This window comes from Phycodurus eques, chromosome 12 (genome assembly GCF_024500275.1).
Source record: "Phycodurus eques isolate BA_2022a chromosome 12, UOR_Pequ_1.1, whole genome shotgun sequence".
NCBI classification, from domain to species: domain Eukaryota; kingdom Metazoa; phylum Chordata; class Actinopteri; order Syngnathiformes; family Syngnathidae; genus Phycodurus; species Phycodurus eques.
This window is the reverse complement of record NC_084536.1, coordinates 10,272,053-10,333,528: the sequence shown is the minus strand read 5'-3', so window position 1 is coordinate 10,333,528 and position 61,476 is coordinate 10,272,053. Positions and strand designations below refer to the sequence as shown.

General features: G+C 40.4%; 1 protein-coding gene across 3 annotated transcripts; it reads right to left on the bottom strand.

Annotated features, from left to right (window-relative positions):
- Positions 1 to 10,309: 10,309 nt before the first annotated feature.
- Positions 10,310 to 60,089, bottom strand: LOC133410303 (receptor activity-modifying protein 1-like). 3 transcript variants are annotated; one of them, XR_009769540.1, is made up of 4 exons: positions 59,591 to 60,089; positions 30,522 to 30,657; positions 10,541 to 12,400; positions 10,310 to 10,389 (listed from the first exon to the last, which is right to left on the bottom strand). XR_009769540.1 is itself a non-coding variant. In XM_061691271.1 (3 exons), exons 1-3 carry the CDS (start codon positions 59,646 to 59,648, stop codon positions 12,145 to 12,147), a joined length of 450 nt encoding a protein of 149 aa, XP_061547255.1. In that variant the 5' UTR covers positions 59,649 to 60,089; the 3' UTR covers positions 10,440 to 12,144. The 3 variants fall into 3 exon arrangements, 2 of the variants coding, with proteins under 2 accessions (XP_061547255.1, XP_061547256.1); XM_061691271.1 differs by lacking the exon at positions 10,310 to 10,389 and having other exon boundaries at positions 10,440 to 12,400; XM_061691272.1 differs by lacking the exons at positions 10,310 to 10,389; positions 59,591 to 60,089 and adding an exon at positions 31,310 to 32,204 and having other exon boundaries at positions 10,440 to 12,400.
- Positions 60,090 to 61,476: the final 1,387 nt, after the last annotated feature.

The window sequence follows — 61,476 nt, the reverse complement described above, 5'->3', positions numbered from 1 at the left end:
CTGATGCAATGTTGTTTCCAGCATGCACCCAATTTCTGCACTTCGCCAAACAAGCCTGGGGTCCAAAAAGCAGATGTTTTATGGGGTCCTGGTTGACAATTAACCTTGGTATGTGTTTCATCTTCCATTGGTGGATTAGTCTAAAAAGTATATACTCTTTTATTAGAAGTGGAAGCTTCCTGAACAGCAACAATGCTAATATAGTGAACCCTCGCTTGAGCAAAAACTCTTGAATAATTGACGCCCCCACCAAATGCATAATTGCCGAGATAAAATACTTCCTACCCCAAATATTCCCCAAACTATGATCTCGAAACACTATTTCATTTCAAACTCATGTCACAACATTACCGTTAAAGGGGCTCTGAGCAGGTATCTGTGTTTTGTTTCTAAATACATTAAATATGTTTGAAGTGCTGAAAAGATAAGCAAAGACTTAGAACAACTGAATTGTTGAGATATAAGCATCTTTAAGCATCTTATTCACTGTTTGAATTTTCCTGATTTTGTGGGCGGGGCTGAGGCGTATACTTTCTAGTATGAGTTCCCTCTCCCACTTTATAATGACAAAGTGACATCATTTCGTTTGGCTGCTCAGTTGAGTGTTAGCCGTGCTTAGCTTCCATAACAAGGCCCCTTTACCACTCCAGCTTGCCGACTGCCTGACTACCCGAACGTCCTCTTACCGTCTCGCTGTCGTCAGGTGCCGCGTTCGGCTGCGACATTATGGCACCAACTACGAGGGTAAATTGACGTGTGTTTATTTTTATGATCATAGTCGACAATAACCATTCAACTTTGGAGTTGAGCCTTTTAACGTGATTTTACATCAAATAAGCTATCACCCCCTCAGTATGTTTGATTCCTTTGGGCTCATCCATTCGGCACGCCCACAATGTCTGAGAGCCGAGAGGTGGCCCTTACTATTCAAGTTTTGAAACCTGATTTTATATACAAATTTTTTTTTTATTCATGCAAATTTGGCAGGCTTGCTAACATTACTCTTCTCTGTGGTGTGTCGAATTTAGATGTCATTGTTTGGCCTGCTTAGTTCCAGTTTAAAAATAAATGGCTGATTTGATTATTTTATTTTTTAAAAATCCATCACAAATGAGAGGGCGCTATATGTTGCTGCTTCACAACCTGTAAAAAAAAAAAACTTTTAAAACAATTTACTACTTTCCTAATTAGCCGTTTTATTACTCCGTGATACATACATGCACAATTTTTTTCATACATAAACAGTGTTAAACCCTGCTGTTTTGCAGTTCACCTACCCTGGTCCCGCTATAGCATGCATTTCTTTGAGTAACTGATCTACTTATCTATCACTGAAATCCTCACTATCTTGAAGATATCTGCAGTGAACAGTGATCATTGTTTATGGGATTTTCCAGCATTTTATTTGGAGTGTGCTCATTTAGCGCTTAATCTACATCAGCACGGTGCCCACAGCGCTTAACGGAGGCTCACATTCACCCATCAATACACCAATGACCCAAAGACACTTCGACAGCGGGTAGTCGTACCGGCTGACCCTTCGGACACTGGACGACCCGCTCTACTAACTGAGCCACAGGCGACCACGCAATATTCACATTACGTCAATAGAAATATTGACTCAAATGGAGTCAATGTATCATGAGTCCCTATCACCGGAGCCCAAGTCCAATCACTTGATATGTATATATACCCATCCATTTTCTGAGCCGCTTCTCCTCACTAGGGTCGCCGGCTGCTGGAGCCAATCCCAGCTATCACATTCACACCTACGGGCAATTTAGAGTCTTCAATCAACCTACCACGCATGTTTTGGGGATGTGGTAGGAAACTGGAGGGGCCGGAGAAAACCAGGCGCAGGGAGAACATGCGAACTCTACACAGTCGGGGCTGACATTTGAACCCCGGTCCCCAGAACTGTGAGGCAGTTATGCTAACCAATTGTCCACCGTGTGTGTGTGCGTGTATGTGTGTGTACGTGTCTGAACTGGTCACCAGCCAACCGCAGAGCACATACAGACAGACAATCATTCACATTCACACCTACGGACAATTTGGAGTCTTCAAGTAACCTACCATGCATGTTTTTGATGGGGGGTGGGGATGTGGGAGGAACGAGGAGTACCCGGAGAAAACCCACGCAGGCACGGGGAGGACATGCAAACTCCACCCAGGAGAGGCCGGATTTGAACCATGTGAGGCAGATGTACTAACCAGTCATCCAGCGTGCCTTATGTTGTCATTTTATGTTTATTTGTTTATCTGCTTGTGGTAAAACGGAAGGTTATACTGTCTATTACTTTTCATTCTGACTGATATCTAATAATGTGTAGTTATAATGTCTATTTCCCATTGCTCGTACTTTTTACTTGTCAATTGAATTATAAATTGTGGCTGTCGTTTATCCCTGCGCTTAGCTTCAATTCGATTTACAACGGCATATAAGATAAAAAATGTAATTGAAAACAATTCTGTGTTCATTACTGTTTGCGCCACATCCAAGTACGGTATATCCATATTTATAAGTTGAACAGTAAGTGGCTCTCCATTTGCTTTGTTGTGCTTGAAAGGCTGCCCACACTTGCTCTCCAGCGGTGGGCGGTTTCTCATTGTGCGGCCACATTAGCTTTGCGGCCTGCAAACATGCACACACACACACAAAAAACATTGTCAGGCCAACATTAACAGAAACACGATGACATCACTCTGATTTCGTCTTTTGTGAGGCTGTTTCGCTAAATTACGTCAATTTACGTGACAATTGAATGTGATCACTGAAATGCGTTTTACTGACGTCCCATCAAGGCACAAAAGAGTATTTGCAGACTAATGCATTGCTTTACATGATGATAGAAAATGGACGCCTCATTTTCCTTTTCAAACAAGCAAGGGGAAAGGAACAGTACCCACATGATGTAAAACTGAAGTACATTGTAATGTAGTCCATCTAGGATGGTATAATTTACATGTACAAAATGCTAAACGTGAGCACTGACAATAACAAAGATCTATGCATGCATCCAGTGGCTGACTGAAGGAAAAAAAGCCATGATTTTATAAAAAAGCAAGGTGCAGTATATTTGTGCTTAGTGATACAGATCTGAACACAAAATGATGTGGCACCTTGGAGATGGAAAATACAATTCATGCTGTGTTTGTGGGGGCTCACGTGCTTCTCACCTGCTTTTTTAGAGACGTGGCTCAAATTGCAGTCACCCTTAGCCCCACCCCTAGTTGTCAGGGTAACAAAATCTGTACTTGACATTGGTCCAACAGTATATGGGTCAGGGTCAGCGCAGGCTGGTGGAGTAGGCGATTGAAGACTGACGAGCTTGACTTGACCAGAAGATGACGTGGAAACATGGAATGTGGAAGTGTCGCATGCATAGTGATCGAGTCGTGACAGTCAGATGTGATGTCGGGCGGCTCGGAGCGCTGGAATGTAAGCGCCCCACCTTGGTCTACTCTATTGCGTTGAAGAGGAGCTACTGCGAATGTCAAACTTTTAATGAGAGTCAATGTGTAAAGATTTGTGCACCCCGGAACGGAAATAACAATGTCACTTGACAAGTGACATTGTGAGAGACTGTGAATTTTTTTTTATAATGTCTCCTTTATTAGAAATTGTTATTTGATTAGTGGTATTAAAACATTTCTTAACATATGTTGCAGTGACCATGAGGCTCGGCAGGCTTCCAGTCCTCCAAACAAAGGCATGTTAATACTTAGGACTGAATTATTCAGTCCTAAGTATATACACTTTTTGTCGCACCTGAAGGGGGTATGGACACCCACACTTTTGCTGCAAAAGTTTTTTTTTGTTTTTTTTACACCCACACGTTTTGTTCCATCCACAGGGTATGTACGGTAAATGTTTTGACACCTACACCTTCTCTCGGTGAAATGTATCAACACCCACATTTTCATCACATTCGTGGGGGGTGCAGATTCTTTGACACCCACTTTTTTCCCAGTAATATATTTCTACACTCCCCCTTTTTGTTGCACCTGCGGGGTTTATGGGTGTTTCAACAGCCACACTTTTCCCTGTGAAAACGTCTCAACAGACACACTTTTCTCTGCGAATGGTTTCAACAACAGCGGCAACAACAACAATTTTTGTCTCATACAGAGATGTGGATGTTTTCACACCCGCACCTTTCCTGATGAAGACTTACAAAATCCATACTTTTTGTCACACGCTCAAGAGATGTGCCTGTTTCGACACCGACACTTATTCTCTGTGAAAGGTTTAAACACCCACTCTTTTTCTCACACTTACTGGTAAATTTGAGTGATTCCACACCCACACTTTCCCTGTTGATAAGTTTCAACTCCCACACTTTTTGTCGCATCCCAGGGGATAAAGATGTTTTTGACACCCAAACTTTTCCCAGGGAACACTTTTATCAGACACCCTTTTCATTGTACCAGAGGGGGGCATGGGTGTTTTGACACCCACACGTTTCCTAGTGAACGTTTCAACACGCACACTTTTTATCACACTGGCATAGGATGTGAGTGCTTTGATAAATCAACACCCACACATTTCCCTGATGAAAAATTTCAACACCCACACTTTTTGTCTCACTCCTGAGGGATGTAGGTGTGTCACCCACCCACACTTTTCCTGGTGAAAGATTTCAAAACCCACACTTTATATCACACCTTTTACTGTAGGATGTGACTGTTTAGACACCTGCACTTTTCCCAGAGCGAGGTTTCAACACCCACACATTTTTGTTGCACCCACATAATATGTGGTTGCGGTTAGCATCTCGAATATATTAACAGCAAAACCCAGAAAACGGTTTATTCCCCCGACATGCCCCACAATTTATACCACTTGCTTTACCTTTGAATAGCAGGATAATAATTTTCCCATCCATCCATTTTCTGAGCCGCTTCTCCTCAGTAGGGTCGCGGGCGTGCTGGAGCCTATCCCAGCTGTCATCGGGCAGAAGACGGGGTACACCCTGAAATGGTTGCCAGCCAATCGCAGATAATAATTTTCCCATTGATAGAAATATGTGGAAGGTCCAAATATCACCTGAATATAAACAATTACTTGTACATTGAAATTGTTGGTAAGAACTGTATTATGACAGTGTAATTACATATGATGCAAGACATACACTTATACAAATTAATGCACTTAATAACGGTTGGCTATGAAGATCCAGCCAGCTGTCATGACTTCTTTCACTTTCCCTTTCCAATGATGACATTTTACAAATGTCTTTGGAGGCTCCACGCTAGGAGAGCATAATTGTTGACCCCACTTCCCCAGTTGTGGTGCATCGAGTTGTCCAACTTTTAAGATGGTTCGACTGCTGTGAGCAGATAAGGCTTGCAAAATGAGTGTCACCATTTAACTCACCCCTTGAAAGCCATTTTCTTTTAACGTGCCGTTGTCCTTTTCCTGCTTTTATTTCTTTGTTCGATCTTTTCTCCATCATGTTGATTGAAGCAGACACATTTCACTTCCAGTCTACTCTCAACTCCACCTACCCTTGCCTGGAGTTCCTCAGACATTTGACTCATTGTTTTTTTAAGTCCAAGTTGCACGGAAAAAGACGTTATTGAATTACTTGGGACCTTCAGGGTAAACAATGCCCCCAACATAAATGACACAAGCCCTTGCATAGGTTGTGTAATCCGACCTTGAGTCACATTTGTTCTTGTTGTTCCAAGGGAGGGCTAGTAACCTGTCTCTTTGAAGTGGTGAATCAAAATTAATAATGTGGCAACTTTGTAGAAGTCATGATGCTGGCTCAGTCAATTTGCCAATGTAGATTTTAAAAAAATATCTTCAATTTATGATACATTTTTGCCCTAATCCAAATATTACAAAGCAAGCCTCTTCGTCCATCTACTTCAGATAAAACTGCCCCGCTGGCAACATCCATGTTAATCTCTTCACTTCAGTATGAGGTGGTTCTGTTCTGTACCACTGTAACAACCACAAGAATGAACACAATTTGAAATCAAGTTGCAAGCAGCGATCAATAGGCCCTCACATTATCATGGTAAATCAATAAAAGGATCATAAAACCACACAGCAGAAGGCCTTCTCCTACCACTGCTGATGAAAACAACAAACTCTCAGAGCAGACATCCGCGCAATGCTAGGTAACGTCTATTTGGAGGGCTGCACTGGAACGTAGCGTCAACAAAAGCACACTTCTTCCTCTTGAAAGGTCTCCGCAGGAAGAGATGCTGCAAAACTTCAGAGAGGCCTGCATTGCAATTGAAGGTTGACCAAAACGGAACTCTGCATCAACAAAAGCTCGATTCGGCGGATGCTTCGGAGAGTGATAAAGCTTTACGGTACTGACTTCCCGTTGTAGAGCATCATAATCTTCCACTTGAAAGCCTTTGAAGAACCTGAAGTCGGTACGGACGAACTTTATCACTTGTCTGGAGCATCCGCTAACTTAAGGTTTTGTTGATGCTGAGTTCCAGTGCCGCGCTTTCCTCGGTTTTGTGTCTGCTCTGGAAGTTTGGTGTTTTCATCAGTGGTGTTCGTAGCAGGCCTTCCACTGCATGATTTTTCAAGAACAGATCCTGTTTTGAGAAATTTGCCATGGATATTGTAAATTGTACTATGCGTTGGAGCTGTGTGACAGCGATGAAGCTTCTCAAACCGAGCAGATGCCTGTCCGAATGTCACCCGATATGAAATCGAAAAAAGGAAGTATGTAGTGTCACCATGTATTTATGAATAACAATGTTAGGAACAATTAGGTGTCATTGGGTAATTTTCCTGCGACAATGAGGCTCATTTAGGTGACAATTCTACTAGGAGTCCATCATAGTACTTGCCCTAGAATGAAGCCAAATTGACCGACCTGTTCGATTTCAGGCATTAGTCCTTGAGACTTTGTCATGCATCCTATTGCGATAGAGATGTTCAACCAATTCCGTTTCAATCATGGAAACTGGTGTCTGGAGCTATTTATTTTTCAACTTTCCAAGGGGTGCCGACTACAGAGTGAGATAGCTTGAGTGAGTGTTATTTCGCATGGCTGTCCTGTCCACAATCTGAGGAGACAAGTCACCATGAGCCCATCCGGACAGAACCTCACTCAAAGTGACAGCAAGTCAAAAGAAAACCAGTTAATCTGTTTTTTTCTTTGTATTTATTTATTTTCATTATATTCTGGCAAGGTTCTCGTGAAGATCTCATCCAGCAGAAGTTCCACTGGGGAAATTGCAAACAAGATAGAAATCCACAAGGGATGCCTGGGAATGAGAGGAGAACACACACACACACACACACACACACACGTGGAAAATAGCATGTATCCACATTAACTGCTAACATCTGTAAATGACATTATGACGTCCAATTGGGACAAGGAGTGGGGAAACCATGCCCAGTGTCACGTCTTGCTTCTTCCACCACGTATTACATATTGGAGGGTATAAGGTTTTAGCCACACAAAAAACAATAGGAGAATAGTGAAATGGTGCAAAACGCTATAGCTCCACAAATGGGTGCTCCATACAGTAGTTATAAATCTTTGCACGTTTTCCGAGATGATCTTCAAACGTGTATTTACATGTTACAAGCACTGAATTTATTTTATAAGGTCTTTAACAAATACAACCAAGGTCAACTTGGAGCAAAATGATGGGAAGATTACAGAGGATCAGCTCATGATCCAAAGCATACCACATCATGTGTCTAACATGGTGGAGGCAGCATTATGACATAGTGCATATGGATAATGACCTGTAAAGAAGCCAAATCAAGATTTGTATTCTTTGGCAATTGAATGGAATATTCTTCAATGGGCAAATCTGTGTCCTGATCTAAACCCAATACAGCCACTCAGCCAAAATAATGCCACTAACTGAGGACAAAACAGATTTGTTCTCTTTTCTTCATTATCACAAGGCGGCGGTTGGCATTGCAGATGAGAATCTCGTCAGTTGCCTTACGTGAAATAAAATAAATATTATGCCAGGCGGCACGGTGCCCGACTGGTTAGAGCGTCAGCCTCACAGTTCTGAGGACCCGGGTTCAATCCCCGGCCCCGCCTGTGTGGAGTTTGCATGTTCTCCCCGTGCCTGCGTGGGTTTTCTCCGGGCACTCCGGTTTCCTCCCACATCCCAAAAACATGCATTAATTGGGGACTCTAAATTGCCCGTAGATGTGAATGTGAGTGCGAATGGTTGTTTGTCTATATGTGCCCTGTGATTGGCTGGCGACCTCCTGCCCGATGACAGCTGGGATAGGCTCCAGCACGCCCGCGACCCTAGTGAGGAGAAGCGGTGAAGAAAATGGATGGATGATTATGATTATGCCAAGCAGCATTGGGCTATTTTTGGCCACAACTGTAGAAACCTGGAGAAACACTCCCTTTAGCAATGATGTTATTGGTCAGCAGGCAAGCAGGCGGGCTTTTGGCAGATACTGGGTTGTTAAACTGCTTCGGCGCATTTGAACCTTACTGAGGTTGCCATAGTGATTCTCTATCTGTGGTTAAAAAGAAAGACTATGTAATACCGGAAGACCTCAGTAAAGATCGCTGGCTTGATCTCTGCCTTGACGCCAACGCCAAGAATGACTGTTGGGTGTCAGGAAAGTGACGTAGGTATGAAAACACAGAATATGTCAGGTCACAGATCCGTTGCAAAACAAACAAACACGGCATTGTTCAAGCCTGGGATTTGTGACATTTGGCTTCTCTTCCCTGCCAAACAAATGAGTGAAAGAGAACGCGGGTGCCCACGCTTGCATCAAGTGCCATCCGGAGCATTTTTACAGCAAACACTTCTCTTACAAGGTCAACGATCGCACGGTGACGCAACAGCAGACGCTTTGAAAAACATTTGCAGCTCTACTAATTATTTTCTGTGCCTTTTGTTTTATTAATTCAAACAGGGACAAAGACAAGAGGTGCCACGTAACTGCAGATATTATTTTACCTTGAAGCACATCACTCGTCGAGTGATTCTAATACATAGAAACAAACAATCATTCGCACTCACATTCACACCTACGGGTAATTTAGAGTCCTCAATCAACCTACCAAGCATGTTTTTGGGATGGGGGAGGAAACCGGAGTGCCGGAGAAAACCCACGCGGGCACAGGGAGAACATGCAAACTCCACACAGGCGGGGCCGGGATTTGAACCCCGATCCCCAGAACTGTGAGGCAGATGTGCTAACCAGTCGCCGACCGTGCCGGCTAGCAGACACCCCACACAACAATAGTTTGTGTAGCCCAAAGGAAACTGAATGTCCAGTTCCAAAACAACAATAATATACTTTATTAAAGGTTTTCTTCTTGATCATATGGTACATTTAAATACTTTGAGGGAAAAAAATACAGACGTTCTTTCTGTTGCAAAAGGCACCTTCTATTCTCCAAGAGCTTTTGGCACAAAGTACAAAGGGAGAGCGTGTTAGGGAGGAATGGGTGTGTTCTGTGTGTGTTTGTTGCTGACAGGCAGGTTACAGCTCAATGAACCTAAAGAGGAAAGAGAGCATTCAAAAATATCAATAAGGAGACCATTCACACAACACACTCCAACACGCTGGGACATCATAAATCAATACAGGATAGAAAAGCTTCGCTTTAGGCATTGGCAGCGCTTAGCAGAGAAGTGCGTTGGCTAACTTAATCTGTTGCTTCAATTCTTTTTGTGGTTTGAACTGTGATTTCTTCTTTGAATTCTTTTAACAGTTCAAAAACTATAATTCAGTTGGACACCATGGACATGTGTAATACAAACTCTGTGTAATACAAAGATTGAAACAAGAGAACAGTTTTTAATTGAGTCAAATCACACATTGGTCGATCCCGTTTGCTCTTAAAAGACACTGGTGTTTCTTTCTACACGATAGTTTTCTTAATGTAGGATAATACCGATGGGGAAAACTTAAGCGGGGTACACACCAGTGGCCGCTCGTCAATAGGGGGCGTCACGGTGCCACCCCACCATGCACGGGGGTCATCGCATTACTTTCCTTGAAGACAAAAAAATAAATAAATGAAAATATTGATAGTAAAATAAAAATATTTGGAAACATATGTATATCTATTTTTAGATGAGCAGGAAAAATAGTATACAGTGATCCCTCGTTTTTTGCAGTTAATGGGGACCACAACCCCCTGCGAAAGGTGAAAAACCGCGAAGTAGGATTGCCCCCCCCCCCTGTAGGAATTTTCATGTATGTGTATGTGGGTACCAGAAAGTTTAAAATATGTAAACAGTATTTATACTTTTCATATTTGAGACAAGTCACTGATGGTGTAGTGGTACACTCGCCTGACTTTGGTGCGGGCAGCGTGGGTTCAGTTCCCACTCAGTGACGGTGCTGACTTCGGCCTTTCGCCCGAAGTCAGCTGGGATAGGCTCCAGTGTCCTGTGACCCTAACCAGGATATTTGAGACAAAGATTACAACAGTATACGTATTTGCTTAAATCTTTAATTATAAAACCTTTCCAGTAATTAACATTCATCAACATTGTCTTCTGAGAGAGGCGAAGAGGTTTGCGTTGGTGGCGGAGGAGAGGCTCTCACTTGACTCGTAGAGGCTTTAGGTTCACTCTGAGACTCTTCTGCTGGAGGCGCTGATGGTGTAGCTGGGGTTTTACCTTGGAGAAAAACATGGTGATGGGTAGTTGTTGTCTTTGTTTTTTCTTCAGCTCAATCAGCTCACGGGCTAAATCCACTTGTGCTCTCATTGGTCGATGTCGCGCCGGGAGCCAATCACGCACCTTGTATGAGTGGCCGCGGCATGAACAAAGCCTCTGAGTCAACTCATCTCTTTGTTTGGCATGCAGGGAAACCTTCTCTCTCGTACATCAACATGAAACAATGCGTCTTTCCGCAATATGGCTGCTGATATGGCTGTATTTTTTCATTTTTATTTTTGAATGAATTTTTTTTTTTTTTGTTGATGAATAATTTGGAAAAATCCGCGAAGCACTGACTCTTCTTAAATGTTTGACATGCACAGTAGCTCCCCACTTAATGCAATAGATAGGACCAAAGTGGGGTGCAAGATTGTAGCACCCCAAGGTGGCCGTCAATTAGCGACAGATAAATGTGACAGTGACTCCATGGTGGGAGGGTCGTCATATGTAAACAGCAGCTCTCGAGTGACAAGTCAAACATTTGTTTTTATTTTCTGAGCAGACTGGGGAGGAAAAAAAATCCCTCTTAACACACCCATCAACACGAAAGAATCACCATCATCATATATATATATATATATATGATAATCATCCTCATTATCAGGATAATCTTGTAGTGACATCCGACAACTGGGCCTTCGCTGACTTTGATCGGAAGGGAGTGAAAAATGGTCCAATTCGGCCAGATTATCAGTATGTGCATACCCCGCTTAATCCATAGGGGTGTCAGGGCTCATATCCCAACAGAAAACACATTGTATCTGTTCATTGCATGGTGCTGAAAATGTATCTGAAGTGAGACAATTATTAACTGTAATTGCCCTGAACAATGTTGTAAATGTCCTTTACAGCTTTCATCTGGAACAGTGATTCCCAACCACTGTGCTGTGCGAGATCATCAAGTGTGTTGCGGGAAAAGATCCAATTTTACTTTTTATTTACTAAAAATAATGTATCTTTGTTCATCTATCTATGCCAGTGACATAGTGACAGTGGCAGGCAGAACAGTTAAATTCTCCTCAATTAGATGGCAGAAGGTACAACTAACCTGTGTGCCCACCTGTTGGCATTCAGATAAGAATAATAGCGTTGTGTTCAATGAAACATGCCCAGAGTTCACACTGAGTGAGTCAGTTTGTGAGTAAATTGTGACGAGATACTTTTTGTATATCTTTTGTTTTTGGTTAAAAGAGTTTTTTTTTTTTTTTTTTTTAAAGTAAAATATGTGCCCTGACTCAATAAAGGTTGGGAAAAATTGAATCCTAGAAAGTTCCGTGCCGCTTCAGTCCGGTGTTACTGTCTGCTGTACAAGTGTTTTCAAGGTCATAGAAATAGCTGCTAGATTGTTGTAGTCACGAGGTTCCATCCATCATTCACAGAAGAGTTTTTAATGCCCAAGGTTATGTCAGGTCTACGTCCGTTCACTTTAAAGAAAAGATGAGACCTTGTATTAGCAGTTCCACAGAATCTCAACTTCCTTTTCCTCCACTACATGATGCCCTCGCTGCGCTTGCTCCTCCACACCACCAGAGCCGTCATGAGCAGGGTGACCAGGATAGGCATCACGATGAAGGGGCCCAGGATCCGGTTGGGGGGGTCCCTGAGCAGACGCCCTGACAGCGAGCAGTTGTGGAAGTACGTCTTGTGCACGCGGATGAAGAAGTCGTCCACCAGCAGGTTGGGCCAGAAGCAGTCCATCTTGAGCGCCACCAGGTATGTGCAGTTTGTCAGCTCGCCGTACAGTCTGTAATGTAGACCACATGGTGATACACACCAGTCACAACACAATGACCACTTGGACAATATATTGATATCCAATACAAGAACTGTATAAAATATTTTGCCTTTGCAGAGCTAATCTTGTTCAGTTTTTTAATTGACGTTGTCAGGGCATTTTCAGGCTCCTCCTGCTCTTCCTATTAATTTGAGTTCTACGGCACATCAATCCGCAACCACAACAACAAATGCGTTAAATTAATACCGCTCTGTGTCAATAAAAGAAATAGAAATATTACATTTGTAAAGACAGACTATTTCATATACGGTGGTACCTTAACATACTGTATGTGCAAGTTACCCATGCCATGGGCACGAACACACCCAGAGGTGGGGAGAGTAGCCCAATATTGTACTCAAGTAAGAGTACTGTTAATTTAGAATAATATGATCAAGTAAAAGTAAAAAGCAGTCCTCAAGAGTAACTGGTGAATAACTACTACTGACTATGCAAATCTGATAATATTTACTGTTGATAGGCTGGAATCAGAGGATTTGGACCATTTTAAGGGAATTAATTAATTATCAAAATAGTTGTCGTTCAATTTTATGATCGACCAATTGTCGATTAATCGACTAATTGTGACACATCTACTTTTTTTCCACTTTGACGCTGTTTTTTTTTTTTTCCTAAAAATGAGTTTTTCAAAAATAAAGTGTTTCATATTTCCAGTATGTATGCCATTCACCTGCTGACTCAAACTCATATTATATTTAGTAGGAGTTTATATTTAGCGGTGCAAAACAATTGTTCTGCGCTGTTCGGCCCGCAACAAATAATTGCTGTCAAAGTAAATTTGACTAACATTCGAGATTCAGTCAATTTAACCACCAAGAACAAAAATAATGTATCACAAATTAAATCAATGTTGTTTTTGCTGTCAGAATGGGTGTTATGTCCTTCGATTGTTACTTGACATCCTTGACAATAGCAAATCAGTGGCAAAACGACACTCGACCACACAAGAGTCCACATGCGGGCCGAGAAATGCTGGAGCCGTTTTATTGCTATCGCAAGTCACAGACTTGTAAAAGCAGCTTGTTACCTGAAGAAACAACCAATAAAAAGGGGAAAAGGCCCTCACACTAAATCTGATGCACTTAAATCCATTAGATAATGGTCCTCCTTGAGACAAAGGCCAATTGATTCATTATTTTAAGTGATTTTACAGCTTTTTTATGCATCTTAGGACATGAGATACATGAGATTCTGAGTGTCAACTGTTGCGTTTGTACACACTGAAAAAAGTATAAAAAAGATGTCATTTGTTCATTAAAAACATTTTTTTTTTTTTAGACAATTCAAATTGTTGAAAAATATTAGCTTGTTCGTTTCAAGTGATGTAAATGTATTTTCTTTACTGTAATTGAAATTTACAGCGGGGCGCAGAACTGACATGTTTCATTTTGACCAAAGGGTTTTCTTGAATTGAATATGATTTGCGCATGCATTGTGGACTTGGACGGAAGGAGCAACGTTGACATTGGTCATGAAAATAAATAAACTTGGCATTTTGCTAACATGACTGTTAGCATAAAAGTCCTTTATGTTTTTAAACATGTATCTGTCCTTGACTGGCCGTAATATTCAGCCCTCGCATCGGACGCAGGCCAAGTATCCTACTGGGGACGAGAGGAGCTGCTACTTAAAATGTTCATATTTCGCTCAGATAAACCAGAGAGCCATAAAATGTTGTTAAATAACAACGGTAAAAGCCTATGCCTTGTTTGAAGCTTGTATAAATGTGTGCGTGTGTTGTAAATTAAGCTAAGTTAGCAAGATCTAACATTTTGGCTACTTGTAACGTGTGTACCAACATTCAAACGTGGTTTACATTAAATACAAATTTTGAAGTTAAACTTTCAGGGTACACTAAATGAATTATTTTCATTGACTCAAAATGTAAATATTAAGTGTCGGATTACTTAGATTTTTCTAAATTATGCAGTGTTTTTTTTTTGTTTTGCCCGTTTCCTTCTTGTTCTCTGGATTGCTTTTGATTTGAATGGTTTCAGATCTGTCGATGCTCCAAAATTATCCTGTGACATTTCCTGTTTTATATATTTAATATATATTTTACAGCATCCCAAGGGGGGGCACTTTTGCATGTTCAGAGCATACAATGCTATATACTGTATAAACAGATTGGAAAGAAATCCCATATAAAACTATTAAGCAGGGAACACACATGATGATTTTGAACTGATTTTTAAAATGAGAAATGCAATGTTGAAGAACACATTATTAAGCTGTGTTTTTTTGGGCCTACATGTCCCCTATGAATGGCCCTATGATGCCCCCAAGGCAAATGTTCAGTTTGACAGAAAAATACAGTGGTGTCTTTAGATACGACTTTAGTTCGTTGTGACCACGATCGTACCTCAAAAAACTCAAAATATCTCAAATCATCTTGAAATGAATGGAAATGTCAATCTGTTCCAGCTTCGCAAAAGTAGCAAACAAAAATGCTTGTAATGTGTTTTCTAATACGAAAAATAGCACTCACCAATATTTTTTGTACTATATAAAAAAACATGCTTTACAGTAATGACATTATTAAATAGAGTGTCAAAAAAGAATGCTTTAATTCAATGGACATTGTGCTGTTCTTTCTGGTGTGTGCACATTGACCACCTGGGGGCAGTAAAATACGAACAGGACTTTCACAACTGACTATACTCAAGTAGGCTGCTGTAATAATTATCGTTCTTTGCAAAATATAAAGATCATACGCCTGTGAGTATTGTTATACTATCTGTCTACATGCATTGATTCACCACTTGTGTTCCAATATCCGCTGCTAAAAGGGTTATAACCCTGCGGCACTGATAATATTTGTTAGCCTGTCTATGGTGTTTTGCATTGTACGTTAGCATTAAGCAAAACGTACTGTTGTAAGGTAAAACAACATGGTTGTAACGTTATTCCCTGTTTTATGTTTAGCTTGACAGTAAACCACAATTCTGAAGCTTAAACAAGTCCCTCCCCCCTGTGCTCTGTGTTTTCATCGTTGGTGAAGGTTGCCAGGGACAGGCGGGTGGTTATTTTCAGATGTCCTGCAAATTGCTATTGTGGACATGCTAATTGGCAACAATACACTTGAGCAGCGGGGGAATTTGGAACAGCTCATTTATTTTCTAGACGACCTGACGTGCATAATCAAATTGTGTCAATGGAGGAGGGAAACAGGAGGAAATAAACTCCCCGACGTGTTGTTGTGGTGGGATAACATAACATTCCACCACTCAGACATACGCTAGACTGCTAGGCGGTGCTGCCCAGGATGTCAGTATTGTTCTATAGTAGAATGAAAGGTCCTTGCCTCCATTAAACTGTTTCCTGAGCACTGACGAGGAATATTGAGGAAATGGTGCATATTAGAAAACTATTAACTCAACTAAATGTCACTGGTTTGTTTGTTATTTTCGATCTTTATTTTATTTGTATTTGATTTATTTGTATTTATTTATTTTTTTACTATTGCAATATTTATTGCAATATTTATTACATTTTTATTTAATTTAGATTTGTTTTTCCACATAAAATGTATTGAATGTAATGAAAAATCTTTATTTCATTATTTTTAATGTTGATATTTTTGTTACAGCATTTTTAAAATTTAAATAAGTTGTAAAATGTGATGAACAATTTTTATTTTATTTCTCATTTTTATGTATTTATTTTTTATTTAATTGCTTGTTTTGAATTGCATTTTTAATTAATTCATTTATTTATTTTTGATTGCATTTTTCTTTAAATAAATTGTCATGATCTGTGTTTTTTTTTGTTTTTTTTTTTACTTCGTTTTGAGTAGATTCCGTTTTTCATGTTTTGCCGTCTCACGTTCATGTCTTGTCTGCTCGTTTGGTTTTTGTCTCCACCAGTTCTCGTCAAGCCTCTACCTTGTATCGACCAATCAGCTCCCTCCAGCCACTCGAGTCTTGTCCAGGTGTTTCTTGTTTTGTCTCGTCAGTTTGCTTGTATTTAGTTCCCTGGTTTCTTTCAGTTCTTGTTGGGTCGATGTCGTCTCACATCATGATTTTGAGTCCTGTCATGACAGTTTCCCTGTTGTTTTGTAGTGGTGAGCGTTTAGCTTCCCTGTGTTTATTTCTTACTTTGAAGTCTGTTTTTTGTACTTTGTTAATTGAATGTTTTCTTCCACATGCCTGTTTTTTTTTTTTTTTTTTTTTTTTTTTAAATAAATATTTTTTGAGTACATCCTGCACTCTGGCTTTGCCTCCCTGCCCTTGGGTCCACCTTTTTGCCTTGCCCACTAACACCATGAAAACAGTTGTGACAACTGTGACAATTTATTTTTTTTTTTTTCCATTTTTATGACCCATTTTGCAAATAGTGAAATTTTGTTTTATTGTGTTTTTGTATTCACTTTTATTTGCATTTAAATTTTTTGTGTTCACCATATAAATATTGTAGTTTGATAAGCAAGCTATATTTTAAGTATTTTAAATTTCCATTTAACTTTTTTCATTTAAAATTAAAATTTTACCACATAAATTTTCTAAAATTTGATCAACAATCTTTTAGTTGTATTTTTTTTATTTTATTTACTTTTTGTTGCAATTTTAGTTTTAATATTAATGTATACAATTTGTAAAATTATATTTTAAACTATGATTTATTTTTATTATGCATTTTTGTACTTTTATTGCATTTTTATTTAGTCTAAAATTTGTATTTTTACCACAAATTTTGTAAAATCTGATGAAACAAAAATTCCTTTTATTTGTATTTGTTTTTTTTAAAAAACGTTTTTAGTAAAGTTATTTTTTTTAATTTCATGCTTATTTTTTATTTTCATTTCTTTATTTCTTTTATATTAGAATTTTATTTTATGAAGAAAACAACTTGGATAAAGAATATCAAAATCGGTGTATATAGTAGATCGAAATACCTGCCAACCCATATAATTTCACTGTCCTTTTCTATTTGTCATTGTGATTATTATAATCCTAACAAAGAAGACATAATGCAACAAATGCATCTGTCAGATGTGCAGCTAATCACCATAATCAGATGCGAATACAAGCATGATGCTTTAAAGCCACGACATTTGTCATGCCCAATATATAGGAATTGCTCCCAGACAATGTTGTACTAATAATAGTTAAATAAATTGCACACATTACACAAATTTGTTTGTGTAATTTATATTGTGAATGCGGAGACACGCTTAAAGACACCATAACACAAACACTTGCATTGTTTTTCTATCTCCAACTGAACAGGAATGACATCAGGTTGGTATAAAGTGCAATTTATTTGAACAAATAATCTGAAACATTGGCACATTGTTATTGTAATTTATGCCTTCAATACTGAGAACTTGGGAGCCTTTCTTTTGTGTGGATAGACAATGAGGTTGCCAACTGCATTCTCATTTCAACTCTTCGTTGAAGGGAGAAAGGAAGAGGAGCAATGAAGCGTTGGATCGAACAATTGAAATGTAATAGTAGTACGTGAGCAAGAAGATGATGGAACTTTAAATTAAAATGGCTTTCACAGCCAAAAGGAGAACAATGGAAACCACTGACTCTCCTGACACCAAATGAAGTTAGGTGAGGAGAGGACGATTGCAATCACTGCGGCTTATGCATACTTCCGCCCCACTCTCATATTTATATATTTTGTACATCTATCTTGTGTTCAAACTCTTAATACAGTACACGCACACACTCATTCATGTCATTAGGTGGACTGGCGCATTCTGATGAGATCCAAAACAGGAGCAGTATCATTGTAAAGATATCAAAAGTGGGTTACACACAAACTGATTTTTTTACATGGCAACCAAACACGCATGACTAGGGATGGGCGAGAACCCATACTAGGTATTGGTATCAGGCCAATACATGCCTTATTTCAAGGTATTGGGTATTCGTGAAGGCTGGGCTGACGATACCAGCCGCTGATACTTAGTGATACTAATACTAACACTTAAGTCCTCGTCGCCAATAGTTGGCGCGTCACTGCGGCGGTTTAAAACATCGGTGAATCCTCATATGCGCCAGAAGGAAAGAAAGGTCTTTGTTCTCAATTATCTGTCATCGTGTCAATTCAAACTTCATGTATCAAAAGTATAGTGATATCGGTACTCAGTATCGGTATTGGTGAGTACTCAAGAGTGAATACTCGTACTGGTATCGGTCTGAAAAAAAAAGTGGTGTTAAACATCCCTACACATGCCCACAAAAGATAGAAAGAAAAAACAGCAATCCTAACCCAGCAACTATTAAAGACTCATAACCAAGTGTGACAGCATGAAAATCTAGACACGACTGGATGTCATCAAGTCATTAGAGCCAGAAAAAAACGCCAGTAATCCATTTCAAATTCACTGTCTAATGAGACGCTTAATTGGAGCGCGTCACAGAAATGAAACGACACTTAGTGTTCCACACTACTGAGTGCACAATTCGTCCCGGGCCACGCCTTTGTACACAAGCCAATATGAGTTTATACACAAAAGACTTTTAAAACTATTACAGATAGCTGACAGGCATGCACGGATGACTGGACAAAACAGCCTCAAACAATGGGGGAGGAAAAAAAAAAAAAAGCTCTTGTAAGGGCAAGAAAATGAGCTATTTTTACACCATGAGCCTGGAGTATGAAAAACAGAGACAAGGGCAAGGGGAACAAATACAGCTGTAATTAGGATTAATCAGAATGCGGAAATATCAGCCTCGAGATGATTTCATGGATTTCTTCTGTGCTCGCACGTAGCTTTTATCATCCCATCGGAGTGCATCGATTCAGTCATTCTTTGAGAATTACTTGTGCAATATCACTTCAATCATATTTTAAATGTTAAAGTTTCGATGTGTATCCGAAATTGTGATTTTATTATTATTAATGATAATAATAATAATAAAATAATAACGTGCTAATTCCGCTAAGACACGACAGGCAGATGGATGAGAAGTCAATAAAAAGTCTTGAGTAGCTGCATTTGGCAGACACATCAATTTGAGCATAGAAAGTACACCAATAAAAAGCGGATGATGTCAAGTGTTTGATTTTATACCCTTTGGGAAGCAACAAAGGGCATCTGAGGCCAGACTTAAACAGTTTAGCACATACACAGCACAAACTCTTCTGAACAGGATGACAACGAGGGAAGCTAAAATTGAAACGAGAACTAAATACACAGAAAGACAAAGACTGAGGGAAATGAAACACAAAACTCCAGATATCAGTACCAAATTCAACTAAGGTTGGATTTCCAAGTGCCAAATTCCAATTTAATGCTCACATTGTATTGTTGTCTTAATTCATAATTCGCAGAGAACAGGACGGAGAAACTCACGCGTCACTTTGTAACAGAATCCCAAACAGCCACAAGACAAGTAAACGAAGGAGCTAAGGCAGAACTCGTGGTTGGAGGCTGAAGGCGAAGGGGATTCATTCTAACGCCAACTGGGAGTGGCAATAAACAGCTCGAAGCCTCTTTTCTTTTTTTTCTTTTTTTTTTTGGAAGAATTGTTCATTATCTGCCGAACTGCTGCTTGTTGTAAAGAATGTTTAGATGCGTTCACTATCACCATATAGAGCTCGTATCTTAAATTTCTGCCTACGAAAAAAAAAAGAAAATGGTCGAACAAAGGCTTGTATCTTGAAAAGTCGGGTCATCCCGTTTTGTAAAGCCCCACTGTACATTACAAGTAACATATTACGCTGACCTACAGTAGCATTTAGTCAGCCATAATTATTTTGTATATTTAATGATGGCCACACATTTAATGCAGTATATTTAGACAATAATTATTGGTCTGTTCTTACCTCAAAGTTAGGATTTATCACCCCACTGGTCTGTGAATAACATATTCTTTATAGTCATTATCGCTAGATTTATTTTGATTAAGGTTGAACTTCTACTGTATGTGGGTTTAGTAGTCCACGTGCTGAAGCTATTCCAATTAGTTTCATAATGGAAATACCGCCGCAAGATTTCTAGCCACTCTGTGTTACATTTTTATATTGTTGCTCTGATAGGAAAACCTGGAATTGCACTTGTACTGACTTGAAGTGGTTTAACTGGGAATTACATTGTGACAAAGTAGGGGTATTTCATTCCTGCAGGATTCAAGTGAGGGATTGAGGGAACAGATAACCGTGTTAAGTGTTACAAATAAAGGCAGCTTTACAAGTAACACGCCACGTTGAAACACTTGAGAAATGAAAACTGCTGTGATCCCATCCTTGTTTGATTCATGGTACCAGGAGAATATTTTATCTGCATGTCACAAACTGGACAACTTACAGCAATTTCCTTAGTTTGCACTACTTGTGTTGGTTTTACATTGTTTCAGTTATGCTGATATTTTCCAACTGTATAATTTCTGTGGTCATTAAATACAGGCAGACTCAGGCAATGAAAGAACTTTTGTGTTGGCTGACTGCAGAGAAGATCATAGTCAAAGCTAGTTGTGCCCATCAGGATGAAACGATTAATTCTAACGTTTCGCCTCGAGTAGCTAATGGTAATTGAACATAGCCGCATAATACAGTGGTTAATTAACTTTGCTAATAATAATCCCTGAAGGAAATTTCAATTTTCACTCTGCTGTATGTAGCGAGTTGTATGCCCTACACCACAGACTACAGACTAGCATCTCTCCAGATAGTTTTTGTAATCATTTTTGTCCGCAGAGTAAGTAAAACCTTCGGCTCCGAAGCCCATGTCCTTACACAGTGAGATACTGCTCATCTCACTCCAAATTTTTACGGAAAAACCCCATGAAATCAGCATTCCTATGTACTTTTTGCCCATTAGAAATTAAACAACAGCACCCAAAATTAATTGTCATGCATGTAAGACCTCACGAAATGTACTTAAAACAACTAGAACAGTGACATATTTAAGTAACAGAAAAGTTGCACGGGTGTACCATATTGGATGGTGATCACAGGGAGATGATCCATAGTCTTACCACTTACTGAAAACTTTCCAACTTTCCAGTGACTGTCTTATCTGCATGCACGGTTATTATGTGGTCCTCTTAGAATAGCTGTTTATTATTCTTTCAATGAATTCATCTGCATTTTTGGGGCTTCGACAGTCGCAAAAACTCATCTTGGAGAAATTGTATGTACAGGTCGTCCTAAACGTCTTGCCAATTGACACTGGAGCAGCACTGCAAACTTGCCACCATGCAAGAGGTTTCTCTGTCCCCGACTGGAGTCCAGCACCAGTTTTAGAAGCGTTATGGCCGTCACACTGCTCCAACGGATAGTACATTTTACGCTATCCATGTCAAGTTTCTCAAAACGGGATCTGTTCATGACAAACTATGTAGCGAAAGTAGGGTTGGACATCGAGAACCGATTGGAACCGGGAGTAACGTTCCGGTTCTCCCGGAATTGTTCAAATTTTAAAATTTTGGTTCCCAGTTTTGAAGCCTACAGTCCGCCCACCCCGAAGAATAACTGCCGAAAACCAATGAAGAAGAATGCGCACGAAGACGTGCTTGTGCCCAACGGCGGCGGCGAACAAAAGTGATGACTAGTCGCCTCAGCGCAACACTTAGAATTAGATTATATTGTGCAAAGGAGGCGTCTGATGTGATCCGAGCCTCAGCCTACACCGCGGGGAGCTTCAGTGAAGTCTATTCTCAGTCAATTGGGTGAGTGAAACAATAAAATACATCTATGCAAACATTGAGACAGCTAACAAGGTAAACGGTTGCTTGCACTTTTGCACTGGTGGTTTTTAGCGTTTATTTTGTCTTCAAACCAACGTAGGCGCCGATGACAAATAAGTCATCAAGTCGTCATAAATCACTCAGTAGCAGCTCCTGGAAAGTTGGAAAAAAAGGTGCTCCTGACACCTGTTTGACTGATCAACACGAAATTGGTTGGACACGTCCATCATAACATGATGCATGAAACGGAAATTGCACAAGAGGTCTGGCATTTTGGTTTGAAGCAGCCATTTGGGGTGAATTCCAGAGCTCATACTTTCATGAACCCCTGCTCGGGAATTTGCAAACACCTCCAGATAAGAAGAGTTTTTTTTTTTTTTTTTTTTTTTTTTTTTAAGATGAGTGCATCACAGCATTGCTCCAGCTTAACATTCATGGTACTGTGCTCTGTGCCCCGTCTTGAAAATGACTCACTGATTCAGACGCGTGTAAACAATTTCCCAGTCGTATCATTAGGCAACCTCCCACAGTCTGAAGCCTTCACGTATCAAGTTCTCTATTGCATGTTGAGCAGCTATGAGATGACACAGCCCTGTATTGACTAGCGGATAACAGAGAGGCCATGCTATCTCCCTAAACTTCTCTTCTTGCATGCTCCCCTACCACTGCTTGAGTAGCAGGGGAGTCATGAGCAGTCATAGTGCAGGTATGAATCTCAAAATAAACTCGTTAGGCATACTTGCAGTCTGATGAGATAAAAAAAATTATATATATATGCTAATTGGTGATAATGCTCCATCAGATTGATAGGTCTTTAACATATTCTGGTTGCATCCACAAGAGAGTCAAAATATAAAGGGAAAAATATATTCGTTTATCGTACAGTGTGGTTCTACATTAGATGGTGCTGGCAAATTTACCATGTCCCATCTCTCCAGGATCCTTGCTTGTGATTGGGCCTCATTTGGCCAAATTCCCCAGTAGGTAAATGTTCACAAGCCCCGGAATTTGCCAAAATGGCCGACTTCCTGTTTCGGGCATGGGTCCTTGAGATTTTTTCGTGCTTCCTGTTATGATCGACAAGTCCAACCAATTTCGTGTTGATCAGTGAAACTGGCTGGTTTGTTCTTTTAAGCATTCAAAGAAAGTATGAGCACTGAAAATGTCTGCTTCAAACTAAAATGGGAGACTTTTTTGTGCTTCCTGTTATGATCGATGACCGGTGAAACTGGTGTCCGGGGCTGATTTGGTTTCCAGGGGACTCTAACGAGTGAATTTGAATAGGGCTCATGTTGGGAACGCCTAAAACACATTCCAAAATTGTCCAAACTGGTGAGTTTTCGTGCATGCAGAGGTGTCTCTTAACAAAAGGCAATTCGTTAGTTGGAATAATAACAATAAACACAATGATTCCAAGAGGGCCTTCAACCAAAATGGCCTCTTTCCAGGAGGTGCTACTGAGTGAGTGTTGGCTGGGTCGTAGTAGTCGAAGTAAACTTCTATATGATCTAAACTACGAGGACGTGGGAGGAGAACTCTGGTGTTTCTTGAGAGAAAGAATGGGAAGGACAAAGCATTTTTGACTTTCTCTGTCAAAGTGTCAGCTCTTATTATTCAAAGCAGTCATGCAAAATGTGTGACACTCCTAGTGAAATGTAATGCAGGCGCATTCTGGGATGTGAGGGAAATGTGCACTTATAGTGAATAATTTATACTTGCATCCACAATTCCTGAGAATAGACAAAGGAGGAATGTATATGAAAAATACAATGTGTCATTAGGTATAGGGACTTTATCTTTGAAAGAAATCTGAAATTGCAACAAGATGTTCGAGAGAAGCTAGTTTTCTTTCTGTGCAATGTTGAGGTTAACTTGAAGAATATAGAATGTTTTGGGACTTACATTTTTTTTTTTTTAACTTTTTACTGTCAGGCACCTTTGGATAATTAAACACAACACAAGTAAAACTGGAACATGATGATTAAACCTGAAAGCAAAGAAGAATGAGTCATCTTCAAGGCGAATCCTCAAAATGATCCTCAAACTTTGGCACCATGCTCTGGCCGCATTAGATAGATTCAGCTGGGGAATTTCACATCACCCATCTTTCTAAGATATCTGCTTCTGATTATGTCTCATTTTGATGAATTCCCTAGTAGGAGTTGGTCAAAGTACAAGCCCTGGAATTGGCCCAAAATGGCTACATCAAACCAAAATGGACCATTTCCTGTTCTATTTTGGACCTTGAGCTTTTTGGCGCATCTTGTTATAATAGACATGGTTGCCCAATTTGGTGTCAGTTGGTTAAACTGGTGTCGGGGGGTATTTTTTTTTCTAACTTTCCAGGGGCACTACTGAGTGAGTGTAAATGTAAAATACATATATTTCATCTGGATACACACCCTTGCCAAAAACGGGGGTGTTTTCAGGCAAGCTGAGGCCCCTAAAACAGTGATTCCTCTGTTAAAAGGATGATAATAAACATAACGATTCCAAGCAAGTCTTCACACTGCTTGGTGCTCGAGCCCTAAATATACACGCTAAGTGGAATTCAAAGTCAATACTATCATATAACTTTAGAAGTCCTTAACTCTACCATGTTGTATATATGCTGCTGTATTGTTCATCAATTTGTTGCCCACACGAACGGTATATTAAAAAAAACTGTCCATCAGTCTTCTTTATCAATATTAGTGACATTTAAAGTTTCATTCTTCACTAAAAACTTTTTATCTCTGTCTGACACTGAGGCGCTGGTGGTAATAAATTCTTACCAGCGACTTGGATCTAACTAATTTATGTGGGTGATGCATTTGAGGTGTAAGTAGTCTTTAATCTCTGGATTTCATGACGTTATCGGTGACACTTGAGGACAGGAAGACGAGAACAGAGATAAGGGAGTTACATACACTCCCGCGCATGCACACATCAGATTTCCCTTGAGTTTCAATTGACCGCCCCGATAAGCCAACTTGACCTTTTCTGACGACTTGTACCATATTTGAGATTTGATTGAGCCATCATCCATATTAGTTTTTGAAGTTATTACTTTTTCCTGTGTTTTTTGTGAATAACTTGTGCTCCGAAAATGAGAAGGTGATGACTGCCTGCGGCCCTGATATCTTCTTACAATACACACAATGGCTGCCCGACTAAACGAGCTCATGTGATGCTCCAGTTTCAAACTGACTGACAGGTTGACACAAGGACACACACACACGCACACACAGTAGTAATCTCAGAACCGAGGAAAAAAACTATGTAATTCAAAGCAGGGTAAACACATACGATAATAATCAGGCTGAATGTGAGCATTTTTTCCCCTCTTCCGAATAAAGTCCGCAAAGGCTTGATTATCAGTTGTCTCTAAAAATGATCTTGAGCAATGATGCGGGTTCATGAAAGTGTTTCAGTGTTCCACTTTGCATGAGTTCTCATCCATGTCAAAACTTCCTCTTTGCTCTCAAATGAAGTCGGTTGTTGTTAATCATTACATTTGAGCACAATGCTGAGTTTCTTCTTCACGAAGCAATGGCAAATATTAGGACAAAGAAGGTTATTTTTATCCTTTTCACAAAAAGTCCTGTTTAGCGGAGTACACTTATACAGATAATCGGTCTAAATATAAGCAGTTTTTTTCCCTCTTTCTGATTCAATGTCAGCAAAGGCTTAATTATCAGATGTCTTTAAACGATTATTCCGTTGTGTGGGGTGTGTTAAAAATGCTTCCCAGCGCCTGCTGTACACACTTTTTTGTTATCGGTGATAACATCACACAGGCTGGTTTCCAAGCCAATTCTGGGGGTTTCGAGGCTAGAACTCACCCATTTCCAATAGTTACAGGCAGTAGTTTGAATCCCAAGTCAAGTCAAGTCAGCCAAATATCTGGGCTTTGGGCATTCTAGTGTTAAGAGTGATTTTTCCTCCCTGATCTGCTCGTAAAGCGGTTGGGCCAGACGATCGTAAACGTTAATAATTGGGCTAAATTTGAGCGTTTTTACCATCTTCCAATCTATTTCAGCAAAGTCTTGGTTATTGAGTGTTTCTATACGATTATTGTGATCGATCATCCTGTGGTGTGGGGTGTGAGCGATTTATTTTTCATCACTGATCTGCCTAAAAAAACAGTCAGAGCTGACAAGTTAAATCTTAAACCTGTTCAATATTTACAATGGCAAATCCTTGTGTGTGGGCAACTCTCGAGTTGGGCGGAGCCAAGGACTCCGTGATTGTCTTATGTGCCAGCAGGAGCTGAATTTGAATCATTTATATTTGAATTGCTAAACTTTAATAGCTGTATTAAAAAAACTGAATTTGAATTGTTTAATTTGAAACGTTGTATTTAAAAACAGAATCAGAATAGTATAACTGGAAATTGAATTTATTAGTTTGGAACTGAAGTCCAATAAACTTTAGAGTGAATGCAAGACTATTTTATCCGCTGATGAGAATTCCAATTATACATTTTCACATTCAGTTTGATCATTTCAGATTCCGTTTGACAAATTCGCTAGTCGGTCGTCACATCGGTGTGATATGTTTCTACAACACACTGTCCTTTCCTATGTTCGAAAGGGAGCACCTTTTTATCTCTTTCCGATCATATGATGCCTTCTACGAAGGTTAAGGAAAGGTGGTATAAAGGTTAAAATACTGTAGCTGGTTAGAAGATTAGACTTTCCTGAGAGTCCCTTTGTCACCTTCTCAAAAACGAAGGCGCTGATTGGCCAAAGAGGAGATCTGTGTATCGCCAATGGATTGCTATTCCCACAGTACGTGGATGACTGCCACAGCTAATTTGAAATTGAATTTGTCGAACGGAATCTGAAATGATCAAACTGAATGTGAAAATATATAATTAGAATTTTCGGAGCGGATAAAACTAATCTTACATTCACTTTCATGTTTATTGGACTTCAGTTCTAAAGTAATAAATTCAATTTAAATTATACTATTCAGATTTTAAGTGCAATGTTTCAAATTAAACAATACAAATTCAAATTATGTTTTTCAAATTATGTTTTTAATGGAATTATTCAAGTGTAGAAATTCAAATTCAAATATAATTGATTCAAATTCAGTGCCTGCTGGCACATACATTATTTCAGCCCATAGTATGCGTGTATCCCGTTTTATTTTGATTTTCAGCCACTGTTATTCAAGTCAAAATGCTTTCCAGCCAAAGACTGCAGTCAGGAGCAAGTATACACACTCTAGTAATAGCAGTGCTTTTTGCAACATGTGAACTGAAGTGAATGTACAGCATGCTTGACATTTCCAAGTGTGTTTGCACTGTGTTTGAACTCACGTGAGTCAAATAGCAAAAGCTATCTTTAAAAAAAAAAAGAAGACCGTAAGCCTAACATGCACAGATCACGGCACGGTCATACTGGGGCGCGGTGGGGGAGTATCAATTATTTAAAGAAACATTTCCTCTTGACGCTGACCTTTAAGCACATTTGTGCTTGGAGCACAGCTGGAGAAACATCAACCACAAAAGAAGAATTTCATTATTTTTAGCTCAAGTGTATCACCTGAAGATACAATCAAAGAGTCCAGAGAAAAAAAATTGACTAGCAGAACCTCAGTTTTCCTACGCCCATGTTTTTGTATGATTCGGTTTTGGGGATTTTTTATTCATCAACATTTTGGCCCAGTTTTTGTACATCAGCTCTGTTTTTGTATTTGAAAATGGTTCGTACCAAACTCATCCTCCTGCCCGCATGACTCATTCACTCATTTCCTGATATTAACAAATAAGCCACCATGAGACAAAAGGAAGTTCCAAAGTGAGTCACGTGGCACCGTTCTCTCTCTTTAAAAGAGGAAGAAGACAAGAAACACCAAAGAATTCAAGAAACATTTCATAGCAAAGTATGAAAATGGCGGATTTTCCTTCCAGACAACAACCTCTCCTCCTCCATCTCCGCTTTTCACCATCTTTCATATTCCATCAAGAGTCTTCAGGTAAGGTAAAAGTGATGTTTAATGTTCATTTATCCATTTAATTAGTCATATTTCACATTGTATTCTATATGTTAAGTATAATTATCCTCGATTTTGTTTTGCAGGGTTAGGGTTATTTTTGGGAGTCTGAAATGGATTAACTGGATTTACATTCTTTCTTTCCATCCATCCATTCCTCACTATACGCAGTGTTGATGGTATACTGCTTCCCCCTGCTGAGACGCCGGACGGTGGACCAGAATTTCCTCAAAGCCCTCCGGAAGTCTTTCTCCATGGCCTCACCAAACTCCTCCCATGTCTGAGTTATTGCCTCAGCGACCACCAAAGCTGCATTCCATTTGGCCAGCCGGTACCCATCAGCTGCCTCAAGAGTCCCACCGGCCAAAAAGGCCCGATAGGACAACTTCTTCAGCTTGACGGCATCCCTCACCGTGGGTGTCCACTAATGGGTTCGGGGATTGCCGCCACGACAGGCACCGACTACCTTACGGCCACAGCTCCGGTCGGCCGCCTCGGCAATAGAGGCGCAGAACATGGTCCACTCGGACTCGATGTCCCCTGCCTCCCCCGAGACGAGGGTGAAGTTCTGCCGGAGGTGGGAGTTGAGTTCCCTGCAGACCCTCACAATACGTTCGGGCCTGCCAGGTTGGACCGGCATCTTCCCCCACCATCGGAGCCTACTCACCACCAGGTGGTGATCAGTTGACAGCTCCACCCCACTCTTCACCCGAGTGTCCAAGACATGCGGCCGCAAGTCCGATGACACGACCACAAAGTCGATCATCGAACTACGACCTAGGGGCAAACATTTTGGCTCAGGGGCCACATTGACTTTTAAAATTTGATCGGCGGGCCAAGCAGGACCAGATGCTTCCATATCAAAAACAAACAAACAAAAAAGGAATTGTAGTGTTCATGCTTAGATTTCCTTTTAATGAGAACAGTGTTGTTTTGTTGATCACCTTTTTTTTGCCAGTGCATAAAAGTCTAGTCTTAGTTTTCATTCATTCATTGTTGTGGCAATTATCAGAACACATCTGAGGTGTTCATCACTCAGCTGGGATCTGTAGGATATTTTGTAGGTGTTCACCACACTAAACGTTTGTTCACACACATGTAGAGCCAAACACCACCAGCATCCTCTGTGCCATCTTCCGGAAATTTGTCTGCGCTTAATGAAGCATAAAATCCACGTTACCCTTTCGGGCTGTGCCCAGCCGGGCCCCATGGGTGCAGGCCCGGCCACCAGGCGCTCACCTTCGAGCCCCAACTCCAGGCCTGGCTGCAGTGGGGACCGGGCAAGGGAAACCTACATTCATTTGTTTTATTCATCATATGGGATTTGGGAGCCATGCTTTGTCTGGTCCCTCATATTTCCTTAGAAAATATTGCTTTAGGTTTTGTTCAATTCGGTTTGGTCATACTTTTTATTACTGAAACCAATGTTTGGGGTCTTTGATCCTATCCATCCATTTTCTGCACTGCTTGTTATATAGATAATCAAACATTCATTCACACTCATATTCATAACTTGGACAATTTAGGCTTTCATGAACCTAACATGCATGTTTTGGGAATATGGGAGGCAGGGAGAACACGCAGGAGGGCCTTTGTGATTCAACACCAGAACCTCTCAAATGGGAGGCAGACATTTTAATCACTACCTCCCTGTGCTGCCCATCTACGAGTCACATTGTGAGTGACATTCTGTACCAGAATAATATATTTCCGTGCAGTATTATAAGGAGTACTTAGCATGTGTGCCTGACGAGATGAGATGTTCTTGGTTCGAATCCTGACTCAACCCTTCCTGCATGTTCTCCAGGGTGTACTCTGCTTCTCTTGTCCAAAGTCAGCTGATATGTACTAGGGGTTGACTGATTATCAGCCATATTGGTGCCAATATTCGGCCTTTTGACGCATATTGGCATCTGCCTTTTTTTTTTTTTTTTAATCCTGTAAAGCGTATAAGAGATCAATTTAAAGCTGGGTAAATTTCAGGGGAATATTTATTTATTCAATTATTTAATTTTTAAAAGACATGCTACCGAGCCTGGAAGCTCCCTACACGTTTTGTTAGAATTTTAAAACAATGTCAATTGTCTACGATTTACAAAAAAACAAAAAACAAACAAACAACGTAACATGTTGCAAATCTGAAAAGCTGTTCAATCAAACAAATACTTAAAGGCATTTAAACAAAGTGTTGGAGTTGGTATGATTCAAAATTTTGAAGCCAATATTTTCCCTTTTACTGAATATGAATATCAGTCTAGCTCTAGTACAACATGTACAACTTGGTGGCTATGTGGTTCCAATCCAGCAGTCAGACCTCCATAACGACGCCACTGTGACTAACGTACTTCCCTACCCACTGGACCAAAATGGAAGCCACATGCAAATGCTGTACCTGGTGGTTCTGTTTGTCTATATGTAAATATTGCATTTGCAGAACTCACTCGACAGTGTCCTCCCAGCTGCACCAGTCTCCCTGGTCGAGCTCTTGCATGTCTAGTCGAAATTTGGCCAAACAGAACTCCTCGATGGCGTATTCGTAATGGAGTCCGCAGCCCAGTGCTGACACACACTGAGTCACTGTTGGGAGAAAACGAAAGAAGGAGGAATGCATTAAGCGGGAGAAAACGAATCAAATCACCAAATCAGCCAAGAAAAAAAAGTAGCTCTTCTTGTCAAATCACTTTTATGTAACATCCTTCACTCGAACAGTGTAGCAGTACATCTTGAATTTGAAGGAAGATGTTCCCATTTTCCCCAGCGAGCATTTATTGATTGAACTTGACTCGGATGAAATAGGGAGGTCTCATCTCCACTTTAAATTACACTTCAGTGTCTTGATATCGGTTCATCTCTTCCAGTATTGGTTTTGTGCCATTATTCTCACTCTGCTTCCACAGAATTCACACACGAGTTTAGAAGTTAAAGGCAAAAAAGGGAGACCGAATACTGGAATTACTTAATTTTACACTAATTAATTGTTAGCTAACTGCTAAATATATTGCATACAATACCCTGAACACCCTTTATACAGCTGGTCCTGTTCAGGGTTGCAGGTGAGCTGGTACGAAGAAGAAGTTGGGCCACATTGAATGGAAAAAAGTACACTACCAGATTGAAGCAATACATTTTACAAGAATTAAGTGTATATTTTTTAGAGAAAAAAACCCAAATGTATTTTCCAGATTTAAAAAAAAAAAAAAAAAAAAAAAAAAAAACATTTCAAGATTACCCATCCAACTGTATATCCTCCGCTTTTCTGGGGGTTGGGTCGCACGGGGAGTGGCTTAAAGCAGGGAAGCCCAGACTTCCCTCTCCCGAGCCACTTCGTCCAGATCTTCCGGGGATTCAGAGACGTTACCAGGCCAAATAAGGAGACATAGTCTCTCCAGGGTGTCCTGGGTGGTCTCCAGGGCCTCCTCCCAGTGGGATGTGCCCGTAACACTTCGCCAGGGAGGCGTTCAAGGGGGCATTCTAACCAGATGGCCGAGGCACCTCATCTGGCTTTTTCTTGATGCGGAGGAATAAAAGTCCATTTATTAATATACTGTTAGGAATACTAATAAAATAGACTTAAATTTGAAGAATTAAGAATTGCAATGCAGCATTTACCTTCACCCTTCTATGAAGTATAGCACTTAAAAAATGTTAAAAATAAGACCATATACTGTATATAGCCTTATGAATCATGGCATTTACTGGTTGTCGTGGGTCTTCTGAGGTTGATGATTCCCAGTTGGAAAGTGTCAAATAGTCAGACCTATTTTCCCCCACTCAAAGCCAAAGATTAAATAGGCTCCCAGATCTCATGTACGAAAATAAACTGCTGCTATTTTCTCGCTCGCTCGCTGACGTAAATGTATTTATTTATTTATATTGATGATTCACCGTGAAGGAAATCTCCATTTCTGGCTTTTTCATTAAAATTGGGTTTGACCGCCTCTGCCGTTATTATCCAATATAGCAGCAGACCGCCCACTACTGACTTTTAAAACACTTTTTAGTGGCAGCTCATAGATGACAATGCAAATGTGTTGATATCACCACAGTCCACGTTAGACTTTGTACAGTTGCACAGGTTTATGCATAGTTTAAAACCCACACAGTCATTTTGTTTCCTGGATAAACTTGGTCTGCGTTGTTGAAAAATACTTGGTTTCTATTCTGAATCATCCCTCCAGACAAACATTTTGCATACTGAAAGTGGTCTGATAGGCCGCACTGTCCATTGAAAACGAATCAATATATTGTTCTGACAGAAGCGTAAGGACTTAAAAGGGACGCATTATGGATCATGAGTGTCACCCATCACTTATTCAAATACAACCTCCCATGTCATAATTTGGTCAATTTCATGCAGTATTTTTTTTTTCACCAAGCAATACTATTAGTCAGTCCCGATGTGGGACTATTTTTTACAAATTATTTACCAGTATAAAGTGCTGTAGATGGCTTGCACTCTTTAATGATGAAATGTTAACGGCTCAACAAACATACCACGTTTTTTATTTTTTTTTTGCTTTTCTGAAAAAGTGACGGTTTTGGAGAAGTGAGGTTTCCGCCTGACGCCAGCCAAATACTAAATCCTTTTTTTCAGTGTACTTTTACTGTTGTATTACATTTTGATTTTATTTGTACTACAATTACTAATGTACTGAACCTACGGAGTGTGTTCAATGGGGGGGAAAAAATAAAGTTTACCGAAACATTTCAAATTAATGTGTAATGTATGTTTCGCGTCAGAGGCTCAGCTGACATCGGAACTGTTAGAGAAAGCAGAGGAAAATAAGTGAAAAGAAATGCAGTCCAAAATGGGGTCTGGAGGGACTTCAATGCTGATGAACAGCAAGCCTGATGATAGTCTTGAAACAAGTAAATTGGGTGTTTGCAGCTAATAAAAACTAACATTTAAATGTATCTCGAGTGAATTTTCAGTCAATGGGAAAAAAAACAAAATAGTTGCCTCTTACATTCCGCAGGCCATTCAAACGCAGTCTGCTACGTTTGATTGTATTCAGGGGGAATATTGTGGGAATGTTTATTATGAAGAGATAAACTTCATAGGCAGGTGACAAACCTCTCGGCGTAATGATCGTTCACGTCCCCAACCAGCTGCTCACTCTACTGCTCAACTTCTTGACTCATTCTGCTTTTGATGAAAATGCAAACATCCCACAAGTATCAGTCGAATTCGTCCATTAAGCACTCGGACAAATATTAAACACAACAATTCAATGCCAATGGCAACCAAAATGCAACAATTCTCTGTCCTAAGATGAGGGAAGAAGTTCTAGTCCTGTTAAGTTTTCTTTTCTGGTGCCGCATAGACGTTGAACAGTCGTGCCTTGAGATATGAGTTTAATTTGTTCCGTTACCCTGCTTGTAACTCAAAACACGTGTACTTCAAATCATCTTTCCGTATTGCAATGAAGGCGAAACACCATTAATCCGTTCAAGCCTCCCCGTTAAAAAAAAAAAAAAAAACATTTGTAGTTTTTTTTTAATTAGGAAAAATTAAATAGAATATAAAGAAATAAACCGTTTATGCATCATCATTAAATCATTGTGGTGTGTGACATGGCCACTGGGGCAGTACAATACAGTCATGTAGACACAAACAAAGAAATATTTCACAACTATTGTAAATAAGTCCGTAAGCTGCAGTAATATTAGTCGTTTTTCGCAGAGTATAAAGAATATATCCCTGTGAGTATTGTTATATTATCAGTCTACATTTGTTGCTGCACCATTTGTGCTTAAATATCCATTGCTTGAAGCATTATAACACCGCCAAATAAATGCCATTTTGTAGCCCGTCTATGGGATTTTTCATTGTTCGTTAGCATTAAGCTCAGCAGAATTCCCTTGTTTTAATACAGAATGTGCAATTCTCTTTGTTTTATGTTTAGCATGACAGTAAATTCAACTGGGAGTGCCAATAAAAAGCTTGAAGCCTCTTTTTTTTTTTTAAGAAACGTTCACTTTCTGCCAAACTGCTACTTGATGAGTTCACAGCTACTGACAAAAGATTTACTTGGATGTTTAATTTCACACTTGATGGGTTAACTCCATTATTTGGATACAAGCAATTAAACAAAGCACTGTTCATCCAGGTGAACAAGCAGTTGCTGCACACACACAAACTACTGGGTATGGTAAATGCATCGTTTTCTCAATGTTTTTTCATGGTCTCCTTGTGCAGTTGCTGTCTGGTGGGGGGGGAACTACGCTAAGAATAAGTTATGTGTTGGGCCAAAGTCAACTAAACTCAGACCAGAAGGTTGGCTGCGGTCAATTGAGCCGAACGAGGCAGACGTCGTTTCTCTTTTCCATCAGACGAGCTCAGCATACATCTGACGGATTAAACGAGAGATGTGAGGAAGAGATGTGATCTCCTATTTCAGTTGGAACTCTGCAGCTGTCAATCACATGCTAACACACACACACACACACACACACACACACACACATACCTCTGCTGACATCTAATAAGACAGTGGCGACCCAGTGGGTGGACTTCATCATAACATCTCTGAACTGTTGACATTGTATGTAGCAGGATCAAGGACAGATTTTCTTCAAAGAAATGTAGAAATGAGCAATTTATCCTGTTAGTCTCTTAGGCCTTGAAAATGTACTGCACCCCCCACTCACTGACCAACCCCCCCACCACCCCACACACACATATTCGTGGTTCACTATTCACCTTTTTTTTAACCTACTTACTCTAAAGCCATTAACCAATGATATAATGACATAAATGAAAATAAAACTGTTAAAAAATTAATAAATACATTTTAAGTCAACAACTTTAGGTAAAAACAATTGTTGCCGTACTCTTGAAAATTGATGATTGCATTCCTGTATTTGAAAAGATAATTATAGTAGAACAAAAGTAGAAAGACACAAAGCAGCAATAAATATCCTGTTTACATGTTCAAAAGCAGTAGGAAAAAGTAAAAATAAATAAAATGTATCTAGTGCCATCCCTTGTTCTCTATATTATTCTGACTTACAATATATCATATTAATCCAATAATAGGTTATTGATATACAATAATTTGTTTTATAAATGTATCCAAATAACTTAACACAGTGTATATAGTCAGTGGGCCGGATTAAAGAATAGAGGCCCGCTGACCATACTTTGCCCACCCCCAATGTAGCTCCTCGTCGGTGACTCCATAACTGGAAATTGGCGTGGCACTTCACAAGCTGCTCTCTCCCTGCGAGGTCCCCTCGCCATGACTATTAAACACCTCAAGCGTGCTTCGCTTCAGCGTGGCAAAGTTTTGTGGAACAAAATAAGCCACTGAATTAGAATATAGCCTGGAGTGCTCCGTTTGAGCTCCAGAGCTGAGGAGCTCTTCTGTACAGTAAGCCCTGATATCTAACTTTGCTGGCTTCATCTTTTTATTCAAGTGATGTTGTTGTGTGATTAACTCATTACACATAATGAAGAAAAAAAAAAACTGATTTCTCATCATGTGGGAAAGTGACCGATCCCTGCCATGAATAGTGACGTCCCCTCTAAAAATGTTTATACCTGCCTTTAATAAAAGTTTAAACTTTATCATTTCAAACTTATCCTACATTTTCCTTAAAAATAAACTGCTTATGATTTAATTTTTAAAATGCATGATTGTACTGTATATGCGGCGAAGACTCTCCGTAACGACCTGAGCTATAAACCTAGCTCCTGCCTAAAATACAAAGATCTTAACAGTTGCGATGTACCACTTTAACATTCTTTCTTGACACAAAATAAATGCTAATTTCCAATTAGCCTGGGCTTTGGCAACATTTTATGGAATCATATGTCACAGTCACCGCGACCCTAGTGAGGAGAAGCGGCTCAGAAAATGGATGGATGGATGAATGTCACAGTCAGACATGGTCAGCCCCACCCCCCTATTTAAGGCTTTTGTTGATGACTCACTCATTTGAGCTCATGCTACAAAGACAACAAAGTGTGAGTTTCCACATCCTGCTCTCTGTGAATTGTGGATTAAGACAACAATGAAGTGTGAGCGTGCCCGGTCTGCTACCTGTTGATTACGGAGCATTACATACCTTTGCCCCAAGACAAATTTCCAATCTTCAAAGTCTCACCATCTCGACTGTGAAGTTAACGGCTCTTTATCCGGGATTTGAAGTGACCCATCAGACTCTATATTAAAGCCATTTAAAGTCATTCCCAACATTTCCGGTGGTTTGGTGACCTGCAATTGGGTTCTACACCATACTCGCCCTGTGTCATCTTAAGAGAGTTACAGAAAGAGCACAAAACATCAGATTTGAAACTATTGTCAGCATCTTCATGTCATTCACAGAATACACCGCAGTGGTCCTCGGTTTATGACGGAGTTGTGTTTTTATGGTGACAATGTAGCCTGAATTTGTACATAAATTGGAATACCCCATAGTCATTAACTTATGCTAACACAGTAGTAAAGTCATAGTGACAGGAAATACACTATATCTATCTATCTATCTATATAAAAACATACTTATGTCACTAAGCAAACTAGTCCTTTATGTGCCATTTGTAGCCTTGAAACATCTGATGTGGCTTCAAAGTGTATATGAATAATGACACAAATGAAGCAAATCAAAACCTGGTTTGAAGGCTGGTTAATTGAATATTCTTCAATGGGCACATCGGTGACTTGACCTCAACCCAATTTAGCATGTTTTTAAAAACTATTTGTATATTTCTATTATTTTGCAACATGACACGTTCCGTTCTTATGCTGCTGTGCAAAAGAGTTCATTACACGGCATTCATAACCTTGAACCGCAAAATACTGAAGACCACCCATAGGTGACACCATTTGATGACTCGCAATGCTCCATTCAGACAGAGGAGGCAGTATTGCACCAATTGTTTTTAGTTCTTTTGATTGGAAGTCATTCTGGGTCATTTGCTTCGTGTGTGTTCGACTTACTCTTTAATACAAATGTGTCACTTCATAATGGATGACATTCCTTTGTACATTTCAAACGGAAGTCAGAAACAAAAGTCACACATTAGATGAGAGAGTATTGTCATTTTCTTAGTAGTATGACTGCCGAGATGGATCGTGCCCTACCATTTTTTTTGTCATACGAAAAAAGCTACAACTATGGATTTATCCCAAATAGTTTTAGCGTACAACTATTTGATGAGATAAATCAATTTAAGTGTTGAAAGAATAAACCAGAACAAACAAACCACAATCAGAATGTGTGAATCGTGTTAGCCAGTATCGACTGAGTCCAAAATGCCATTCGTAGTTATACTAACGGGCTGTTTAATGGGCAGCAGTTAAGTGGCTAATTAGCTGCAGCATCTGGCCTTGCAAACAGCTGTTAGCAGATTATTTGTTATGCAAGAGGTGTGTGTTGCTGTCACTAAGTTAGATAAGGTCACTTGTATGAGTACAAAAAGACATTGTGGCTTTCTGTTTGGATTCTGCGCCTCGGTGTGTCCGTCCATTTTGTCAACAATAGAAGGAGGCGTTATCGCTAAATACAAGATTTGCTTTGCTGTGTGATTTCATTATAACGAATGCCCCGCTGGAACCACCAGATCACAAACGCAAACACAGAAACTGTCATGAACGGAACAAAGGACAGGACCCAAAATGCACGACTCCAATTAGAATGGACAGTTTCAAAAAGAGAGGTTTCATAAACGGGCAGAGGTCGGTACACAGGCAGGCAATCCGCAAAGGCAACAGTATCCAAAAAACATGAGGCAAAATGGCAAGGTCAATAATCAGAACAGGGTCTAGTCTTACTATGAGTCGGTGACGTGGAAACAAGGAATGCTGGAACATGACAACAAGGTACAACGAACTGGCGAACAGAAAGAATGAGACACGAGGTTAAATGCATGGAGTAATTAGGGTAAACGAGGCACAGGTGGGGAAGATGCTCTCAGGAGCAGGTGTGTACGAGACAGAGGGAAGACAACAACCAGAACACACACCCATGACAGAAACGTTTCCCTGCTGGTGTTGTGTTTTCATCTCAAAGGACGTGAGACGATCTATGGTCTGTTTAACAAACAACGGCGGACACTTTTTTTCTTTTCTGACCTGTAAGGATATAACATGAAAATGTTTTTTTTGTTTGTTTTAATAACAGAGTGACATTAAAGGCATGGCTACAAATAGTTGGGTCTTTGGAGAGCTTATCCACCCATAAAGTGTCAAATTAAACAACCTAGTAAATCTTTTTTTTGTCTGAGCACTTCTAAATTCTGCTGAATTGTGACATTAGAATTTGGCTAATTTACATAATAAACGCACCCACACCGAGCGGCTGTTGTTGGCCACATACATTGCCGTTAGCTTCTGAGAAGCAGCGAATACAGGGAGTGATGCCTTGAAATTCGAGTTACATTTTTTACGTGATCATGCTCATTACTTAAAACACTGGTATCTCAAATCATCTTTCCCCATTGAAATAACCTAAAATGCCAATCTGTTCCAGCCTCCTAAAAAAAAAAAAAAAATTAAAATAAAACATTTGCAATGTTTTTAATAAGAAATATAGCACTGTATAATATTGTATTTAATGGGAACATACAGTTGTGAAGTAATTTAATAGAATGTAAAAAAAAAAAAACAGTTTGTGCATGAAGATAAATTCATTGCAGCTCCTTCTGGTGTGTGCGACATGGCCACCGCGGGCAGTATAATACAGTCATGCAGACACAAACAAACAAAAAAGAGTTTCACAACGGCTTCAAGTGACTCAGTAAGCTGCAGTCATGTTTGTTGTTTTTCACAGAGGATAAATAATATATGCCTGTGAATATTGCTATATTGTCTGTCTACATGTGTTGACGCGTCATTTGTTCAAATAACTGTTGCTTATAGCGCTATGACACTGCCTCATTGATGCTATTCATTATCCCGTCTATGGGATTTCACATTATTTGTTAGCATTAAGCTAAGTGGACTTTAAGCTATGTGGTTGTTTTAAATACACAAGGTGTAATTATCTTATTATCTTGTATGTTCAGTTTGACAGTAAACTTCAACTAGGAGTGGCATTAAACAGATTGTAGCCTATTTTTTGAAGAATTGTTCATAATCTGCCATACTGCTGCTTGTTGTGAAATGAGTTGAGTTCACTGCCACCCTACAGCGCTCATATCTCAAAGCTTTGGTCACAAGTCAAGGCAATAAAAAAGTCTGAATGACAGCTTGTATTTTGAAAAACGCAAAAGTCAGGTCTGCCGAATCGCAAGGTACACCTGTCCTTGATTGCTTGGGGAACTTGTCAATGGGATGATGTTTGTATTTTTGTACACGCTACACTAATTAATGAGTATATGAAGTAATGCTTCCACGTGGTAAAAGTATTTTTTGTCCTCACCAATACTTGCTTTTTTCCACACTCTAGGCTGCACTTCCACGAGTCGAAGCCGCTCGTCTATGTCGCAACACCATCGCTCCACTCCTAATTGATTCATCGATTCAAAAACAGGACTTGCAATTGGTCCATCAGTGTATGCAGCGTGGGATACAGTCATTTGCATAAGACAGGATGTGTAAAGTGTCCTATAATTTTTGATTTTTGGGGTATTTTGAGGAAAGCATGTCGCAGACATGTTACTTAAAACACCTGCGAACTGTTTTAAGTTGAGAAAAAATGTAGGTCCCTTTAAGAAAATTACTTGCTTGTGTGTTCGCAAGAGTAGAGACTCGCTAATATGATGTAAAAGGTTTCGTGGACAAGAGACAGGACAAGCACTTTCACAATAGTAAGATAGAATTTCATAAAAACTTGCACGAAAGGAGATACAACCAGGATGGCTGTTGCTATTGCTAGTAGCAACGTGCTACGAAGAAGTGTCTGAGTATTTTTCCTTAGGCGAGGTCATACAGACACACATGGCCAGGCAGTTATCATCTGCCTCATGCAACTGCCCCACCCCAACTACAGAGGCCTTTTTTTTTTTTTTTTTTTTTTTTACAGCAACCTAACAATACAATATCAGATTGAGAAAATGGAACAAGGTCTACTTTCTTATCCTCGTACTAAAATCAAAAAAATATATATTAACACAGAATAAAAAATTATTTCTATTTTCTAACATATGATCAAGAAGGGGCGGCACGGTGGACGACTGGTTAGAGCGTCAGCCTCACAGTTCTGAGGACCCGGGTTCAATCCCCGGCCCCGCCTGTGTGGAGTTTGCATGTTCTCCCCTTACCTGCATGGGTTTTCTCCGGGCACTCCGGTTTCCTCCCACATCCCAAAAACATGCATTAATTGGAGATGCTAAATTGCCCGTAGGCATGACTGTGAGTGCAAATGGTTGTTTGTTTCTATGTGCCCTACGATTGGCTGGCAACCAGTTCAGGGTGTAGCCCGCCTCCTGCCCGATGACAGCTGGGATAGGCTCCAGCACACCCGCGACCCTAGTGAGGAGAAGCGGCTCAGAAAATGGATGGATGGATGATCAAGAAGGGCTTAGACATTTCTATTGCACTCATCATCTCTCACCAAAGTTTAATACGAGCAACAAATCCACAGCCATTCACTGTATTTAAAAGCTTGTTTTTTACAAACGTAGCAACTTTGAGTTGTGTTGTAGTATACTTTAAATTTGTGAATGAACACTGGCCTATTCCCTTGTCTGTTTTTACATTGACAATTATACGCCGTGACCGGCTGAAGCCGTAAAAGCCATTTATGACCTACTTGGGACTATTTTATGCCGAGAGCAGGAACAAACAACAAAAAACGTGTGGCTCTGGCATCTAGGATACCAAAACACACTGCAAATGTGATGATACACGCATGAGTAATTCAATGTTATCTGGGTTAAGATGATTTGACAAAAACAAACAGCCTGTGACATCGAACAGAAACTGCTTGCCTAAAAGAAGCACAGAAATGTGTAGATTAATGGTATGTTGTTGTTTTTTTTTTTTTTTTTTTTTTGTGGGATTATATAATTCAAGTATTTTAGCAATGGCTATAAATAACACACTGACGTTCACTGTAGTGGTGCTACACTACTAAAGAAGGCAACATACTCGAAAGAGGTTTTAGGCTGCTGGGACAGACTCCGCATATGTAACCATAATGGCTCAAATTAAGATCATGTCATAAAATATCACATAAACGCTCTCCTGTCAACATGATCCGTGAAGGCAGATGAGATTTTTATCAGATGGATTATGTCCCAGTGATCATTTGCTGTGATTTAAAATCACTTTAATTGAAGAGAGTGACTAAAGAGGGACAAGAAAGGATGACAGACTGCTGCTGTATCATTGACGAAAGTGAATGACCCTCACAATTAAAGTTAGTTCCCCAACAACCTTAAACAATTTCCCAATACGTCCCACCTGCCCATGATAAAGTGTGCATATGCCTTTAATTGTACCATCATTTTAATGAACTGTATTGGGATTCTTTGTGAATGGTTGGTTGTCTACATGTGCACTCCAGTTTACTAGCGACCACTCCAGGGTGGATCCTACAGTATAGAAGATGGAGAGATGACTATACTACTATACTAATATACTTAATGTATGTGCAGATAAAGCCTGAGGGATTTTCACACACAGGTACTGATATTTAACAGAAACATAGTAATTGATTGGAGTTGGCGGTTCAAATCTTGTTCTTATTTTAATCACACACATATTGATTTCAAGCAACACGCCACTCTTGTGTTTATGTATTATAGTTGAACGAACTAAATACAATTGACCTTCATGAGATCAAATGATCTCCAGCTAATTTGCTTATTGAAAATATGAAGAGAAACAAAGCACACAGCCACAAAAATGCTCAATAAGATGGGATTCAAATTCCATCCATCCATTTTTCTAGTGCTTATTATCATTATTAGAGTTGTGCGTGAGCTGGAACCTGTCCCAGCTGACTTTGGGTGGGAGACGGAAAACACCCTGGACTGGTCGCCGGTCAATCGCAGGGCACATATAGACAAATAACCATTTATACTCAAATTCACTAGCAATGGCCAATGTACAGTTTTCAAGGAAGCTAACATGCATGTTTTCGGAATGTGGGAGGAAGTCAGAGTAGTTTTCAAATTCAATTCAGGGATCCTGTACTAATCTTTTATGTATGTGTCTTTACTGCCACCAATATTTCACATTTCACAGCCCAAATGAATGCACACTTCAGTGACGCACCTTGGCAAGCCCAAGCCTACTCACATTAACACACACCTATAGTACACCGTGACAATTAGCACGCGGGCGCGTGTGTGTGTGTGTGTCAAGTTGATACCATCCATCACCAGGTGGTCATTAAAGTGAGCAGGGCTATCGGCACTCGAAGGTAATAGCATGCAATTAGTGGGGATGAAAAGGCACACGACGTCACTGTAGAGAAGCATCCAAAAACGCTGGAGACTACACAGAGCAGAGTACACACATGATGACTTTAAACATCTTCACCGTTTTTTAAAAGCGATGGACCCCATACATGACGAGGGGGGAAAAAATCAGCATGTGTGTTCTTACTGCTCTTATATTGTCTGTTATACTCGAGATGACTAATACAGCACAAAGCAGCACACAACACACCATACAGTATTTCCACCCACAATAATCTCCTCATCCAAACCAGATTTGTGACCAGACAGTTTGTGGTTGTACCTAAACTAACCTGTGAGAGGCAGCATGGTGCCCCAGGGCATACAGAGAGTCGGAAAAAGGAAAGAAGAAGGAGTAGGAGACGCTCGGCTAACTTCAGTTTGGTGGCAAATTTGGATCCTTGTCTTTTTCATTGTGGTGAATGAATTGTGAGAGATGTTATACAAACACTTGACCATTTGCTCCTCTATTTGTGTTTGGCAACGGCGTAAGCTTCAGGTCGCTTCCTAATTGGCTACTCAACTCAGTGTTGTCTAATTGAATTACTTGAATAATTAGATTTTTTTTTTAAAAAGTCAACGCAAAATCTCTGACTCGAAGAGCAATTTAGAGTCTCCAATTAATGCATGTTTTTGGGATGTGGGAGTAAACTGGAGTGCCCGGAGAAAACCCACACAGGCACGGGGAGAACATACGAACTCCACACAGGCGGGGCCAGGGATTGAACCCGGGTCCTCAGAACTGTGAGGATGACGCTCTAACCAGTCGTCCACCGTGCCGCCGATCATTTTACAACACAGACTAATATTACTGCAGACTCCCACAACAATCTAGAAATAATTTGGCAAAATGCCGGCAAGCCAGGAGGACTGCATAAAAGATAGAATGTTGAACGTTTGGGATCATTTCACTCAAGAAGATAAAGTGCTATATCTGTCTATTGCAAAGCAGAACTTGCGTACAACAACAGCACATCTTCAATCGCCAACACAAGGTATCGATGTTAGCTAATTGAATATGGTGTACCACCACTAGTTAGAACTTATTGTATTGCCCTCACAAGTGGTCAGGGACAGACATAGCTGCCGGTTTACTTCCATCGCTCTACCGAACAAAATGTAACCAAATAATAATAATATGCTTAATAGGACCTTTTCGATAGGATAAAATCAAACATCTTAGTCCTATTATTTACCATTGCTTTGATAAAAATTAGCTTTGTGCTCGAATGTAATGATTAACAACAACAGTCTCCATTTGAGAGCAAAGAGGAAGTTTTAACTTAATGAGAAATTGTCCAAAGGGGAACATCAAAACACTTTCATGATGAGCCGACATCCATCAAATGGGGAAACGTGCTCTTTTGCATCCTGGCTGTCAGAATATTTTCATGAATAATTTAAAATGTTCGACACACAGGGACAGTTCCTTGTGCGAATCCATATTCTTCCTACTCAAATTACTGAGCAAGGTTAGCTCCGCCTCCATTCTTTAGGCTTTGTCTCAACTGCAACATATATTTTATCTTGTAGACATTGTCAAGATAAATACAAGCACCCATGACGTCTGCACCAGTGCGAACAAAAAGAATAGCATTTAAAGTGTCTAAGTTAAAGGGAACGCTATAGCTTAAGCAGCGTCTAAAAGGTCGAAGCTATAGACCAGTGTGCTTTTAAAAGGGATCATTACAAAGGCAGGGAGTGCGAGTGCCAATCGATGGTTTCAGCCTCAAGAGGAATCTGAGAGTGTCAGCTTTTGAACGAGTATTTCCAATGTGAATCTCCAGAGTTGACGGAAGCAACGCCAAAACAGGCCTTCGCTGTGTTTTTTTTTTTTTTCATCAGTTTTTTCTTCAGGCAGGCTTCACACTGCATGGGGTCAAGCGACAGAATTCGGATATGTGACTCTGGGCCCGACCCTCACCATTCAAACAGACTGATGATTAAAGACCTCGACTCCCAGGACAATTTCTGTATTGGTTTTGCTCATCTCAGGTATCTGGTCAAGATTTCAGCGAACAGGCATTGCATGCCACAACCTCTTTACATTCTCTTCACACAGGGCCACATTCCTTAAGACACACACGTGCGTTCCGAAACAAAGACTCATTTTGTGATGAATGAACACTACAATCAATCGCAAACGTCTGCTTGGACTTTATTCGAGAATGTGTGCGAACTGACATTTGCTTAAACAAAAGAATGTCAACACGGAAATGTTGGTCACCATGTATCGAGTCTCTCTAGCTCCAATTCATCGATCCCAGACGTAAACGCTGCTCGTCTTCCGATTGACATCATATTGCATTATCAGCATAAGGGGTTGATGCACCAGAAATTGGGCTGGTATAAATCGAACATTAGCAGAATATTTACCCTTTTTATCTGAACTGCCTTTTGTTTAGTTTTCCTGTTACGTCTCATTATTATTGCCTTGTGTTTACTATCAACACGTATTGTTCCTTTGTCACAATCCCTCATTTATTCTTTATGCATCCATAGTAGTTTAGCAATAAATCCTTTTTATATAAATAACTGGATTAAGTGCTTTGTGCGGAGGAAATGATTCACGTCGCCGTCACGAATCTCCTGTTTATAGCCGCTCGCAGAAATTTAGTTTTGTTTAAATCAAAACATGGCGCTTTATTATATGCCCTATTACTGTATAGCTTTAAATGGAAAAGAGCATTAAACAGCTGCAGCTCATTCAGAATGCCGCAGCTCGGGTTCTGACCAGAACAAATAGATCAGAGCATATTACTCCAATTCTAAAGTCTTTACACTGGCTTGCAGTCAGCTTTAGACTAGATTTTAAAGTTCTGCTACTGTTCTATAAATCACTAAACGGTTTAGGTCCTGAATACATGAAAGAAACGCTAATGGACTATAAACGCAGTAGGGCTCTGAGGTCGACAGACTCAGGTCAAATAGTGGAGCACAGAGTCCAAAGAAAACATGGTGAAGCAGCATTTAGCTATTATGCTGCACACAAATGGAATAAGTTGCCAACAGAAGTGATGGCAGCACCAGGTTAAAAACTCTTCTTTTTTCCAATGCTTTTTAGAGCATTTCCACTTTCGAATGATATTTCTTGCACTGTACGCTGTTTTAATTGTTTTTAAAAACATTTTACTCTTTGTTTTAAATGTTTATAAAATGTTTACTTTCTTTGTTTTTAAATGTTTATAAAATGTTTATTTTCTTTGTTTTTAAATGTTTTTAATTATGTAAAGCACATTGAGTTACCTTGTGTACACAAGGGGAGACTTGTTAACCATCAAGGAGGCTACTCCGGACTTTCTTTCACCAACTTTCGCAAATCCGCTCAGTTGTTTCCCTGAGTTACTCACCGGAGCAGCGACTGCAGTCTTTGGCGCATTGAGGCAGAGGCGACGCCACAGAGGGAAGCGAGCAGGCATCCAAGTGAAGCTACGTAAGAGAGGATACAGATTGGCGTTCCCGTCCATCCACCTCGCGAATCTACGCTCCCTACCCAACAAAATGGACGAGCTTCATCTTCTGATAAAGACTGTAAAGACTTCGGACGTTCCGCCGCCATGTGCTTTACGGAGACTTGGCTTTGTGAGGCTGTACCCGATGGCGCCGTCATGCTTCCCGGTTTTCATCTTCACCGGGCAGACCGCGACATGGAATCATCGGGGAAAACAAAAGGCAGCAGGATATGCTTCTATATCAGTGAAAAATGGTCAAGACTGGTCAAGACTGTAGAGATGATCGTGGACTTCGGGAGGCATCCTTCGCCACAGCTGCCCCTCACGCTGTCCAGCTGCTTTGTGTCAACCGTCGAGACCTTCAAGTTCCTGGGAATTACAGTCTCTCAGGGCCTGAAGTGGGCGATCAACATCAACTCCGTCCTCAAAAAGGCCCAGCAGAGGATGTACTTCCTGCGGCTTCTGAGAAAGCACGGCCTGCCACAGGAGCTGCTGAAGCAGTTCTACACAGCGGTCATCGAATCAGTCCTGTGTTCTTTCATCACAGTCTGGTTTGGTGCTGCTACAAAAAGGACAAACTCCGACTGCAACGGACAATCAAAACTGCTGAAAAGATTGTCGGTACCCTCCTACCCACCCTTGAGGGCTTGCACACTGCCAGGACTAAGACAAGAGCGTGCAAAATCCAAAAGCAATTGTAAAGACTTTTGTGTCTCAATTTCAGTTTTATAGTAATTTAAGGTTATGGCTGTGCAAGTTAAAAATACAGATTTAGATAAAGACTACAAGATAAGACAGTCTGGCAACACTTTTGTCCACAGCCAGGCAATAAATGGCTGACTACAGTACCTGCAGACTAATCTGTGTCTCATTACTTTGGGCACATTAAAAGAGCGGCAAGGCGGAACTTCAGCAGATTAGCAACACACAACACTCCCGGCAATATTATGCATGCTAGGAAAAAAGGGTGCAACACAACAAGCTTTCCAATTTAGATTCAAATTGTTCCAAAGCATCTCCTGAAACTACGCGTACTCGTTTGTTTTTCTAATTTCTATAACTTTTTCTCTAACAAAAAGTCTTCTGCTGCACGGCATGTTGACATTGTTGATATGGTTGGCATTGATTGACAAGAGTGTTCATCCAATCAAGCCTGCTTAACCACTAATCCTTTCTTTTATTCCTTATGCTCAAAGAGTAATTCAGTGCTTTTTGTTATTTTATTTTGTTTGACCATGTGGACTAGTGACATTTTAGACTCTGGAACTTGAACAACTGATACAAGTCATTAAAATCTTTCGTGGTGGAAGTAGTAATGGAATGAAAGAAATGACATTTTCTGGATGGAAGTGAGTTAACTGCGCCCAAAATGTCACTGCACTGCCTCACAGCTCCCAAAATCATATAGCTTGTTATCTCAACTCCTGCAGTGAAGGATTTACTAAGTGGCCAATCATGTGGGTTAAAAAGCTAATGCCCTCGCTATGGTTGTTTTTGTTCCTGACTAAATTACAAACTGAATTTTCACGTAATTATTTTCACACATTTAAAGGGGACATATTATCGAAATGTGTCTTTTTAATAGTTGGTGTCTGCAGTGCCTGCCCACCTATAAGATGTGAAATAAACAACCAAGTAAACACTTTTGTGAGCTGGCTATTTTCAAAAATGTGTCTTTAAGCAAGCTATTTGGAATTTTGATGAATTGTGACGTCACGGCAATGTGTCCGCAAGATCTTCTCCACGAATGAGAAGGTCCGCTTTTAGGTGCTTACACACGGCACTCAATTTTTGCGTTGCCCACAATGGCGGCATCCATATTTGGTGGTGATTGCTAAGTGACCAGACAGGAAGTAGCCTAAAGGACCCAGCTCACCCAATATGTATTTGTCATTGTCAAAACAGAAAGCCCTGCCTTTGCTTAGAATAATAATAATAAAATTATATTGTTCAGAATGCAAAAATCACGCATTTCCACCACTTTCAAGCAACCCGGTCCATCTCAAATAGTGAAAATCTCCCTCCATCGCTGTGCCGTACATCAATTGTCTTTTGTTCTCGCACTCGGGACGATGGGACACCAGCATTAATTATTGATTCCTCCAGTACAGGTGGATGTTAAGTGTGCTGTAATCATTTGTGTATTTTTACAGAAGAAAGTTAGACACGTTTTGTGTTTTTCGAGAAACGACTTTCAACTGTGGGAAAGAAAATCACTTAAAACCATCTTTACTATGGGAATAAGGTGACCCTATTGTATTGAGCTCTCTAATACCTGTGTACTTTATACATGCGGGACCCTCCCAAAGTCCCCACAGGATAGACGGGCGAGGAACAATTAGAAACTTATTCTAGTATCGGTTGCCGCAGCGGATAGTGCGTTATCACACTTCCCTTCAAACAACTTAAATCACAGTTGTATTTCCCATTTGGTTGACCTCAGTGAAGACTTTTGAAGTTTAATCCACAAATGTTTTCATTCAGTGAAACCACAATGCGTGTTTGCACCGCCAAGGTGTTGGTTTTGTAATCCCATTATAGAATGCTACTAAGCCAGTTAGGCTGTTGCGGCAGTAGCACACAGTTGCCGGCGAAAGGGCAAGTCAGATCTCGGGCTGATGCGCTGGGCGCTACGCGGGACTAAGGGGATGTTTACAGTAGAATGTTTTCAACTAAAATTGAGGTTATATGACAATGGCATTTTGGAGACTGAAATGATTTGAAAACGGGTCACAAAGAGGAGATTTTAGGGGAAATGCTCATCTGCAAACGGCAATTGGAAGAATACGAGTGAAACACGGCGCCGTTGTCGTGCGTGTGCCTTTCAAGATAATGAGCTTGATAAAGCTTCTCCAGGAAAATGTATATTTCATTTGCCTTCCATCCATCCATTTTCTCTAATATTTATTGGGTTGCAGGTGCGTTGGAGCCTGTCCCATCTGATTTTCCAGGGCATGGGAACAAAAGCGTATCTTAAAAAGGAAAGGAGGAGAGTGAGCGAGTGGGTGTTGTTGTTTCAGAATGGCATTATGATTTTGCGATTAGGCCCACTAATAACATTGGCATACTTTCAATACTGGGAAGTGTAATTGAATTGAAAATCCTGGTAAGGAAACAGCAGGCGTAAAGGAAGGGAACACGCGGAGAGCCAAATTAATCCTCCCTCTGTCTTCAGCCGAAAATTAGCATGATGTTACGGCTGCTGAATACAAGACGGTGCTAGAATTCCTCCGCATAATTTATAGTGAAAGTACAACTCGGTCTCGAAGACTTTAACTCAATCCTTCTTCCTGTCACCACGTTGCCTGTATATTTATTCTGCCACTAAGCTTTTCTCTCATGGCAAGCAACAGAGTTGGGTTCTGGCTCCTCGCGCCACTGCAGCTTCCACCTGCAGCGATCGAGTGTCAAATCTCCCTCACAAATTCAGATTATAATTCTAATCTGTTCACACAGCACTTCCCATTACATGCTTTTGAAATGGTTTTCTAAAACGTCCCAGTTGACTGGCAAGCCTTATTGCCACCAAGGCAAAGATTATCTAGTTTGACATCTTCTAGGAGCAAAACAGAGATTAGTTTTCTCATGCAGAAGATCTTAAACATGTTTTTAGATGCCAGGAAACACATTCAACAGGCAGATTTAAGTATTTAGTGTTCCTGCAATGAGGAGGCAGGAGTAAGTCACTTACAATATATGCAAGTTATAAGTCTCAAGTTTTAAAATTCAAGTTTAGTACCAAGTTAATGTGACAAAAATCAAACAAGTCAAATCGAGTCACCACTAAATATCAACCAAATCGAGTGAAGTCATTACTTGGGTTAAGCAAGCCATGAGTAAAGCCACACAATGTACTATATATTCGCACGTTTGCCACTTTTCACTCTGTATCTGTACTTGTGGTACTAAACTGGACTAACATGTTCACAATCACATAGTCTTTTTCACTGTAAAGTCTATTTATCGTCTTCTCAATTAAACGCAGAACCGTCATGAAGCTTCGGTAAGGTTTGACCAGCTATCGCTTAGCCAAACCGTGACGTTAACATACTGTAGCTTAGCTGTCTTTGTGGCTTTTGTAGTGACTGGTGGAATGATGTCGTAGTTGTTGTGTCTCTTCTGTTCGAGTTGCAAACCTTACATGTCGCCATTCTCTTTTTCTCAATTTTATCCAGAACATCATCCTCGAAGCCAAGTTTAAGAATCTTTAGCGATTCCTTCATGATACTTGTTTCATGCAGTGGCCTCTGCACTTGGCATCATCACATACTGGTTTGTTGTCAGGTTTGTACGCACTCCACACAAATAAATTAATGAAAATGCATATTTTCAAAAGTATACACAGGCAAGTCATATAGTTCAAGTCAGTTGAGACTTTCATGAGCTTCAGCCCAGCCCGGTCCCAAGTCCTAAAATTGCCGACTGAAGTCTCAAGTCAAGTCATGCACCTAGATTCAATGTAGAAAAATAGCAAGACATTGTGTCAGTTTTACAAGTTTAGTATATTAAAAAAAAAAAGCCACTAAAAGCAAAGCAATCACATTTTCTGTTGTAATATTAAAATTGTGTGTGCCCTCACTTTTAGTGTGCTACTGGTTGTCACAAAAGCTCATTTTCTTACAGATATACACAATCTCATACTTGCATCGGATAATTCGTCGTGTGTGCGTGCTTATGTTTGCTAGCGTGCATCCATGCATAACATATTTTGCTGTTGCAGTATTTGGCTGTGTGCTTGCTTAAAGGCTCAGCCTCATACTGATCTCACAGTATCACAGTTTTCCATAATGGTTAACTTTAGCGCTGTGAGTAGGTCTTACAAATCTTTACAGAAAATTTTTTACTCAAGATATTTGGATGTTTCGGGGATAAGGACGAGCTCACAGGAGGAATTGGAAAAGAAAAAAGGGGGGGGAAATATTTAGTTACATTCTTACACATTTGTTCTACATTTATGTCTTCACATTTCCCAAATTCCAAACTGATCTTCCTTCTTAATTCCTTAATTAATATGTGGGACAGCAGAAATCTAGTAGTAATGTTGACCTTTTACACTGCAGTGTTGGTAAAGCCTTGACCATCTGATGTGACCAGATGGAAATAAATCGTTTGGGATGTGAAAGTGCTTCAGTTCTCTCAAAAAACAGATGGTAAAAAAGGCTAAGTTAGAGTTGGTCAAGAAATAAATAGATAAAATGAATATATATATATAGATATATTTTTTTTTTCCTTCTTCTTTTTTTCAAATACTTTTATGTTTGCATGTGGTACAAACATACTGAAATTACCCCCACCCATGTAGAAAGGTTTGCCGAACATTCACGCATCCGAGTGATCAGAAGCGAATTCTTAAAAATGCTGTTAGCTAATGCTACTCTATGCTATCCCGACAGCTTTGCATAACCTTTGGCTTAGAAAAGATGGTTATTTCGTTTTGTCTGACTACATGTAACAGTGGGATGGAAATTACGACTTTCTACTCACTGACGCATTTTTGGAAATAGGCAGCTAACAATAAATGTTATGTTAGCTGCCTAGTTCCAAAAATGCACCCGGCAGCACCTGGATACAACCATTACCATGGCGACAACAAGTTGTTGTCAAACAATGGATCGCCGCGGCAATATTGGGAATAAAAGAACAAAAAGAGGGAAAAAACATGTGGTGCCACCAGGTGCTCGGGAGATGATGTCTTGGGCTATCCATTCAAGGATTGCTTGAGGTACTGTATGTTCACATAGTTTTAATACAATACGGCTCACAGCAGGCAACAAACCGTTATGTAGCCTAGCAAGCTAGTGCTAACACTTAACGTTTGTACGTGAACATGCCAGCGTTCTGTCCAATCATGCTCTTAAATTTCGGTAAACATTGGTTTGTGCGCGTGAATAAATGTTCACAACAATGACCAAGTACAGGAAGTTACGACGTACTCGACCTACGATGTTTCGACTTTACGAAGCCCGTGCCTTATCCGCCATTTTGTCCCCAGCACCATAGTGTTTCTGCTTAGCTAGTGCATAGTGCTTGTCTGTGTTTGTGCACCGGGAGTATCTTTGCCTTTGTCGCCATCCTTTTTTCACGCTCTCACCAGTAATGGTAAGTACAGCATCTTATTTTTTTATTTTAATGTATTTTAGTTTCTTTATACAAAGTGTTAACCTTTCCTGCTACGGTCAACTGACCGTGGTCGGGACACGCAGGGGTTAACTCCCTTCTTTCGTTGCACACCTGAGCTGGGTGGCGGCAACCATAAAGGTACAAAGCACCGATTTGCTGCTTTAATGGCTTTATTAGCTCCTGTGCATATTCAACGTCAAAGGGTCCTCCGCTAATCGCTACTCTTCCCCGGTCGCTGTCACTACACTTGCTACTGCACACTTGCGCGCACTCCTTCCTCCTTCACAGTCTCGCCGGACGACGCCTGCGCAGTCCCGTCTCACTCACACACCGACGCACACGCCCATACACACTGAGCTTGCTGTTACAATCACGTGGGACAATACCCGTAACAGAAGTATTTCACCATAAATTTCGACTTTAACGGTGAAATCCGACTTACGTGGAAATTCGTGTTACGTTGCCAGCCTAGGAACGGAACTCGTTCGTAAATCGAGGACTTCCTGTATGTTGACAACGGCAAGCACGGAAAGGTGAAGCGCCAGTCACCATACCCAATGCTATCGGTCAACGTCAAAGTGTGCTGTCGGAGAATAGTCGTTGATAGGTCACACTACTCCACGAGATATCCCCCCAAAAAAATCTAACTTTTTTCTGGACTTTTCATTTTAGCGTCATAGGGTTAGAGCGTCAGCCTCACAGTTCTGAGGACCCGGGTTCAATCCCCGGCCCCGCCTGTCTGGAGTTTGCATGTTCTCCCCGTGCCTGCGTGGGTTTTCTCCGGGCACTCCTGGTTTCCTCCCACATCCCAAAAAACATGCATTAATTGTAGACTCTAAATTTCCCGTAGGCATGACTGTGAGTGCGAATGATTGTTTGTTTCTATGTGCCCTGCGATTGGCTGGCAACCAGTTCAGGGTGTACCCCGCCTCCTGCCCGCTGACAGCTGGGATAGGCTCCAGCACGCCCGCGACCCTCGTGAGGAGAAGCGGCTCAGAAAATGGATGGAAGGAGGGCTTTCGTAGGGCCAAATCGAAGGTCGTGGATTATGTCACACTACAAGAAGTTTTGTCGTTCCCGACAAAATATGACGGGCCCGATCTGGAAAATCACCCGCGATAGCAAATCGGGCCAATATCGGGGCGAAAATACTGTAGTCTGATCTAGGCGTAAGCTACGTCCCACGTGACCCGACCCCAGATAAGCAGAAGTCAATGGATGTTCAACATTTGCCAAACTGCTGCTCGTTGTGAAATTCGCTGCCACCACAGCTACCACTCATAACTCAAATTTTTGCTCCCAACTCAAGACAAAAAGAATCATTTCTTGAAAAATGTGTATGTCGAGGTACTACTGTAAAGTATATAATCTGGATGTCTCTTATGTTTAGCCTTAGCGGAAAATGTAATGTAGTTCACTGGGCTTTCAAGTTGCATGTGAAAAAAATTATCACTTAAAATAAAGATTATATACCAATCTTAAGTGCTCCAATACTTAAGTCTTAAGTCTTATTTTGGATTATTTATTTTGTATGAATGCTTAGTCACATAACTAAGAAATATGTCTGACTGTGCAATTCTCTCATGATGTGTGTGTTCATATGTAGATGAACAGCAAGTGTGAAAATGTATTTTGTCACAACATACGGTGATTTCTAATGTGCCCTGCCAAAGTGCAGCTATTACACTATGGACACCAACATACAAAGCAGAGTCTCATGTACACACAAAGAGAGCCCCGCACATGCACACTTACATGCTCCAGTAAACAGCAGCGCCTCAACACTTGCTCATTAGCCGCTCAGGCCTGACGATGAAAAACAGCGCTCCCGCTGTCCACAGAATTGTACACATATACACTACTCAACAGACATTGTCGGCATTCACACATAAGCAATCATGAAACAGATTAATGCCAAGAGAACGAGAGGCAGGGGGCGTGCATAAAAACAGCTCCGAGGCTATTCTCCTTTGTGTCGGCGATCGGGTATCATGAAAGCGGTATAGGGATTTTCATGGGTGACCATTTTTTTGCCCCACAGATGACATGAAGTGATAATTTAGCTACAGCTCATATGTTCGAAGGAGATGATGAGAACCATTACAAATCTCTACATTTTGATAGGAGGTTAAAATTGGACAGATTTGCAGCCTGAGGAGTGAAAAGCTTGCCAGGGCAGGCAGCTCCTCAATACTGGAGGGGAAAGTCGTGCATGGTTTAGGACTGCAGGTGATAACTGATATGATAGGTAAACTGATCAGATTTTCTGGTAGCTGTGGAGATTACATTTATCTCATGGACAAACCTGGTGACGATTCCCATAGATCTTTGTTTCAACGGACAAGTGTTCGCCCTCCATACAGTTATGGATAAACATTAGCTAAGGCTAAACATAAGAGACATGCATATATATATATATATATGTTACAAACACAAAAACTATTCCCTGCAAAATGACTGCACTGCTTGACGTGTTTCTTTTCACATAAAGCACGTTTTCTCATCTTTTTGGTCAGAAATTGTTGACTGGTGAAACCAACCCGTGTTTCATTGTTGATTACTAAAGAACGAAAACCTTAGAAAAAAACTTTTTTTCTGGTGAAAGAAGAGTCTACTATTTCTTTTGGTAGTTCGATGCTTTTAATGTCACAGAACACAATATTCTATTGGCTCTTGAAAATCCAGTCAAATGCTCTAAAACGACTGGCAATATGGGGAGCTCTGCTTGGAAAATGGCTGGCAGTGAATGAGTTAAATGTCTGATGAGTGTCTGTCAAACAATGTCTTACAGTTAAACAATCCACTTGGTATTGTTCACGTTTTCATTTCATAAAAATGCAACACGGAATCAGTCACGCCACAGCGAGAGTCGATTTTTTTTCGGCAGGAGTAATAAATGTGAAAAATATACTATAACGATCTACTATATATATCATCATAAATACAAGAAATAGTACATCTAGATTTTGTCTCAATGTTTCAACGGTGACAAAAACATCAGTTTTTGATCATCTTTTGTTGCCGAGAAGAACTTCATGTTCAATTGGGACTGTGTCTCTCTAAGCCCTGAAGAAAGTTTGCAACTTCTAGACAATTCCGTGTGAATGCACACACACACACAATGCCGGAAACACAGAGAAATGAGAGAAGCAGGAGATTTGTACCTGTAGTTATATTTGTGTGCTTGATTCTGACCACAAGTGCAGTTTGAAACTACGAGCCTTTTCCCCCCTGCATTCTCTGCACACAAGCTAATTATCGTGAATTAATGTTCCATCCGCAGTCTTATGAAAAGCAAAATACGCCCACGCTTCGGCCCTAGTTCTCTTTGTATGCCAGTGAAAAAAATATCATCGCCATCTGGGCTGCTTTCCACTCGATTCTTTTGCACATATACGTGCCTGCCGCCGATGTTGTCTTTCGACTTGCGACTTCCTCCGTTTGCTCGCTGTTGCGGTGAAGGAAAGCCGAAAGGCAACTAACTCTCTCAAAGATGCTTAATACGATAGTAACAGTAATTGAAATGTGAAATGGTAACACTGAATGGGAAATATTGGAGCCATTTATTTTTGGCCTCATTGAAAAACACTGAAACGCAAAATGTAGCCTATGTACTCAAGATGCAATAACGAAAACAGAGGCTCACGGAGGAAAAAGTGGTTAAGACATCTGACTCACAGTCTTAAGGTGCTGGGTTGGAATCCTGGCTTAGGGCCTTCTGTGCAAAAGCTTCCTCCCACAATCCAAAAAAAAAATGCTTCTTAAGGTACCCAAAGACTCTAAATTGTCCGTAGGTGTGAATGTGAGGTTATTTGTCTACTGTATATTAGCCTACTTATTGTCTAGCGACCAGTCCAGGGTGTACCCTACTTCTCTCGCTACCAAAATCAGCTGGGATAGGCTCAAGCTCATCTGAACGAGGACAAGCGCAGAAAATGGTAAGATGGAAAGAAAACAGAGAAAAACACAAAATGTTCTCTTTAACCAAGGACTTATTCCAATCAAAAATGAATAATTAACTGGAAGCTTGCTTAAATTTCTCTGACCAATCCGCTCTAATTACTTCAGGACTTTCTTTTCAACTTTGTCCCACACTGGATGAAAAGAAAGTAGCCAACTTTGCTATGTGCTGCCCCACCAGATAATGTCTCATGACCCAGTCTAAGCCCATTTCGGTGACCTCGGTGCAGCTATCCAAATGAGCAGATTACTCCCCTTGATTACTCAAATGACTCTCAACGAGTCCTCTTGTTCGGTACGTCAGCGGCGGATTTATTTGACGTACATCAAATGTAGATGGGGAAAAAATGGGTGACTTTGTTGTTATTCAATACATGTTCAAAAGCGAGTGATAAGGTTTGAGATGTATTGACCTGAATCAGTTATTGATATGCTGCCAAACATGCCTGCAAGACAGAGAGAGAAAAAAAAGTATTCTAAAAACAAAAATTCACGGAAAATTGCACTGCATTTAGTGGTGGATAGTAGAAGGCAAATTTATCCTTGACAAAGGGCAGAAAAGTGTCGCACCACCTTTAGTAATTGACATTATTGTTACAGAACAGCCCATGTCAACACAAAACAAACCAACGGAGCTGTATTTGCGTGTGCCGCTCATGCTAATGACCTTGGTTACATTTCACCAGCAAAATCTATTTCCTGTTAGCAGTGGAAACACATTGACATCAACTGTAACACTCAACCCAAATACACGACCTCCCCTGTTTATGACGGAGTTTCGTTTCCACAGCAGCGATGTTAACCGAATCAGTGCGCAAGTCGGAACGTATCGTAGTCTCTTCCTAATCTGTGCCAACAACGGAGTAAAGTACAATAAATAAACATTTGTAGGGATGTCCAATCATATCTTTTTACACCCGCGTCAAGTCACTTGATTTTGAGTATCTGCCCGATACAGAGTCCAATCTGATATCCACATACAGTATATACTGTGTGTGTGTGTGTGTGTGTGTGTATGTGTGGGTATAAAGGCGGATTAATCATTAAGCAAACATAGGAAAGTGTCGCCCCAGATTTAGAGGCCCTCCCCAAAACATCTTATAAAAACTGATAAATAAAGTTGTCTTCAATTTAAAGAAATGACTATTGTTTTAATCTTACACTTAAAAATGCATCAAAATGCTTAATCTACACATGGGCAGACTTCATTCGGGAAGACGGTAGCAAAGGTAAATAATATTGTTGCCGCGTTGTGCGGAAAATGAGGTAGAGTCGTCCCAGTAGAGAGGAGATGAGAGGAAAACAAACAGTATTTATCAAAACTACCAAGGGTCAACTTTTTCACTGTGACATCATATGTGCGTAACTGACAAATGCAAGCGAGCCAAACAAGAGCCAAACGCTCTTGCCAATTGCAGTAGCACTGCTGTCAGTGTCAGTGATGCTTTTCAGCACAAAGATGTGAGTATGAATGCGGTCCAAATGGAAAATTATATTAAAAGTGGATTAATGTTCTTATCAATTACAGTACAATCAATGGGAATGATTTTAAGGACTTTATCTAGCTGAGGAAATATGTACAATTTCTCAAATTCAAACTTTTTCGTTGCTAATGCTTGATATCCAGAATCTTTGAAGTATACAGATGCGGAGGGTCCCATGTCTAAATACGCCCCTGTTCATTGGTCACCTGACCAGGTTTCAGTCCTCAGGGACAGGCTCTAGCAGACAATTATTTTACAAAGCTTGACATAAGCGCATGTCTATTCACAACTCCTCAAGTGCCCCTCTGCTGACTGTCGGAAGCAGGGAAGTTTAATTAAGGTGCTGTGGGGGTTCATTTGTCAAAGGCTGTATAAATAAATACTGTATATAACCATGCAACTTCTTAAACATAACTTTACCCTGGTGAATAAACACTCGTGTCTGCAGACAAGTAACATTTTTTTTTCAACTCTCTCTTTGGATTTTGTGTCAACAAGATCCCAGATCTCAATGACAAACCATTATTTTTGGAGTCTCGAATGGCCGGACTATGTATGTTCTCAAAGCTAGTCAATTAATAGGCATAATTTAATTACACGTTCCACTTCTTTATTTACAAAAGTCCAAAACAAAGAGGGAGAAGTACTCAGTGGCAGAAATTCATTTGTTTTAAAAAAAGAGCTACAAACGTTTCAAAACAGCTCCGCTATTTCAGTGGAAAGGAATAACCCTGAACACTCCCTTTGATGCGTAATTTAGGCTTTGTTCCTTGGCAGTTTTAACAAGTCATTAGGGGGCACACAAATGTGTTATTTGGCGACCTTTAAGAGAACGCTATGTGCCACGGACCAATGGTTAAGCTCGTCGCCTGCCACCGTGGGGGACCTAGGTTCAAGACCCCGACTGGACCATCCGCCAACATCCCCCGGACTCCCGTCTGCGGTGTCCTTGAGCAAGACACTGATACCCCGAAATGCTCCCCGCGCGCTTCAGCTGCCCCCTGCTCCAGTGTGTTCCACTAACGTGTATGTGTTCACTGGGATGCAGAGAACAAATTTCGTATGCATGTTCATGATAATAAAAGATGATTTTTCTTCTTCTTATTATTATTTATAAAAGCAGATTCTGCATCTGCCCTTATTGCAACCAGTTACACACATTCCAGTCTTGACACTAAACACTTTTATATGATCTGATATACAAATATGTTGGTTCTGAAGAAATGAAATCAAGTACCCTGCTATGTTGCGCCAACTGGACGAAGGATTAAAGAGATTAAGATAGCTAATGAAATACTTAAAGCCAGCTCCCACCAAAATAGTCTGAGTTATGACTATGGAAATCACCAGGGAAGTTGTTTTGAGTTACACAACTCTCCTAATATGCAAGGTAATTGCATATTTATTCTAATTGGATAATTTTATTGAAAAGAGTCAATAAAATACTGCAAAGAAAGAAAGATTATGAACAACCGCAGTACACAAACAAATTATGAACTGATAAGTGAAGTTATGAATTTAAAAAGTACATTAATATGTATGTAAAAGGACTATTTCAAAATATGTTATGATAAGATAACAGTAAGTACATTTTAAAATTATTGTATATTTTTTAAAACATTTTTTTAAAATAGCAATATAAATAACTTTTTTTATTTGAACACAATCTATTGTATTAAATGCAGTAAACTAAACATCTAAGCCATTGTGATTTTGAGCAGATAGTTGTATCGTGCATTAATATGCATCTATATACATACATAACATCTCAAAATACATCCTGATGTAACTTTACAAGACATTTGAGTAAATGGCAATGGAAGTTGTTCATGTCACCAGTATTGAACGTAATCTGAATAATTGAAACTTGTAACAAGTAACAATTCATACTGAAATACAAAAGTACAATATGAATTTAAATTCAGCTGTATAATGTGCATTAATATGTATGTCAACACCCAATATCTCAAAGTAAATGAAATAACAACATGACATTTAAATGGAACTTGGCAGTGGAACTTGTGTGTGTCTTTTCAAGTTGTTTCACTTGTAATAATGAATCCCTTTTTTCTCCCTGTGTGGTCACGACACGCAGCAGCAGCAGCAGCAGCAGCAGTGACATTGTTGTGTTGTTGACTTACCCACGATGATCCACAGCAGCGTCTGTTTCTGCTGGGCTGCCCTCATCCGAACTCCCATCCTGGCGCTCACCCCCCGCCCCCCTTTATAAAAAAATAAATAAATAAATAAATAAAATAAAGACCCCCAGACACAAAGTTATTTGGGAGCACAGGAGGCACTCAAAGGGGCTCAGTAAAGACTCCTGCTGGACGCCGAAGAAGACGCGTGGCGTGCGGATCCACCACAGTTAGTGAAAGCGTCGTAACAAAAAACAACAACAAAAGAAGAAGTCTTCGTGAGGAGCCCCACCACCGTGACATGCAGCAAGGGAGGTGGAGAGGTGTACGTGGGGGGGGGGGTCATTTGCAGCTACCTGCTTCCACCTCGGGGACGCTCCACGCAGTGCGCGCTGTTGGAAAGCGTTTGGTGCGCCATGGGGCGCACGCAGCAGCCTGAAACGGTCCGCAGCTGGTGGCGACAGAGCTTGTCCGTGCGTGAATGTGATGTGTGTGTCCTTCCCCACCGTGAGGACGGACGGCACACTGGATGGGCGGAGGTGACACGTACGGGGGCAGACCCAAACACAGCAATTACCGCACCGGGAGGCGGGTTGAGGGGTGTCGGGATGGGGGTCGGTGCACTCATTGGGGTAGATTCCCATTGGCTCATTGGATACTTGTCACTGTCAACTTTATTTGAACAAAGTATTCTATATTCTAAAGAAAGTATTATTTGATGTTGTGTAGCACAGTTAAATATGTATTCAAGAGTAACAGAGCTAAACGCGATAATAAAGTCAAGTGTTGGTGTAAAACTATATTCAAGGTGTAATTTAATGTATGTAGCGTTTGCTGGTTGGACAGGTGCAGAGCCTCCATGGTTTATTAAAATTGCATTGTCAGCTACTGCCATCTAGTGGTCATATGGAGACCTACAAAGTTGGTTCGTACCCAGGGTCCTGTATTGTTCTTAACTTCAATGAAAGTGGCTTTGCAACAATAGGTAGTAGCAGAGCTTCTGCTAAGTTGTTTGTCAAGAACAGATCCTGTACTGTAAATATGTTTTCGGAGGGTATTTTTAAACAAAACAAAACATCTTTATTGTTCTTAACTTCTATTAAGTACGTCATGACCTTACAACAATAAGAAAATGTGGGTCCCAGGTTGACAAGTTGAAAACCACTGCTATAGAGTAAAATACTGTAAACTGATTATACAGCGGGCGGCACGGTGCTCCACTGGTTGGCACATGCGCCTCACAGTTCTGAGAACCCGGGTTCAAATCCGGCCTCACCCGTGTGGAGTTTGCATGTTCTCCCTGTGCCCGTGTAGGCTTTCTCCAGAGAGTCTGGTTTCGTCCCACATTCCAAAAACATGCATGGCAGGTCAATTGAGGACTCTAACTTGCCTGTAGGTGTGAATGATTGTTTGTTGATATGTGCCCAGCGATTGGCTGGCAACCAGTTCCGGGTGTACCCCATCTCTCGCCCGCAGTTAGAAAATGGATGGATTATACAGCTGAGTCAGCTATATAATCAATTTGCAGTATTTTACTCTATGGTATGTTGTAATAACTGTATAATTTATAGAAATGTCTTACAGTGCAATTTAGAGTCTTAGAAGAACCAAACATGTATGTGTGTTTTGTTTTTGTTTTTTTTTTCATTTCGGAGGAAGCCCGAGTACTGAGGGAAAAATCTACACAAGCACAAGAACCTGTACTTTTCAAACCAACAACCTCACTATATTATTTGTCAGCATCGTCTGAAGTTGCCCGCACGGTGAAAGACTGGTTGGCACATCTGCCTCACAGTTCTGGGGACCGGGGTTCAAATCCAAATGATGATGACAGAGAATGTCAATATTCCCTTTTTTTTGTCTTACGTGCCAGGCAGCAAGCAACCTGC

Coding starts and splice junctions, on each gene's coding strand:
- LOC133410303 (XM_061691271.1), bottom strand. CDS start 59,648: ATGGGAGTTCGGATGAGGGCAGCCCAGCAGAAACAGACGCTGCTGTGG. Junction 30,658..59,590: donor GCTGCTGTGGATCATCGTGG/GTAAGTCAACAA, acceptor TTCTCCCAACAG/TGACTCAGTGTGTGTCAGCA. Junction 12,401..30,521: donor AGCTGGGAGGACACTGTCGA/GTGAGTTCTGCA, acceptor TCTACATTACAG/ACTGTACGGCGAGCTGACAA.